At 42.8% G+C, this 64547-nt stretch overlaps 3 protein-coding genes across 7 annotated transcripts; 1 reads left to right on the top strand and 2 right to left on the bottom strand.

Moving 5' to 3' along the window:
• Positions 1-5063: 5063 nt before the first annotated feature.
• On the bottom strand, positions 5064-29249 carry fgf12a (fibroblast growth factor 12a; the record flags this gene model as incomplete). 3 transcript variants are annotated; one of them, XM_080837936.1, is made up of 6 exons in its annotated part: positions 5064-5182; positions 5933-6131; positions 13351-13454; positions 17971-18081; positions 19763-19810; positions 20712-20895. In XM_080837936.1, the coding sequence occupies 6 exons, from the start codon at positions 20893-20895 to the stop codon at positions 5064-5066; spliced, it is 765 nt and encodes a 254-aa protein (XP_080694062.1). The 3 variants fall into 3 exon arrangements, with proteins under 3 accessions (XP_080694062.1, XP_080694064.1, XP_080694063.1); XM_080837938.1 differs by lacking the exons at positions 19763-19810; positions 20712-20895 and adding an exon at positions 29162-29249; XM_080837937.1 differs by lacking the exon at positions 19763-19810.
• An 11199-nt stretch (positions 29250-40448) lies between these two features.
• On the bottom strand, positions 40449-46263 carry mb21d2 (Mab-21 domain containing 2; the record flags this gene model as incomplete). The annotated part of the gene is made up of 2 exons (XM_080836380.1): positions 40449-42835; positions 46011-46263. The coding sequence occupies 2 exons, from the start codon at positions 46261-46263 to the stop codon at positions 41565-41567; spliced, it is 1524 nt and encodes a 507-aa protein (XP_080692506.1). The 3' UTR covers positions 40449-41564.
• A 2327-nt stretch (positions 46264-48590) lies between these two features.
• Positions 48591-53703, top strand: parla (presenilin associated, rhomboid-like a). 3 transcript variants are annotated; one of them, XM_080836598.1, is made up of 10 exons: positions 48591-48721; positions 49456-49669; positions 49911-50014; positions 50213-50342; positions 50649-50744; positions 51626-51775; positions 52200-52270; positions 52360-52461; positions 52637-52734; positions 53116-53703. In XM_080836598.1, exons 2-10 carry the CDS (start codon positions 49480-49482, stop codon positions 53270-53272), a joined length of 1098 nt encoding a protein of 365 aa, XP_080692724.1. In that variant the 5' UTR covers positions 48591-48721; positions 49456-49479; the 3' UTR covers positions 53273-53703. The 3 variants fall into 3 exon arrangements, with proteins under 3 accessions (XP_080692724.1, XP_080692723.1, XP_080692725.1); XM_080836597.1 differs by having other exon boundaries at positions 48597-48721; positions 49904-50014; XM_080836599.1 differs by lacking the exon at positions 52637-52734 and having other exon boundaries at positions 48597-48721; positions 49904-50014.
• Positions 53704-64547: the final 10844 nt, after the last annotated feature.

The raw sequence follows: 64547 nt of genomic DNA, 5'->3' as shown, positions 1-64547 counted from the left end.
TGTGGGCCACCTTATCTGAGTGTGTGTGTGTGTGTCTGTGTCTGTGTGTTTGAGTGTTTGAGTCACACAGAATCAGAGAATGTGTTATTGTGTGCACTGTTTGTGTTCACTTATCTTTTTCTAGTATTCTTCATACCATACCAATCATTACCAATAGCAATCACTGAGCTTTTTGCAAAAATGGGCAATCCTCTGAACAATATCACAGAAAAACAGGAAAACGTAAGAAGACAATCCAAAAAACAATACTTCTGAGCCACCGGTCTGGGTTGGAAGCAACATACAGACTCCATTCCCCCAGATCAAAGCCGGTTCACCAACATCACACACTCACGTCTTAATTGAAGAGAGACCAATTATTTTTTAATGAGGTACTTGCTGCTCCAGTTTTGAGATGGAGTTCCTTATCCCTGTCTGCAGAGATGGGTATGGATGAAGAGAAAACAAGACAAGCCCCCAAGGACAAGCCCTCCATCCAAACAATCCGAGAGGACGGTGGGAAAGAAACGGATTCAAAGTGCCAGTAATGAGGTCGAATATCAGAGAAGATATTTAATGCATAACCACCTCTCACGTGGAACACACAATCGTATCGCCCTACGAAACTGGAGGTTGGGAGAACAGGAGAGAACAGGAGAGAGAGTACAGGAGAGAACAGAAGAGAGAGAGTTCAAGAGAGTGGTTGAGGTTGGGAGAGAACAGGAGAGAGAGAACTGGAACTGGAGGTTGGGAGAGAACCGGAGAGAGAGAGTACAGGAACTGGAGGTTGGGAGAACAGGAGAGAGAGTACAGGAGAGAACAGGAGAGTGGTTGAGGTTGGGAGAGAACAGGAGAGCGAGAACTGGAGAAAGAGTACAGAAGAGAACAGGAGAGAGAGTACAGGAACTGGAGGTTGGGAGAGAACTGGAGAGAGAGTACAGAAGAGAACAGGAGAGAGAGTACAGGAACTGGAGGTTGGGAGAGAACTGGAGAGAGAGTACAGGAGAGAACAGGAGAGAGAGTTCGGGAGAGAACAGGAGAGAGAGTACAGGAGAGAACAGGAGAGAGAGTACAGGAGAGAACAGGAGAGAGAGTACAGGAGAGAACAGGAGAGAGAGTTCAGGAGAGAACAGGAGAGAGAGTACAGGAGAGAACAGGAGAGAGAGTTCAGGAGAGAACAGGAGAGAGAGTACAGGAACTGGAGGATGGGAGAGAACAGGAGAGCAGTGGTGCTGCAGCTGATGCTGCTGCTGCTTATCTGCACGAAGTGGCAGAACTGCAGAGTGCAAGGACCCCGCACACGGTTCAATATATTTGTTAATGAGTTAGTGGTGCAGAGGGGCTATGGAGGATGGCCTGACCTTGGTGGAGGTGCAGCTTTGTCCCTTTTGGGGCGGCTCTGTCGCTGCAGTCCTGATAATGGCCTAATCCACACAGCACCTCAGGTGAATATACACTATACAATTGTATTTGTGAACACTAGAAACACTCATATTCTCAATGCTGTATTTCTTCATGCCACACACTCTCTCTCTCTCACTCACACACACACACACACACACACTCACAAGTTGTTTTATTTCTCATGAGGCTTAGATTCTGACAGCTGTTGACTGGCATGTCATCACATGGTTGAGTGAACCTGACCATGACTGAGTTGATAAAAAAAGGACAACATGAAAGTTTCTCTTTCTCACACACACACACACATACACACACACTTTCTCTCCTTTCTCTCCCTCCCTCCACACACAGATACTCACTCTCTCGCTCATACGCACGCACACAGATACACACACACACGCACACACACACACACACACACACACACACACAGGACAGACAGACAGGAAGAGGGACCCAGGAGCCCTCTCCTTCTTCCTCTTCCTCCTCCACCTCCTCCTCCTCACAGACAGCAGGGAAAGTCTGTTTCCATGACGACGGCAAGAAATAAGGGCATCAGAGTACAATCCCAAAACGGCGTGTTGGGTAGGTGCCTGAGAGCTCAGCATTCTCTCGCACTATCCTGCACAAAGCTGAAGCTACTTAGGGAGAGAGCTGTTTCCTTTTTAATGAGAGTGCCGACTCCGAGCAGAGGGTCGTGGCGCAGAGGTGATTTATGTAGGCTGGTTATTGCCGAGTTTAGTGAGCTGGGCAACAAACACACACACACACACACACACACACACACACACACACACACACACACACACACACACAGGTGCAATACATGTGGCTACAACACATATGGCCAAAAAGCAGATTGGTATCATATTTTCTTTTATTCTTAAACAATCTCTAATATCATTCTGCAGTTTTTTTTATTTTCAATGCATATTTTTTATACATCTCATAATTTCATGATGCATATATGATAGTGTTTCATTAAGGTGAAAATATTTTCAAACAAATAAAAATAAACATAATCCATTTCACACAGCAAACAGAAATAACTTTTTTCTCACTGTACTTTGTCTCCCTCTGAAACACCTAGGCTCTCTCTCCTCCATGCTCCTTTCTTGCACACATGCACATACAACCAGACACACACACACACACACACACACACCTGACCATCCCCACACCCTCTCTCTCGCTCATCACTTCCTCTTCTTGCCCTATTCTTTTTTCCTCACTTGAGCTCTTCCGACACCGCACATGTGATTTGCACGTTCATCCATACATTTAGTTGTTGCTCTTTCTCCAAGGGACCGCTGTTCTCCCTGCAGCCCCCGATGGAAGACATGTGAATTACACCTGAGTTCTCTCAGGATGTGAGTCAGTCTAGCGCAGGAATGCTCCTCCTCGGCAGGGTCCAAATACGCCTGAAGTCGCAGCTTTGAGATACAGTTCCTCACACAGATGTGAAAACAACATCAATAGCTAATTCTCCTTATCTATGGCCCCAGGATACTTTTAAATGCTACTGACTGAGAAGGATGGACTTGGGAGGGATGAGCAATGAGGTGTTTAGTAGGGCAATCCCATTCCAGTTCCATCTTTAAGCCACACCTAATCCTTACAGTTCAGGTTTTGTTCTCAAAATGACGGTGGTATTTCACTACAAAGACAGCATCTTATTGTAACTAGCTACTGCCATAAATGACATCAATTTTGACCAACTGGGGTAATATTCATCCTAACAAGAAGTACAACAACCCCATGTTTAGCAGACTGGAGAGGCAACAGAGGTAATGTACAATTGTAACCGTGGCAACAGCAGAACCTGTCAATAGTTGCATTGATTTGGAAGACAAGAGACACACAGGCCTGCAAACTTCATAGGATGCTATATTTCTGCTCTGGGTCTGGGAAGGTTTGGTAAGAATGACATCTCTGGTGACTGTGGCTCTAGTCACTTCCAGTTGCCCCTGCACACAGCTCCCTATTTATGCTGAGTATGATAAAAGCATTTTAGATAGCGTGAGACCTCTCACCAGTTCAACTTTTTGTTGTTTGATATTCAGCTGGATCAGCATTACAGACCTGTCAATACAGAAGCATTCAGACCCATTCCTGGAGTTCTGCCAGTCTGCAGCCCCTTACACCACTATCTGTAACGCCCTCCCGCTCCTGATGGCTTCAGATCAGGTTGGAACTAATATCTGCTGGACGGGGGATCTCCTGGAGGAGGATTCAACATCCCGGTTCTGACGCCAGAACGGTGAGTCTACAAGCTCCCCACACCTGCCCTGACCAGAACTGGGGCCCTTCAGCGCCCCCAATAGGCCAGGGCCGGTCAGTCATTGTGCTTGCTTGAGATGGTAAGGGCAGGTGTGCAGCACCTGACTCTATGTACTGGCAAAGGCTTCCTGAGTTGGATCATGGTCAGTGGGTCTACATGAGAATGTTAAACTGATGCAAGTGGGACTGAGAAGTATGGTCCTTCTGCTGGGGTATTGCTGTTCAGAAAAAAGTGTTGTTTTTTTCACTAAACATTGCTTGGGGTTATTGTTCGGTATACTCATCTCATGAACACGGAAGCCTCTAGCGATGTCAGTGTGTTGAGAGTGGAAATACAAAACACATTTACTTGAATATTTACAGGTTTCTCAGAAAAGGTTCTTTTCATAGCTCACTGTCCATTCTGAGATGGTTTAACTGTCCCAGGTTCACATCCGGCTGCTGACCCACGGGGTAGACTGTGTCAGGAGAGTTTATTTTCGTTTCTCTCGGTTTGTGTGCTGCTCACTCGCTTTCTCTCAGACCCAGACATACACACAGACAAACACACACACACACACACACACACACACACACACACACACACACACACACACACGCACACACGCACACACACAAACACACACACACAGTGATGACTCTGTAGGTCTTTAAAAAGACAGACTTTCGTGGCAAACCCTGGTAAAACTGTGGCAACCCTGACAAAGAAACATCATCTCTCGTCGTCTCTCTTCCTCCCTCAAGCCACACACTCACCCACCACTTCTCTGATATCCATCGAAACCCAACCCAAACCTCTGTTTTACATTCACTTTATACCCACACACCAGTTGCTGGTAGTGTAATAGTGCATTCACTGTCAAGCAATTAAACAGAAGTCAAAACAAACCCGTCTACACTTTCTCTAGTTCTGAAATTAAAAAAACACATGGTATTAAGGGGAACTAGGAACTGACGGGGAGTAGCAGTAATAACAATATAATAATAACACATCAGAGCGTGGGGAAGTGCAGGAGCATTCAGAAGAATGAACACATGGCAATGTCTTAAAGCTTCTTTTCCACAGCATAAATCCAAAAATGATTAGTAATATTATCTTCGTGAGGAAAAACGGCTCGCTTCCACTCTCGGACCTATGCTTTATTTGTCTCCTGTCTCGTCTCTTTTTTTTTTTTTGCATAAAACGTGTTCAAGTCTGATATTGAAAACATGTGTCACTTTTTTTACTCCCCCATTTCTTTCCTTCCTCTTCGCATTCATCTAAAAGATTTCACAGGCAAGAAGTCAGTTTTGTTGTGTTTGTTTGTCTTGGTTTCGCTTAGCGGTGAGGCAGCAGGGCAACAGGGCGATGGGGAGGGAGGTCTGTGCAGCGCAGGGGGGCCCCTCTTGCTGCGGCCCTGCTATGTGGAGTCCTGGTTCACCGCTTTCCCGCCGTTCATAGTGGGAGTCCCTGAGCTTTTCCTGGAGCCTTTCAGTTTCTCTTCAATCTCATGCATAGACGGCTCCCTGTACATGCAAACTGCAGCAGGAGGACAGACAACAGACAGACAGACAACAGACAGACAGACAACAACAAAGACAAGACCATGTCAGTGCAGTAGGACGTATTACTGTCTGTCTTAACAGGAGCATGGGTGTTCCCATTTAATTACTGTATTAGAGTTATTTGTTTGTGTATCTTCCTGACGCCCCAAAAAGAAGGAAAGTTCAAATGAAACTTAACAACAAATGGGACTTATATATCCCTTGTCATACATCCATGTTTAAAGTAAATATGGCTGGAAAAGTGCAACATTATGCTTTTTTGCAATTTAACAGTATGCTATTGGAACTAAGGCCATGATCTCTTTACAAATCAAATCAGATCCATGTCTCCACATGCTGCATGTTCTCATTTAATCTAGAACATGTGATTGCTTTACAAATGCATTATAACATCTGTGAAAAGGGTGTTGTAAGGCAGTTATAAGTCCGTGACCTAGGTGTGACTATGCAGCACCAGTGGGGTGACTATGACTCAGCAGTATGAAGGAGTACTTCAGACTACGAAGACCTCCTCTGTGTGACACATCTATATTTGCCAGGGAACACATCGGGGGGGCCACTAGGCTGTTGCTCAGGGACTGTCTCCTGACATAATTGGGTCCAAAACTGATACACATATGACCGAGGTAACCAATCTTTTTTTTTACAGGCATCTGGATATTTTGGCAAGTATTTTAGTGTTGGATTGGGGTGGCAGAATAACTGATGCTCATGTGTGCCCTACCTTCAATTGGTCTGGGCAAGAAGTGGGAGGAGGGTTTGGTCTTCTTGACTCGATTGCCCTTCATCATCTGGCCCTCCTTGGTGAGGCCCAGGTACCAGGCCCGGCCCGACTCTTGCTGCCGGAACACGGTGGATGAGTAGATGACGTAGTAGTTCTCGAACACAGACTCTTTGAATTTACACTCCGGAGTAAACATTTCCTGCAGAGGACAGGAGGGGAGGAGGGGAGGTGGGGAGGAGGGGAGGAGGTAGGAGCAGCAAGTGGAGAACATGCAGAGTAAATTAGTTTTTTCTCCCCCAGCGAAGAGAGGAGAGGAGAGTGAGACCCAGAGAGGGCAAACACGGCCGTGAGGAATCCCAGGGGAGGTGCAGGTGGTGGTGGTGGGGTAGCTGTTAGAAGCAGTGTGTGTTGAAGGACTCACAGCATGTGGGAGTGTGTACCCAATCAATGTGTGTGCCCGTGCATCTCTTTGTGTGTGTGTGTGTGTGTGTGTGTGTGTGTATGTATGTGTGTGTGTGTGTGTGTGTGTGTGTGTGTGTGTGTGTGTGTGTGTGTGTGGGTCTCGGTATACGTGTGGACAGAAGCTGCGGGGATGAAGCAGTGTGTTATCTGGGTTGGGTGACACACTGTCAGGAGACAGACGCTGCTCTGGCGACGAGGTTGTGGAGGTGAGCGTTCCTCCTGTCCCACGGCGGCCAGCACCGGGGACTCCAGCCAGCGCTGACAGCCGACCCCAGACCTCCTCCATCCCCTTCAGCCCCAACCCCAACCCCAGCCCCGGCTGCCCTCCCCTGCCCTCCCCTGCCCTGCCCTCCCCTCCCCTGCCCTGCCCTGCCCACACCCACACACCTACCACAAGGACACTACTGCAATTACCATGCACCTGTTCACTGTAAATAAGGGGGGCTGAGGTTGGGTATGGCAAACAGCCAGCTGATGGTGAGACCATGTCAAAACCTGCTCCTTTACCACCATGAAGAATGAGTAGTTTGTAAAGCTCTGCATTTTGTTGCTACTTGCTTTGTATAAACATTTTCACATTTTCTGTGCTAAGTAAGTCACTGAGTATCAGAATCACCTTACATTGTAAAATATAAAACATAAAACACCTTGGTATTTTGGAGAAATATTTGTGAACTTTTTCTTCTCTGCAGTCACTGCTCAGGCTTAAAAAACACAACACTTTTAAATGGTGATTGCTTTGAAATGGCTGCAGTGATACTGAATGTTTCATTATGCACCTGGCAAATGCTGCTGGTGTGCGGACGGTGAATGAATTCTAAAGGATTTAATTAGAATTCCAGTGTGAGCTGAAGAAGAAGCAAATGACTTGTTAGTGGAATAGGGCATGGGAGACATCTACCTCATGCACCTCTGAGACCTCAACGAAAGAGAAACACAATAATCACAATGGCCTGCCAAGGGTCCTTATGAGAGGAACAACAGACAAATGAAGACAAATCAACAGACAACAGACCAGATATAAAACACCCACACATATCCACACACACACACACACACAAACATATCCACACACACACACACACACACACACACACACACACACACACACACACACACACACGCACAAACATATCCACACACATACACATGATGGTAAACACCCAATTTACACTGCTAAAAGCACCTAAACCCCTGCAAAGCACTTACACAGGCACGATGCAAACTGCAGACAGCCGACTGACCCAAGCCAGTGCTAGTGGGATACTGCAGACATCACACAGACGTGAAGGACAAAAGAAACTGCAAACACATCATGAGGAGCTTTGCTGTTATGAGCTGTGTATGGATTCGGATCGAAGCAAATTGCTAACGCTAAACTAATAGATTATTCTCTCTGACGAGTCATTATTATTCAGCAGGGGATGCTGGCCGTGGCCGAACGGCTCCTGTCTAGACAGCTGCCTCAGTCACATTGAGAGCCTGGGTAGGACACGCTACCTGTTCTCTGAATGAGAGAGTACTCCAGACCTTAAAGAGACAAGGGAAATGGGCACACACACGCACACACTCACTGTCGAACAGAGTGGATTAATAGAAACGCATGTACACACACGCGGACACTCTCTGTCTTACTCACTCACTCTCTATCTATCTAAATTATGAGCTTGATCCACAAATACACACCCAGAGATAGTTATACCTCCACAAATACAGACACAAAAAAAAACACACACAGACATGCACAGAGACAGGGAGAGAGAGAGAGAGAGAGAGAGAGAGAGAGAGAGAGAGAGAGAGAAGACACTTTCACAGCACATATTTAAATGTGTGCATAAATGTACATACACACAGAAGGAAATACACACTATTTGTTGGCACTCTTAACAACAATGTGCCTGCAAAGCTTGGCACCTCCTCGTACACAACCGTATTACCCTCATCCACAATCATTATAGGACTGTGTATACAGCTTTGACTTCTCTCTAAAAGGATTATTACACCATACAAACAATGAGCATGAACAATCAACGATGTACATGACCTTTTCACGTCGCCATCATTACCAAGCACAACATAACAGCACTGCCTGTGGCATCAAGAGGAAATAATCCTGCCTGTGAATAGAGACAGACTGGAGCTTCTCCTATTGTGCTGGTGAGACAGTGAGAGTCCAGCATGCCTGGTGTTTCCCCCGTCCCTCCAGCTCCAGCTGCAGCTTCTGCTGCTGCTGCTGCTTTTTTACTGCGGCATGGCAGTGAGGCAGAGCTTAGCACATAAATTACAGGCAGTAAAGCCAAGGCACAATAGAGCGAAACAATCAGAGCACTGGGGCCCCCGTGGCCACAGACGCAGAAACAGACACCTAATGGCTGCTCTTTGTGTACGGCTGATGTGCGAATTTGTAAGAGGTGGGATAAATGCTGTTATAAAAAAATAATTAGTGTTCGTGCACGTGTGTGTGTGTGTGTGTGTGTGTTTTGGTGATATGGATGACAGTGGCTATTAAATGGTGTGTAAGCACTAGTGTTAATCTGTGTTGATATTTTGTGGATGAGGTGGATGTGTGTGTGTGTGTGTGTGTGTGTGTGTGTGTGTGTGTGTGTGTGTGTGTGTGTGTGTGTGTATATGTGTGTGTGGTCCAGGGTGTTAGTTAAAGATAGATGCATTTAAAACTACTGAGAGATGTGGTTACCACTTTGCTGTAAAGTAGGTCAGAGTGAAGAAGTCATGAATAATGGAGCAACACTCCTCACTCACCACCCGCTCTGAACTCCCCACACAAGAACACTGCTTAACACAGCACACCAGCTGCACCACGCTGAACTCAACCTCACAGCACACCAGCTGCACCACGCTGAACTCAACCTCACAGCACACCAGCTGCACCACGCTGAACTCAACCTCACAGCACACCAGCTGCACCACGCTGAACTCAACCTCACAGCACACCAGCTGCACTACGCTGAACTCAACCTCACAGCACACCAGCTGCACTACGCTGAACTCAACCTCACAGCACACCAGCTGCACTACGCTGAACTCAACCTCACAGCACACCAGCTGCACCACGCTGAACGAAACCTCACAGCACACCAGCTGCACCACGCTGAACTCAACCTCACAGCACACCAGCTGCACTACGCTGAACTCAACCTCACAGCACACCAGCTGCACCACGCTGAACTCAACCTCACAGCACACCAGCTGCACCACGCTGAACGAAACCTCACAGCACACCAGCTGCACCAAGCTGAACTCAACCTCACAGCACACCAGCTGCACCAGGCTGAACTCAACCTCACAGCACACCAGCTGCACCACGCTGAACTCAACCTCACAGCACACCAGCTGCACCAAGCTGAACGAAACCTCACAGCACACAAGGAAAAACCTGCCCATTGCTATTGCACCGTCTGGCTTCCACACAACCAGCTCCTAAACAGCGAGGCACCTCCATTCCGAGTGGAAGTTGGCAAGTTTGAATGGGAAAAAATGATGAATGCAATGATTGCACAGGGGCATTTGTATAAGTATGACTGGGTCATCAGGTTGTAATGACAGAGGCTACTCACACGAAAGCCTCTTCCTGAAACTTATCAGGATATCTGTGGCATTGGGGCCAGAGGCACTGCCTTTGACTCTAAAATTAAACTTGCGGCACACACAAAAAAAAATCTCAGAACAGTGCAAAAGTTTGTCAGTGTATTTTTAAGGTTAAATAAACTTTCAAAGCATTCTTCTCGGATTGCTAACACTAATGAAGCCAGATGCTGAGCGCAAAGGTCAGCATTTCAGGAGCATTTAACAGGAATTGAAATGGCTTTATAGAGTTCTATTCTGTAGAATATACTCTGCTTGGAAATAACAGAGCGTACTGGGCTGAGCAAAGCCTACAGGTACAATCCCCTTTACTAAAGGCCTCCAGGCAAATTTCAGTATGGATTCCCAAAGAATTTCAAGTACAATCTTTGAGGGCTTTTCTACAGCCAGACCAACCCTCTAGACTGCAACCATTTTTTGGTGTATTCACACAGGAGCCCGTGTCATGTGTGCAGAGAAGAACTCATCCATATGCTGGCATGCCTGTGCTCCCCACGGCCTTCACGTTCCTGCTGATTCATGTGGAGAATATCAGAGCGCCAGAGATCTGAGCTTTCTAGCTCCATGCTGCGCTGCATCATTAGCGCAGGGAGAGTGAGCCCTCCTCACTCCCCTCATCCCCCTCTTACTCAAGAGCCCCTATAAGCGGGGAAACACTCCCTCTCCTTTCCCACAACTCTCTGGTGCCTTTTTTTTTCACAGGGAGACAAAGAGTGAAGTCTGAGTGGAAGAGCCTCACCTCAATTAATTAGAGATATGCGGGCCTTAAGCTCGAGCTCCCACCTCATACAGTATATGTGCTGCCTGGAGGATCAGTCAGAGAGGAGAGGGAGCGCAGGTGAGAGACGGCTGAAATGGTGGGAGCTGCAGCGTGTGAAAATGGATGCGAATGCACCCGAGAGTGGCTAGCCACAGACTGCAGGGAGCTAGGCATGGTGATGAGGTAATGGCAGGAGCCTATAAGACCTCATTAGCAACACCTTTCCAGTCTGAGTGGAGTTCTGGTTGTTCCTACACAAAAAAACGCTTCATCAGAAGATGGAATGGTCCCATTTGTGGCCGGGCCAAAACAAAGCAGGCGGCGGCAGATCCACACTTCAGTAGAGCAGGAAGCTGAATCAGCCTGCCTTCACTATGCCTCCCCGTTATCATCAGCCAAATCAAAATCACAACTCTCACAGCTCTGAACTGATGAGCAAAGCTATTTACCGTCAGTGGAGAAGAAAGCCAAATACAAACACCAAATCTAGGGTACATCCGCTGGCCAAAAAAAACAAAACAGTGGAACGAAATACAACACATTTCTCTCTCTAATCTAAGGTCCTGTTCCAAGAAACAGTGTGTTTGTTGTCAGTGATGAAGCCTGATTAAGGCCAAACAGTACAGCAGACAGTAATTGCGAGGAGAAGACAGCTGTCAAGTAAAATCCCTTCCCGCCGTACTTATTTCTCGAAGCTGGAATATAATCACAGACATCTGGATGGAGGACAACGGAGACTGCAGTGTCAAGACCTAAAGGGCAGCATGGCTGGAGTCATACTGCGCCAAAGTCACTATTTTTAAAATTACTAATGGGGCAGAATTGACTTTGGTGAGGATAGGAGAGGCTTCGGAGGCAGTGCAAGGAGAGTTCTGAAATTAATTTGATACAGAGAGAGAGAAGGAGAGAAAGAGAGAGAGAGAGAGAGAGAGAGAGAGAGAGAGAGAGAGAGAGAGTGAGAGAGAGATAGAGCAACACTGAGAAAGCCCCTACTCTCTCTTCTAGGCAAAGCAGAACTTAATTTGTTAAATATTCAGTATGTGAGTGTCTCTTTAAAGTACCCCCCCCCCCCCCCCCCCCCCCCCACACACACACACACACACACACACACACCCACCCCCTTTATGCTCTCCTTTCTCTGCTGTTGCTGCAGTCTCCACATCCAGATGATTCAGCCATTATTATTGTTTGGCAAATATTGAATACACTTACAGCTGTGTTTGTGGGCCTTCCTGATCTTGAGTCCATTTAGGATTATTAATCTGCCCCTGACACGAGCCTTAAGAGTGCTCCTCCAGATGGCCAAGGAGACATTTTCCCCCATTTAATTAAAAAGCCCTCACTCAGCTTTTTACAAATAGCGCTGTTGGATTGCAGCTTTTTTTAAAGGACAATAATCTGTTGAGCTGGATGAGACATTCCGAGTGAATTTAACAAGGAGGATGGCAACCTCTCAGTTACATTTTACTTTACACACTGTAATGCTTTGTAGCGCTCTGAACCTGTGACATCATGGTGTACATTTTTCATTGCTTGATGCATACATATTTTATGCTTTTATATTTTGTGTGCATAACGTCGACGAACCATATGGTATCTTGTTACATTGCATGCACTTTAATGTTTATATCCGTTAACGTTGGGAAGACTCTAACTGTAATTAACAGGAATATTGATTTAATTTTCAAACTGTCATGCTCCGTGACATGAACGGATGCTTTCTTTCGAAAGCACTAATCTAGTACAGTCAACACGCACCACTAAAACACCCTTCCATTTCCCTGCAGTGGCTTAGGGAAATGAAATTACTCGCAGTCGCCTCCAAGATCCTTGATCTTAACAGGATTATCTGATGTGACCAGCCGTTGTTTAAGTTCCAGGGATGCCTGCATCCTGCCACACATTTTCGTGGATCTGCCTCAAGCAGTAAAATTAAACATTGCCTTAAGCTTGGCAGCTTTCATCAGCCAAAGTGGTCGGGCTCAAACAAAAAGAGTTCCAAAAATCAATGTGTTACTCACTACAAAAGAGCGCGAGAGGCAGAGAAAGAGTGAGAGAGAAAGAGAGAGAGAGAGAGAGAGAGAGAGAGAAAGGGATAGAGAGAGAAAATGAAGCTAAAGCATAACCACAGCATAAAAACTGAACATTAGTGATCGTACAAAGTAGCCCTACACTATAGTTTATGTACTGGGACAGCCACTGACAATAAGCCAGTCTAAATGCATCTATGCATTAACATTCAGTGTTTAACACCTCTTCAGGGGTGAGAACCCTTCATGAAATGAGTTTAACAGGAAGCTGGAACACTTCATAAAAATGAAGCCATTAATTACAAAAACAAAGTTGCATGAAACATGAACCGAGCGACACAACAACACAAAGAAACAGCACAAACAAGACCATGCCTAGACCACAGTGTTTAATACAGACATGCCTAAGAACATGCAGAATAGAAAATATACACTGACACAGAGAGAGAGATGGAAAGAAGGGGGGAGAGAGAGTAAGAGAAAGAGAGAAAGAGAGCAAGACGAAGAAAAATTGTGCAATAAACATACATTTTAAAACAGACAGAGAAGCCTAAAGAACTCACTGAGCTATAGAGGAGGCCTTCTCCATTCATGCCGATGTAGGTGCCGGACTTTAACCCCTGGATGGCCACCACTCTCAAGCCCACTGGAATGAGGTTAAACAAGGCTGGGGAAGAGAGGTACAGAGATAGAGGCAGAGAGATAGAGAGAAAGAAAGAGAGAGAGAGAGAGACAGAGACAGAGAGAGAGAGAGAGAGAGAGAGAGAGAAAATGGCGGGGTTACATGTAGCAGTACACACATCTGGACTTGTTGTAATAGACAGCAACCAACCTTGGTATCATACACATGTTCCCTACCCAAGCACTACAGCTACACTCATTACATCTAAAGGTCTTACTTCACAGATAAAAGGGAAGCCTGTACTGGCAGTGCCCTTATAGTAACAGAGTACTGACATGAAGGTGTGAACGTGACGGGCATGGTAGAGCGGCAGAGCTGATATCTCTGAGATAAGCCAGGCTGCTGGAGTGGCGCAGATGGCAGAGATCTAATGTGAAGATGAGCCAAGCTGCACAAGGCAGTGGAGAGGTGCTAACATCACCCGTGCCCATCAGCCTGATGCCATTCCATTCAATAGGAATTGACGTCCGCTTTGATGGGCAGTAAATTGGCTTTGGGGGGGTGCGAGATGCTCGAGATATCCACTGATGTCTCCTTGGTGAAGTGCTACCCTATGCTCTCGCATTACGCCCGGCGAGGAAAGATATATTCATTAACGTACAGTAATGTGCAAAAGTTTTAGGCAGGTGTGAAAAAATGCTATGAACTAAGAATGCTTTGAAAAATGTAAACAATAAATGTTTATTTTTTATCCATTTACATGGTAAGACTGAGCACAGCAACAAGACACAACGTAGTTATACTGCATCAGCAGGGTCTCTCCCAGACAAAGATTTCAAAGCAGACAGGGGTTTCAAAATGTGCAGTTCCAGCTCTTTTGAAGAAGACGTTGAGGATCGTAGACGCAGTGTTCAGCCAAGGAAACTTAATGCAGCTGATGAAAAACACATCAAGCTTATTTACCTTCGAAATCGGAAGATTTCAAGCAGTGGCATCAGCTCAGAACTGGCAGAAACCAGTGGTACCCAGGTACAGACATTTACTGTCCGGGGAAGTCTGGCCAGAAGTGGTCTTCATGGAAGAGTTGCAGCCAAAAAGCTCTACCCCGACAAGGAAACAAGGCCAAGTGACTGAACTAAGCACGTAAACATAGAAACTAGGGTGCAGAAACATGGCAGAAGGTGCTCTGGACTGATGAGTCAAAATTAGAAATATTTGGCTGTAGAAGAAGGCAGTTTGTTCGCTGGAGGCTGGAGAGAGGTACAATAATGAGAGTCTGCAGGCAACAGTGAAGCATGGTAGAGGTTCCTTTCCAGTTTGGGGCTGCATTTCTGCAAGTGGAGTTGGAGATTTGGTCAGGATGAATGGTGTCCTCAATGCTGAGAAATACAGGCAGATACTAATCCATCATGCAATACCATCAGGGAGGCGTATGATTGGCACCAAATGTATTCTGCAGCAGGAACATAACCCCAAACATACAGCCAATGTCATTAACAACTATCTTCAGCTTAAAGAAGAACAGAAAGTCCTGCAAGTGATGGTATGACCCCCACAGAGCCCTAATCTCTACATCATCGAGTCTGTCTGGGTTTACATGAAGAGACAGAAGAATTTTAGGAAGCCTACATCCACAGAAGATCTGTGGTTAGTTCTCTAAGATGTTTGGAACAATTTACCAGCCGTGTTCCTTCAAAAACTGCGCAAGTGTATCTGGAAGAATTGATGCTATTTTGAAGGCAAAGGGTGGTCACACCAAATATTGATTTAATTTAGAATTTTCTTCTGTTCCTTCACTGCATTTTGTTAATTTATGAAGAATTGATGAAAATAAACTGTTAACACTTCCATTTTTGAAAGCATTCTTAGTTTACAGCATTTTTTCACACCTGCCTAAAACTTTTGCACAGTACTGTATGTCAGGAAAGAGCCTATACGTGTTGCTAAGGTGAATGACAACATTTGGCTGCTGTTTGAGGTAATGAAGTTCAAATTCATAACGGGGTGACCTTAGAAATCTATAGCAAATCTCATGGTACGAGTTGCTGTATGGGCACTATATGAATAATATCGTGTCCAATTTTGTTGCTGCCAGAATTTGTTGTCTGTCCATCAAAGTAATGACTTTGGTGAATCGAATTCACTATGGAATTGCAGCTCCCGTGCTGCTTGAACCTACCCCAAAATTTTAAATAAATCAAACCTCTGTCAGGCACTTCAGAGTGTTTGAGTCTATGCACATCTGGAAGGTAATATTCACATGAACCTTCCAGAGCCCAGTCTGCTCCTGGGCAGAGCCTATGGGCGGCTAGTACAGGTTTGGCAGATTAAGTGCTGTGCGCATGAGATGAGTGTCGGCAATTTGGGAGGGAAAAATCAAACCGACAGCTCAAAGCCACAGAGCAGGCAGCCCCTGTGCTGTCTGTGATCCTAAAAAAGAAGAGGTTCAGCCGCAGACAGGATTCTGGCATCACTGCTGAGCTGCAGGTCCTCAGAAAAGCTTTACTTCAAAATGGGATTAACATTATTAAACGTTTTTAACAGTGTTCACTTTGACATTTATTTGGATTTCTAGAAAGACTTTTAGACAGATTTCCAAGTTTGTGACAAAGAGCAAGTAGTTAAAAAGGTTTATGTGTCTCTAAACATACACATATAGGCTGTTCTCCTTGAAATATGAGTCATAGCTGATTTGTTGTGCAGGTTTCCATGCCTCATCAGAGCCACGGTGGCAGCTTTTCACTGAACTGCTGACGGACAAACTGAAGACAGCCTCTGAGAGTGTAGCACTGCTCTCAACAGAGGCCATCATCAGGTTCAGGAGGTCATTGGGAGAGGTAATCTATAGCCCTGATAATCCATCTCATGGATCAATGAACCTGAATGATGCCTGAATCCATCCCCTCTCTTCCATCTCTCTCTCTCTCTTTAATCTGCCTCTCTCTCTTTCCTTCCCCCACTCTCAAACACACACACACACAAACACACACACATTTTCTCTGACTCTGAACAGTGGTCTGTGGCTGGGAGAATTATTCAACAGGAACAAATGGAGGGAGAGGTATTTTTAGGTTTTATTTACTGAATTATTCACAGCGGTTTACTGCACAGCTCCATCCATAGAGTCAAGCTGACAGGTGATCATGGGGGTTTGAGACGATGGAGCTGCCTCAGGCCGTACTCCTCCCTGTAGCTACCAAGGGATCCTCCCACAGACTACAGCCTTCCCAAAAAAGAGGTTTTTAATTAAAAAAGGTTCCTGAATGGTTCCAGACTGATAGCTCAAAAGGTAAAAGACATCTGAGTTCTAAGTAGTGGGCTTTTTGGGGGGTTCCTGCCAAAGAATCTTCCATTCCGAAAGGGCGTTAAATCATCTCGTTGTCCAGATGACCCAGGTAGTTTGAGGTTCATAAAGTAGAAGCGCTGCCATGAGCTTGAACTGAGCCATCTGCTTGATTAGTGGCCTGATGAGCTCGCCTCCCTGTTTTAATGACTGTGCTCACCCATACGCTTGACATGAAGCACAGGAAGAACCTCTCCTCGTTTTCTGCCTTTGGCTATGCTGATAATAAGGACCAAGCTATGAGGCTGTGCGTATAACACCAAGACATGAAAGCAATTTGTGCACTGATGATGCATCACGCCGACTGAGGCTAGCAGCAAAATATTTGATTCCACCTCAGTTCGTGTCTGCATTAGGGCTGCAATCACATGGCTACAACCGTAAACAGTTTCAAATAATGAGATAGGAGACTGTGGCTCAATTTCCTGCTGAATTGGATTCTCTCACTTTTGCTCTCCCTTATTTCTTTCTCTCCCACCCCTCCCTCTGTCTCTCCTGCCCGGCCTCCTTCTCTGAGCATGTTGCCATTGTTGAAGCGGTTCTCAGGCTGATGAGAGGAGCTGGGTCGTCCCAGTGCAGACGCCCTGAGGGGAACACTTTTTTTTCTTCCAGCATAAAATGGTTTCTGATGAAAAGATTGCTCCCCCATTAACAAGCTATTCATTGTGAAGCAGCAGTACTGTTAGTTCCTATTTTCTCTCTATCTGTCTATCATTGTGAATCAGCAGTAGTGTTAGTTCTTTCTCTCTTTCTATCTGTCTATCTGACTCTCTCTGCTGTGAAGCAGCAGTTCTGTTAGTTCTTTCTTTCTCTCTATCCATCTCTCTCTGCTGTGATTATGGGCCATCTTACACGGTTTCTCTTGCTCTCTCCGTCTATGTCCGTTTACTGGAATGCTTCTAGCTGGAGGACAGTCCTGTTCAACCAGAGCTTAAGGTCACTCAGTCTTGAGCTTAGGGTTATGTGATATATGAAAATGATCCTCAAAACCATTTGTATTAGCAAAACACATATCTAGTCCTCATATCCAAGATATGGCAGCAGACAAATGTGACACAGGCCTAGGTAAATATCATAGCATTGCAACATACTTACACAGGACCAACTCTTTTAGAATGTTTTTTTCATAATAAGCTTTATGCAAAGCTTTATGTCTTTTGGTTTTTCGTAATGAGCTGTATGTGTGTGGAATGGTGGGATGTGTTGCAGGGAACTCACTGTAGTCACTGTTCTCGTCCTTACTGCCATCAATGGCTCCATCGGGCTTCATTTGCAGGTAGAAACCCTGCTGGCTGAACAGTCGTGTCACAATGCCTTTCAGCTGTGGCTCTGGAACACAAGACACACCCCCAACAACCCCAGTCCATTAGGTTCCGCCCAACACAAGACATCACCTCCCTCAGACATAGTCCTAAGGATAAATAGTGTGCATCTAAGAATGGAAAGATAACTTGTGGATTTAGATGCTACCTATGCCTCCTAACACTAAGTGCACTCAGTCTTTCACTAACATTTTCACTAAGATTTTCTTTGGTCTTTCTGCTGAGCACGACTTGAGACCTATATAAATCTATTTCTATGTCTTGTTGCTTAGAACTGATGTACATTTATATGGTTTATATGATTATGTATCTGGTTTATCTGTTTTCATATAATTTATTGATTCATCTGATTGGTGGTTGATTGATATAACTACCTACACTAGAGGTGCAGTTGTATTCACCCTGAACGGAGGAGCTATGTCTGTATGGTGCTGTGGCAATGCACACAACCTTTTTAATGAAACCTAGCATCTGAACACGCCACCGGTTGAATGCTGAACCTGGTACCTACACATCAAAGGTGCCTGAGATATAGAGGGTTCAACTCAGAGCAGACATTAATCACTGGCCATGGTCATCCCCAGAGCACCCTGATGTGTCTGACAGGGCGGAGGGGCCATCAATCATCCAAACAAGCCCGCGCCTATCCATCAGAGGGAAGCTTTACTAAATCACGTGTGAGCACCGCACCTCTATAAATTACCTGAGTTACATGGGCTTGGCAGTAAAGAGAAGCACTTAGCTTAGCCTGAGCAGAGGGGTTTTGTTTGATGAGTGAGCGTGATATGTGTGTTTGAGAGAGAGTGTGTGTGTGTGTGTGTGTGTGTGTGTGTGTGTGTGTGTGTGTGTAAGACAGTGTGTGAGTGAGAGAGAGAGAGAGAGAGAGAGAGAGAGAGAGAGAGAGAGAATCTTGTGAATGAGGGCATTTTGGTTAGTCATGAATATGAATTCATATGTTCGCTCAGCATGGTTTTAGTCCATAGCCATACCTTGGACTACATCTGGACTGGATTTCGTGTGTGCGCACAGAACAGCATGAGTGTATTCTCCCCTCACAAATAACACACAACATGACTCAGTGTTCCCCATTGCAGAGACAGTTAACAGTCACAGTTGGACATGTTGACAGATGGCAGCATGATCATGAAATGGTGAATGATCACCTCTACTACTGTAGTCACAACTGACAGGATACACACGACACAGCAGCACACAGCAAACACGAGCCCCACTGCACGCTCATGGCGTAACTCCACACGCTACACAAACAGACCACAGGACAGACCAGAGGGGAGGAAGTGAACCCAAAACCTACCAAAAGAAAAGAGACACACAAGAATGGGGAAGGGGGCATACCATAAGTTATAACACAAGGAGAGGTGAGAGGAGAGAGGTGCAACGGAAGACCTTTGGGGCGGGGGGGGGGGGGGGGGGGGGGATGGGCAGGAGGGGGGACATTGAAGGGGTACTTAGACACATAAGATAAGGAACTGAGAGACAGAGTTAAAAGAACCACACCAAAGTAAAGAATTAAATAAATCGAGAAGCACACTACAGAGAGGAGGCAGACATTAAATGACTGCCCTTGGAAAGGAGCTTGTTCCCCTCTCGCAAAGGGATCGACATGGAGGCGGAATGAGGTGGTGACTGGGAAACACAGCACATGGGATGGAGGCTGAGCTACTGACCTAGCCTGACGCCCTTACGTGACACCTGTGGAGGATTCGAGGGTGCATCTTACAGGGAGAAGGAAAAACAACATTTTTACAGACAGATTCTACAGCAAACGGGCGTTTTAAAGTAAAAGTCATTAACAATACCGGGCGGAAAGGGTCGAGAAGGAAAGGGGAGAGGAAAGGAGAGGAGAGCGAAGAAAAGGGAAAAGAAAGGTACGGCGAGAAAAGGAAAGGAGATGAAAGGAAAAGAGGAGAGGAGGGCACGCTGCGCCTTCTCTGAGCAAAAAAAGAACACCTCTCACGGCTTGCCCTACATCATGTGCATTTTGAAGAGGCAGAGCAAGGCTGTATTCACACGCATCGTTACGTTTTTTCAGTGTACCGAAAAAGGACGATAGCGTGGATTAGTGGGCTGTGAAACGGTATCCGTCAATAGAACCGATCACAATCCCTCCCTACACACTGCAGTAAACCTCTCCTCGTGATAGCCAAAACATTTACCATTAAACATCTTCTCTCAGATGCCTTGGTGCACTGCGGTGCATCTCATCCATAAGCATTCAAAAGAACAATTATTAACTATTTCAAATGGCATAATTTTTAACTTTGAGGAAAAGTTAAGATAATTTGCATTATAGTTTCAGAGGGGGTGTTGCACAGTCCCTGTTTAAGATGCCAGGAACGGCACTATGTTATATTTATAAGTACAGCAACAACACATACATGTTATTATAAAATTATAGAACATATAAACGATTTTACATTTATATTGACATGGTAAACTGTGAATCTCGATAGACAACATGTGAGCCATGGAACAGGTGAATTTTTGTATAGCTATTTTACACCGCGAAGAATATTCCCTCCAGCGGTTCAGATGGAGCTTCTGACTGCAGTAGTGTCTCTGCTTAATCCGGGTGCGGGGGCGGGGGGGCTTTTGTGAAAAAACTATATTACTGACCTGGTCGCCGCCGAACAGGTCTTTTCTTGCCGCTGCAGAAGCGTACTTTACTGAAGACCCGGTCGTAAAGAGAGCGGGGGTCTTTGGTAGGGCTGGGGCGGCGTTTGGTAGTTGAGACTCGGTCGCTGTTTGACTCCCTTGCCTGACGCTTCTGGCGGATCAGGGAGCTGGCGATCGCGGCCATCTCCCGCACGGGCAAACCGAGTCGATGGGCAGAGGTCGAGTGGCGCAGACGTTTAGCGCAAGAAGGGGCAAACACAAAATCGTCCGCTGTGCTTAAAACATTAGCCAAATGTCATCCTGATCCTGTCAGAAAATCCTGTCAGTCATAATGGTTCGAATGTAATTTTGTTTCAAATGAAATCCGTTTACGACTTGTTAATAAAAAGATACCTTTAACATGTTGGGGTTTGCCATCGACCATGTGTTAAACGAGTAGAGATAGAGATAAAAAAAGAAAAAAATGGAATTACTTGTAAACGATTCAAGTTGAAATATCAGAGCATGCGTGCCCTGACGCGTGATCTTAATGAGTTCCAGGTATTCCAGGTGATTTTGGATAGTCTGGCAAGCAGGACTACCCCGTGATTACATCCACATGACGAACGTCATAAATGTAGAAAATTCTCTCTGCATCATTCGCGATAGATGGACTGCTGGAAACTGTCGGTTTCAACAGTTCGCTGCTTCGCATCTGCAAGGCTCCACAACTTTCTAATGTATTTAGTCCACGGCACGACATAAGAACGAGAGGCGCTCAGCCCACCCTGCTGCCCTGCGCTCTTCGGCTCTAAGGCATCTGTGCCCCGGCTCTAAACTCTAAAGCAGAAATAATGCCATTCGGAAGTGCCGTGACATGATGCATTTAACAGGAACAGTAGGCCTATTAGAAACGTTTACGACTGTTGACATTTATTAAGAAAGCACACATCTTCTTTACAGAAAATGTTCTCTTGCACACGCGTTTCCGCGGCGTTGGATATGTTGCTTCTCGTCATCGGACAAGCCGTGAATGAGGTGTACGGCGCTATCTCGCCTTACGCAACCATACGTGATTGAGTTTTGGATGAGGACTTCGAGAGAGAGAGAGTGGCTGAGAGAGAGAGAGGAAGAGAGTGACAGAGAGTGAAAAAAGATAATATGACCCTGCATGCTACGCGCATGTTTGTATGTGTGTGTGTGCGCGCACGTTCTCTCTCTCTCTCTCTCTCTCCTTGTGTGTGTGTGTGTGTGTGTGATCGGCCTCCAGGCAGAATACACTTTGGGAGGAGACAGGCTGTTACCCCTTCGCTTGTCAATTCAATTCCGCCCTATCATCGGAGGTAGTTAGGAGGACAGACTACTTGCGGTTGAATGCCGTTTTATTCTTTATTGCGTATTTCATTATTGTTTAAGGCAAGCCACTCGGTCAATTCAATTACAATCAGGATCTACTGACTTATCATGCAGGGGCGTGTAGTTACAATAAAATAGACGGCACATTTGTCCAAAAGCAAATGTCTTTACAACAGTTTCACTACTGAAGCAGACTGTATAATCTCCATTGTAACAAATTGGCCAACTCAAATCAAAGCTCCCCATCACGAAGTAACACAGGTGCGACAGAAACACAGAGCAACTCTGCAGACACCGCGTGGGAGCTGCACGTGGCTGCGACATGAAAGCCCTCTTGCCTGCGTGCTAAGAAGCTACATTAAACATTCACTCCGCCGTGGGAGCCCGGGCCCATCACGCTCCTCCAAATTTAATGTGCGGCTAAGAATCCGCTTCCAGACTTCATCTCTCTCCTGTCTCCCGAATCAGTCCTTCACATATGATGTAATCAAGCTCATGCCACTTGACGTTCCATAGAGGCTTTTCTTTTTACCTACATAAAACACACCGGGCTATCGGCTCAAATTATGCAGTGCAAACTTCTCGTAAAATATGTAATCATCAGCCACAGCCACGACAAACAGCATCACACAGTCGTCTGCCAGTACTCATTTACCAACCTGAACCTCTGGCACACTTTATGTGTGCTCTTAAAGCAGCAATAAGGAGTTCTGTTCCAAAACTAGGAAAAGGCATGCAAAAACCTTGCAAACCACCAACAGCCCAGTTGACATGAAGCTTGCCAACACACTAAGTGGTGTCTTTTGGCAGTATAGCTGGCCATGTCATCATGTTAAAGCTTTTCTTTCATTTTTACAAGAACACAAAATCATAGGGCAAATCCTGGAAGGCTAGTGGGAAAGACACATGCGTTTATTGGTCCTTCACATGACCATATAGGATCAAAATGAAATTGAGAATGGTAACAAAACTAGTTGCCTATAAAACCATACCTCAAAAAGTGTCAAATTGTTGCATAGTGTTACTTTAATATAGTTCAAGACTGGCCTATTTCCAGTTAATTCCTATCAACAGTGACAAGGCAAAGTCACCACCAATATGTCCAATTAGATTTCAGTTGATGCTGTAACTTGCATGTGCCAGGACACCACAGTTTGTTTTCACATGTATATTTTCCTTGAGCTGAATGAGAATTTGGAAAAAGAAATGGCATCATTCTGCTGTTCTATATCCTCATATTCAGGGAAAGGTATGGTCCCCTTGTGGACCAGCCCTGTAACTAAAAAAAGAGCCTTTACTGTGGTTTCCTGAAATCTGCTGCCATCTAGTGTATGGTCCTAGTTATTTACCAACCGGGGAAAAGACTCATGAACAACTGAAGTGACATTGTCCTGTAAAACAGAGTTTCTAGTTTTAAAGAATAAGACATTCACAACTAAAATAATAATAACAATACATTTGGATCCACTGGCAATACAAATTGTATAAGATAGACTTAATTACGTTGTTTATGGCAAACACCTAAACATAAATTACCCACACAAAGGAGACAAGGCATAAAAGAAAGACAGAGATGATGAATAAAGTCTGAATTAATTAATATTTACAGATTTTTTCCAAACTGAATTGACATGGACTTACTTTAGGCCCAGACCAGTTGAAGCTCTTCTTCTGGGCAGGTAGCTCCAGATACAACTACATTTTTTTCCCAGTTACTTTGACCTCAAATAAACTCAGATCCCATCTTAGCCTGGCAGACTGAAAACCCTTTTAGAAAGTTCATCTGACATTGTCTGACGAGCCGCTAATACTTTAGGGCACTACCGACGTAACACATGCAAAGGCACCCCTGAACTAAATTAAGGTACTATTTTTAATGCAATGGACAAAGAGGGCAGATTTGTATTGGCGGAAGAATAATGTTAGGTCACAGAAACTGATGTAGGGTCAACATACATGCTTATTTGTCCATGTATTAATGTGACAGTGCACATGTGTGTGAATTGCTTTGTGTGTTGAAAGACACAAGGAATGGGACCTGTGTGTCTAGGTCAGGGGATTTCAACCGGGGGTCCGCGACGGCATTGCAGGGGGTTCGCGACATGAGCCTTTGTTGATCAGTTCACCATTGACTTTTTTTATTTTTATAAATTCGCTTTGATATTTAAACACATTTCCAGATTATATATTATAATATATTATATATATATTATAATATCTTAAATAAGAAAAATATTTTAATCTGAATAGCCAAGTCGCATTGCCTGAAATACACTGATGTAGACCCATATTACACTGGCAAGTGCTACTGGCGGAATATGTGCGCGCGGGGGGAGGGGCGTGGCGGCGGTTTGTGATCTACCCTGATACTTTCACATATGTACTCGTTATAGGCAGAATATGTGTGCAGGGGGAGGGGGCGTGGCATCAGCGGTTATAAAACAGGCACATCAGTGGGCTGAAAATTACTTTCTAGTCAGAATGGTGGTCCCTGGGACAAAACCAGTTGAAAACCCCTGGTCTAGTCTAGTTTATGTCCATGTATTTTTGTGTGAGTATGGTTGCATTTCATTGAGTGCTTGTGCATTTTTAAGTACTGGTTCTATGTGAAATGTCTGCATGAGTGTCTGTTTGTGTGTGTGTAAGTGATAATTGGTCAAATTTTAAGTTACACAAAACATAACTGTCTTGAACTCTTGGAAACAGGGCAGGGCCCACGCCATAGGCAACATCGGTGGATGCCTAGGGCTCAGAGGTGCACAACAGAATAGATTTTACTTAAAGTTCTTCTCCTGGCATTGATTAATCCCCTAAAAGCGCATCTCTGTTCCTTAAAATGACATATTAGACGCATTAGACGGTTTTCATTAAATAAATCCCTTCGTGGCCTTAACATGGCTTGGATGTAACAATACACCTTTGCCTCATTTAGCATTTGAGGAGCTATGCATATGCAAATTAGCTATATAATGATGAAGCCCTGTCATGCTTAAAAGGCACCGGGAGCGTAAAAGAGCCCGGGTGACGTAATGTTGACTTTCGAACGCCTCTTGAGTGACAGTTGCTATGCCAACGCTAGCAATACGTCACTCGGGCTCTTTTTGAAAGCTACAGCCTGGCACTGAATTAAATTCCTCATAACGCGATTTATTTCAGAGCATCTCGCATCTTGTACTTTGCTACCTTATACCAACTTGCTTGTATATGTCCTGCAATAAACCAATCAAAACAACCATGTGCTTGATGTTTGACTTTGGTAGGAAAGTTGTTGATTCGCTAGTTTGCTATCAAAGTAAGCACATTTCATCAGTTAGCTTCTTATTAGCTATAGGCTATTCATCTGTTGTATTGCTTAAATTAAGAAAGTCCTTAATGTGTTTTGATTTTTAGACATATCTGACGGCACCCACAATCACATTTGAACAAAACAGGGCATTGTTTGCACAACATTTTACTAAAGAACAACGGGGATTGCTACTAGCTTACGATATGCTAGCGGCGAAAGCTATTGACATAGCTTACTTACAGGATACCAGCAGGCAGGTGTAGCTAACACTTTTCAGTTGCTTAATATTGTGCCTTAACGGACACTATGTACCCCGACACTTTTTGGCTATCAGCCAGAGAGTCTCAAGAGTTGTTCGAAAGCCATCAGCTACTTTTTAGTCGCTTAATATTTAGGGATGCACCGATCCGCTTTTTTCACCTCCGATACCGATACCGATACCGATATCTGAGGTTTAGTATCGGCCGATACTGATCCGATACCGATATAAAAAAACAGCGTGAAAATATGGTAACTGTGTGTATGTGTGTGACCACATGTACGAGAGGGAGAAATTAGGAGTGCATGGTATGAGATCTTGGTGCATTTTTTGATCATTTGCTACTTAACATCATGTCTAGTCATCACTATCAATTCATAACATAGGCTAAAAATAATCACAAATAATGTACGTTCTAACTAGCGCTAGTGTTCATATTAGTTAGCAATCATATATCCGCTAGCGTCAACTTTAACGTTACATTGTAGAGGCTCAGCATGGTGACCTGTTAATGTATTTGCTGGTTCTAGGCTGTTAAAAGACCCACGATTACCAAAGCAGTATTCTTTATCTCCCTTTAATGTGCATTCATCAATTTCCATTACATGACGATGCATGTGATCCTACATACGTGTGTGTCTGCAATGAGAATGGGGACTAATTAGCACTGCAGTGAATTACTTTAACATCAGTTATTGCTACACGATAACAATTACACAACTAATATTACTCGATACATATAATTGTGGACATTACACAAGGCAACATATATCTCATTCATAGCTCATCCAGTCGAAATCTTAACAGGATGAACCCATCTTTATTACAGCCAATCAACATCAGGACATAACTAAATCTCCACTTAGCATGCTAATCGCTACTAATAGCAACGTGAACTCATAATACACTACCAATATACATAAACATATTAATTTTTAATTGTCACCGATACCCGATCTAGAAATGTCTTCAATATCGGTACCGATACCGATACAAATATCGGATCGGTGCATCCCTATTAATATTGTCACACAGAGGAGGAATTGCTAGTCGCCATACAGATGCTAGCGGCGAAACCTTTTGATATGTGCTTACTTACAGGAGACCGGCAGCCAATATTAAGCGGCTAAAAGTACCTGATTGCTTTCGAACAACTCTTGAGACTCTCTGACTGATAGCTAAAAAGTGTCCGGGTACGTAGTGTCCATTAAGGCACAATATTAAGTGACTAAAAAGTAGCTGATGGCTTACATCACCCGGGCTCTTTGAGGCACCTGGTGCCTTTTAAGCATGACAGCCCCACTCCTTTAACGTTGTGTTATGATGATATAATGGTAAAGCCCCACCCCTTTAACATAGTTTTATGATAATGATATAATGCTTACAGGAGCTTACAGATGGTATAGAGGAAGACGATGAATTGGTGAAGAAGATTTGGCATCAGAGAAGAGCGCCCAAGAGAAATGTTGAAGAGTGCAAATGCCCCACTCCTTTAACATAGTTTTATGATAATGATATAATGATGAAGCACCACCCCTTTAACATAGCTTTATGATAAGGGTATAATGATGAAGTCCCACCCCTTTAACATAGTTTTATGATAAGGGTATAATGATGAAGTCCCACCCCTTTAATGTAGTTTTATGATAAAGGTATAATGATAAAGCCCCACCCCTTTAACATAGTTTTATGGTAAGGGTTTAATGATGAAAAGCCCCACCCCTTTAACGTATGTTAAACGACTGTTATTGGTACACCACAGCTTCAAGGAGGAAATACTCAGCCATGACACTGACTGCTTATTTCACTCATGATGTTAACATGATATAACATATGGACATGATAACAAGGTTAAAAACTTGATTTTCACTGGAGGGGTCTCAATTCATTTATTTTTTCTGGAAGTGCGCCCTCTCATGACAGCTACAGACTAGTGTTGCTCTTCTACTCAGCTGCTGAGCATATTGCTTTGCAAAACCTCTCCGCTGTGTGTGCACACTACCTCTTTTAAAGAAATTTGGAAGAGTTTGCTATTATAAGTCTAGCAAATGACAGGATGCCTTACCAATTAAATCCATGATGTGCTGTGTGGGTGATGGTCTGGAAGAGTGTGTGCCATGGCTTACACCTCCAGAAACAAGTAGGCTATTAACACACGCTGTGAGACCATTGTGTGTAATATAACTTGATGTGGCTACAAAGTTTCTGACACATCAAAAATGAAAGATATGTAATATTACCCTGTGTCGGCAGTTCACAGATTTTGTAAACAAAGTTTGCACACAGCCAAAGCTATAATTTATGTAACAATTTATGTTTTTTGAGATAGATGGATCGGCGCATTGACAGACTGTAGATATGACTTCATCCAACACACTGCAATTAACAAGTGTTCAAACACACACGTTGTGAGTCCATGCTCATGTTGTGCAGCAAGCATCACTTTAGATAAGTCAAGATGGTGGTGGCATCTGTTTCGTTTTTGTTTAGTTTTTTTGCAATATTAACTGGAGTTAGAGGTAATATGTCTGTTGCACTCTATTTTGCTTCCTCTGTACATTTGTGAATAGGTGAGCATTGACCATTTGTAATATATCTCACCACATTAAAAAAAAAAAAAATTGGGGTGGGGGGCAAAGTAAAATCTCGCCTAGGGCCCCAACACTGTCAAGACTGGCCCTAGAGAAGTAGAATTTGGACAAAGAGTGCACTGACTCCCTTAAACAATTTAGAGCACATATTTTATGTGAGCTGCGTTTCAGTATTCGACTTAACGTAAGTTTTCGAGTTACTTTCCAAGTTTCAGTGGTACTTTCCCAAGGCTGAATGTGATTTCAAAAAAATTGAAGGATGTCAAAAGATAACTGGTAGGTGTTAAAAATGCAAAATGAAATGCAGTGTATAGAATATGGAGTCATTACATTTTGAAGTTATTAATTTAATTTTAAAATCTTCGTTAATCTATGAGAATGATGAGCTGCTATCTTTTCTCATTGCGCAATGAAGTTGCTGTCCGAGGTGCTGAATCACGTAAAGAAGTCGCTTGTCCAGGAGGACAACACAACCCTTTGGGCTTCATTCCCAGCTGTCATATACCACTTCTCTTGCTTGACACTTTATAAAAATGAATCTAAGGTCGGAACACTGGGGAACTGATGATTGTCTTTTGAAGTTTCCTCTATGTTGCTTTTGATGCAATTGCTATATTCTCGATTTCTAATCTACAGAAAAAGAAATGTCCTTGACACAAGGTAGATGTGGCACACTGTTACGGTTCCTTTCTTTGACCCGCAACGCTCAATCCAACCTCTAGCGCGTTCTTAGACGCAACACTTTTTGATGTGATAAGACACCCCAGAAGTGGTGCGAACCCTGACAAACAAGGACAAAAAAATGAGAGGGAGTACGACTCCCGCGCGCTGCCGTCAATGCGTAACGATTCGGCAGAGAGTAAATCGGACAGAACAAGTGCACAGTGCCGCAGACTCGGAAGATGTGCTCGCAAGAGTCAGCGGCCAATGAGATCGTCTTTCATCGCTCAAGAGAAAGCATGCAAGGATAATGTCTCACCGGTGATTGTGGTCGGCTCCGATCGTTGTCCACAGAGACACTGCAGCATATGCGCTCCTTTCTTCAGGAATAGCCTCGAAATCCTCATTGATTTGAGTTTTGTGTAAGCTCAATCCACGGACACAGTATCATAACAGAGGGTACAGTAGTGAAACCACCTCGAGTTGTTTGCCGCGCTATTCTGAGCACTCTCACGGTTCCTTATATGAAAAACCACGAAAGGGCAAAGACCACAGGACGATGTGTGCCTGAAGGAGGCATCTTATTAGGTGCATGCTCATTTCTCAAACGACGGTCACTCGCCCTCATGCAGACTAAGCCTAAGAATCAATCTGCGCAAGGACATAGGGTTTTCCTAATTCTGCTGCCCATGTCTTCTTTACTAGCAGATGCACAATCAGAGCCCCGGTACGAGCGTGCACGCGAAAGTTAAACTGCAGAGGTAAGTCACAGGACGACCACGGATGAGGTAATGCGGGCGGCTCATCAAAGCGACTCTGCGCGACCAGCGCGAAGCGTAAAGCACAGATGTTGGAATTAAAAAGCCAATTGTTTCGTGTCCATAGGGAACCGGAGGAAAACGTATAGCCTACGTCAGATCAGCCTACATTTAAAGACAAAGACGTTAGCCGTTGGTCAGGATGACGGACGCAGAGTCTTGAGAGTCACATGAAGTCGATGTGCTTTGTTCATCTAAGGTCTAAAGGGGGGAGAGTTGAAGCAGGACGCAAGAGTTGTATAGCTTGACTGAAAAAAATAATTAACGTGTGCACGACCTCAATAGCTCATTCAATGTCAGTCGAAAAAGTGTATTTCATCTTACATATCCTGTTGTAAAAATACCACCACCCAGCCTCAAACAAAACCAACATGAAACAATATAAAGTTAATGTGGTTTTTATACCAAGAGAGAAAAATAAACCACTTATTAACTTAATTACTCTGGAGTTATCATACTGTGTTGGTTTAAAATACATTAAGTTTTAAGTTGTGTAGTGCATTTTGTACACTGAATTTTGGAATCGTCATCTATACTATCGACATCTACTGTATATAACACTTTAAACTTTGTGGACGTAAACGTAAATTACTCGACACAAATATGTCATCCTTCATTTGTAGGCACTTGGTATTTTATACCTTAAGCATATGAGCTTTTGCTTTTGTTTCTTGCATAAAAAGTTTTTAAAATGTCAATGAATTTGTCTTTTCTCTCTATTACAAACTGGGCACACAATGAGAGAGTCTGAGATTTCATTCTTACCCATTACATAAAAGAAGTCCCTAAATCTAGAAAAAGCCTTCCAGCTTGTCAAAATTAAATTCTGAATGGAACTGTAAAAAAGCAGCACTACAACTGGGCACATTAGACTCAAATGCCAACAATCAAGGTCATATTGTCAGTGGTTAACCCTTAGTCTCAGACAGTGCCTTGGCAGGAGAATCAACGCTAGTCTCAAAAAATAGAGACACAAACCTGTGATTAAGAGAATTTTTCTGACACAGGCCTTTTTAAATAAACGACCAGCCAATAACCCAAACACCAATTTGATTTGTTTACAGCTCCACGCCACCAGAGGGCATAGTGACTCCAATGTTATGGTACTGCTTTCAGTCAGTGTGACACTGTGCCTAGTGTATAGCTCCTGGCCCTAGCAGGGTCCATTGGATCACTGTCACTCACGTGTAGGAACTTTCAATAGTAAGCAGATGGGCTACAACATATTTGACCAAGTACATTTAAGCATCCTGCAGTCTCAATTCACTGAACTACAGATTAATTCACAGCCAGTCTCTTTGCATCCCAATTACCCTGAAATAAAACATTTCCCCCAGCTTCCCTCCTAAAGTCTTAAAGCCTAAGATGACTGAGTAGCAATGGATGAGTAAGGTGAAAAAGAGGTCACAGGGGACAACACTGAAAAACTCAAGAAACCATAAATACACGGCCCCGTTAATTCTAGCAACATGTTCTTGTCAACAAGCCGAAGGAAACTTCCTTTATCATTACAAATGAATGAGCACACAAACTATTTACTGACAATGCAAATGCTGTTGAATGCAACCAATGGTCACCTCCAAGACATTTCTCTTTTCATAGCATTGGAGTTTCATATGGTCCATCAAAAGATATAATGAGGATGTCTATGTCATCTGGGCCGATGCTAAAGACACCATAACTGGAGATAGAAGCATAAATTGTCAGACTGATGCTCTTCTGATGTGGCAGTGAAGAAGTGGCCCCTCACTCATAATTTCTCTCCCTCATATATTTGCTTGTCATACCGATGCCGACCTCATCTACATGCTGAGATGACTGTTAAAGCAAATCTGTGAGAAAAATATGACTAATGGTTGTTGAATGTATTTTACAGCCAGACAAGACATGGTAGACAATAAACTATTCTTACCTGTACATTTTAGAGGGACCACAGCTATGACACCCATTGAAAGATTTCGTAATGACAAAGTTGAATGGGTCTATTTCACTCCCATTTGAAACTTCAGTTCAGTTATTGCACTTCTTTAAAAAAAAAAAAAAATACTAGGTCATGATTGGGTCGTTCTCCCATAGCCTTACCTCCTCTTGACCAATAACTTAACTTTAGAGTTTTAGTGTTCTTCTGATTTCCGGCAATGTTCTGTGGCAATGGAAATGTAACAGTAATGCTGAAAAGGATCATTTGCACTAGCGGTCACCAGATGTTTCATTTTGTTCTACACAGTCAGCCAGGATAGTTTTCGTCCCATGTTAGCACTTTTGAGAAAATGCAATGAAATACTGAAAGTCAGTTGGCAGGATATGAGGAGGTGATTTGGCCTTTTCAGATGATTGAAGTTAATATTTTAAACACCCACAAGCAGTTTAGGAAAATGTAATGTACCCTAACAGTCATGATAAAATGTCATGCTTTGAAAACAAGCAGGTTGCAATTACTAGTGTGCGCATTGTGTTATAATGCCTGCTCCACAGTAGAGGGGGCTCTGAATCAGACAATGAGTCAAACACTGCGAGGGAGAGGATGAGGAAAGGGTTGAAGAGAGTTTTTGGACAGTCCAGCAAAGACTCCTTATACATTATTTGCAAGAACGTCTCACACCATTAAAGAATATAGGATTAAATGCTTCCACTTTATGATAGGCTATTGTAAACTCTAATGGTACAAGGTGGACTGCATTGACATGTTGTGATTAGAGATACCCACGAGTCTAAGTGAGGAGTTCACGTGGGAATGGACCGATGATCCAGGTGTTCATGTTCTGAGAACATTCTACACCACATCCCAGACGAGATGAAAACAGAAACATGGGCTGGTAGACCATGTCCTCAAACAATCACACAAGCAAGGGATTACTTTAAACCTGAACAATGCTGATAATCCACACTGATTCTGACATCCTAACAGAGGCACGATCACAAAGTACATGCATGTTGTGTAAAAGCAAGATATTGACATAACCCTTCTTTGGACATTGTTAAGATTGTACATTTAGAAAACATAATCAATAAAAAACACATTTGAAATGTTGTGAAAGGACAAATGACAAAATGGTTGTGAACAAAAGTAGAAGGAATTAAACTCTACACAACTCCCAAAGAGCTGCATGGTTAAGCTTACTGAATTTCTATCAGGACAAATATTGAATGATCAGTACAAGCTGCAATACTGTATTTTTCATTTAAACACCACAGAGATGTATGACACTGATGTTAAAATATGTATTGTATGTGTGGCACATATTGTTTATGAATTGACATATCTTTGTATATATGTAAGATTGCCACAAGGACACTGACATTTACACATGTGTGAGTGATTTACAAATCGGCAACCCTATTAAAAAGTGGGCCTAACATTGTGTCTAATGTATAGACTAGGGTGGGCCCAAAGCAAAGGAATGACTGGGTGCAAAAAGTGAAAAAGTGGACATGGTCCAAAGAGCAAGAGTCAGACAGAGGTGGGAAAGAGATATGACGATGCATATATGTGAGTGTGTGTGTGTGTGTGTGTGTGTGTGTGTGTGTGTGTGTGTGTGTGTGTGTGTGTGTGTGTGTGTGTGTGTGTGTGTGTGTGTGTGTGTGTGTGTGTGTTTGTGTGTGTGTGTTTGTGAGTGACAAAGCAAGTGACAGAGATGGGGGAGAGACAGAGTATTGGTCTAGATAGCAATGGAAAGATGCAGAGGGTTTGACGTGGGTTCATCAAGAAGGAGCGATAGGTGGTTAGAGCACACTGGAAGACAGATTGAGGGGAAGGACAGATGCAAATGGAGAAAGAAAAGAGGTGATGCAGCTGTTTATCTCTGTATATATTTCTCCCTCTCTTCGGACACCCTGAGCCGCAGTCACACAGCTAACTCATTGGCAGCAACAGAGACATCTCCTCATCATTCAGACACAAAGACACAAGAAGACTAAGAGACGGGGAAGCTGAACCAAAGGAGATGAGGCGAGGTAGACAGACACATCAATAGAGAGAGAGAGAGAGAGTGAGCGAGAGAGAAGACGCAGAGGAAAGGAGGGGAATGGAGGCCGTCGGAGAAAAGGATACAGGGAGGCAGGTAAGCAGTCAGGTGGAGGGCACCTGGGAAAGGGTACTGTGATCACACCTGTTCATTGCAGGGGATCATTTCCCGCTAACTGGACAAAGTTTACCCCATCCGCTGTCTCTCATGACACCAGACTGTTTTCTAAGCACCTTTGCAGGGCATCTGCAAGAACGGTCATTAGATCTGAGCTGACAGCCACAAAGAATGACCCACTAAGAGCACCTTCACATTGCCTTATCAATACACATCCAACTAACAGCCAGTTGTCAACACACCAACTACTTTTCATAGGAGTAGGGCATTATAATCGCACATGGTTATAAGGCTTATAGATCTTCACAATATTTTGTAATTTTTTTGTAGTTTCTGTGATATAGTATTTTTAATAGTTGAATCAAGGCCAAACCCTGAAACCTGTTAGGCCAGTCATGGCAAGTCAGATGAATTCTGAGATAAGTCTGAGAGAGTCACAGCTCCTGGTGGTGTTGCTTTGAGGCTCTTTGAGGAACACAAGCCTCCACACCACATCCAGGCACTCTGAGAAGTCAGTGCAAAAACATGAGGAGGAGTAGATTACTTGTAAGGACAATGGAACACTCATCACAGCATAAGTTTTTAGGGGATAAAGAGAACGAAGCCAGGGAACTGTTCCTGTAACTGGTTTAGCAGGCAAGGGGATAAAGACACCAACGTCAAGGGGTTGATACCCTGGATGTACATATACTGATAAAAAAAAGGTTTACCCATCCTGCTCCTGTATGTTGATCTTATGCATTGAAACGCATGTTTACTTACATTAAACATGCAAGATATGTACTGTATAAAAACATGGCTAAACTTGCAGAGCTTGCAGCAAAGCGTCTAAAGGCTCTAGGAAAATGAACCTGGCGGAGGAATGACTGATGCTAGCTGAGGAAAAGAGGTGGAGTTTGAAGTATAATAACAATGTGTTTTTAGATTGTGTAGCGCCCACAGGCGTTTAAGAGAAAAACACTGGGCATATGGGATGATGGATGATGGCTGGCATAAGGACGGGAGGAAATACAGAGACCGAAGCTGTTCTGTCATCCATCTCACATAAAAAATGTGCCTGTGTGTGTTCTTGGCCTCAATTTATGTCCAATTGTGAGTGGTGGCCCTTTATATGGAAATTGTCACACTGTTTTTAATGGATGGGGGCCTTTAACAATCTGCACATTTTTTTATTTTATTACACACAATGTGTGTGTGTGTGTTTGTGTGTGTGTGTGTGTTTGATTTGGCAAAAGGTCATGTTCATATATTTTGGTGATTTGGTGGTAAATTTTAGACCAACAATAGCTGCCCTACCATCTTTTTGGATAGTTGAAAAGGATACGGTTCAGTGAAGTAAGGCAATGTGTGAATCAAGTTTGTGTATTTGTGTCAGAATGTATGTGAGTGAGTGAATAGATGGGTTTGAATGAACAGAGAAAGCGTTCACATTCATTCATTTAAGACACTTCAAGCAGCGAGTCAAGTCAGATATGTTGTGCGTACCTTCACTCCATGTTAAAAAGTACAGAGCCATATACCCGCAATTGTTAATGTATGGACTTGAGTGGAGATGTACAGAATAAGGTTCTTAAATACATCTTTGTCTTAACACTATTCTGATACCAGCAGTGGTGGAAGAAGTACTGAAGTTTAGTACTTAAGTAAAAGTACAAGTACCCAGGAAAATGAAAGTAAAAGTAAAAGTAAAAGTACTACATCAACAATCCTACTTAAGTAAAAAGTAAAAAGTACTCAGTTTTAAATTTACTTTAAAAGTAAAAGTAAAAGTACTCACGCAATAGGTTGTCTTTCAATGTCTAGGCTGTGCCATTTTGATAAAGAAATAGCGACTGGTAATAAATGCCTCTACAGATGTCACTACTATTAATAATAATTATAAGCAACAACATTTGTTAATTGGAAAGGTTGGTGTACTTATTGGGCCTATTGTCTGTAAAACTGTTCACACTCTATTTTATAATTCTGCAGATGACAAGTTATCTACCAGGGATTATTTGTAAAGTTAATACCATTAAGCCAAACCAATAAAGACACAATTTTGTATCTTTTAATCTTTTATTTAATTGTAAACGTGTAAAAAATGGAAATATGAAAAACAAATGGAGTTGTTAAACTGGTCAATGCAGAGTTTTATGCTCTATTGATTGCAGAAAAGGAAAAAAAAACATATTGAGTAACCCAAGACTAGGCATTAAGTTTGCATGCCAGGCAATAACCAGTCAATAAAAAAGGCAAATCTTCACGTTAGCTTGACATTGCTAAACTTCCAGCTTTATCTTACCACTACGTTAAATAAATAATCAAGGTACAATCGTGTTATTTTGATGCTATTGCTGTTTGTCCACATGTATTTTGCTAGATAACAGTATAAAATCATGTCAGTAACCACATACGATATGCAAAAGTCATAGACATTAACTTAGCATAGCAAGAACTCCGCATAACTCGACCTGTTTCTCCAAATTTGAAGGCGAATTTTTGAAGGGTAGCAACTCCTTTTTTGAGGTAGACAGGAAATGCACTGAAACCTCCACGAGTTGTTCTTGTGGCCTCTGAACTTGAACATGTCCTCAGATGAGGCTGACTCTGAATCCATGCTGAAAAGTTGTTTGTTAGTCAGGCTGTTTGTCGAATGTTTAAGCAAAACAGGCAAGGCTACCGTAGTGCTGCCAGTGCCAAATACACACTCTGCTGTCATTGGAGCTGATAGAGCCACCTGATTGGCTGAAACGTCCTAAAGCAACGCAATCTATATTTTTGTGTAGGCAACATTTTGGGAAACTGTGTTCATAAAATGTAACGAATAACGACACATATTGTAGAAATGTAGCGGAGTAAAAGTATAGATAATAGCTGCAAAATGTAACGAAGTAAAAGTAAAAAGTATGCACTATTATTTTTACTTAAGTAAAGTACAGATACGTAAAAATGTAACGAAGTACAGTAACGAAGTAAAAATACTTCGTTACATTCCACCACTGGATACCAGTATGACATTCCAAGATCCCTCACTCTTAGAGGGACAATAGTGCTGACAATAGAATAATTATATATACATACATGTTCTCAATGCATGTATTCATATGTGCAATGGACAGCAAGCCAGTATAAGGCTCTATGGATGTTATGAGAGAGTTGTCAGTGGTGGGGTATTTAGTGTATGCTGACAAATACAGTAGGGGAAAACGAACAGGAGGGTACTTAAGAAAACAGGGTGTGTATGGGAGTGTGTTGTCTGGGTGTGGATAATCCAGTTAGGAGCATCGTTGTTAAAGTAAGGACCTAACAGCGGACCAATCTTCCAATCTGTAAGATCATAAGTGATGCAATGCAGTCTGACTTAGTTTATGGCCAAACGTTAATTAAATTAACGGCAGTTATGTGCTAAGACCTCATGAAGCATGTTGTCTGTAAAGCACGCATTTCCCTGCAACAACGACCAGTGCACATGCTGTACCGCAAACAGACACTTTCATCTAGCTGTAAAAGTGGGTAGCTAGCAGTTTTCAACAGAATCGTCTGACCAATCTAAAGTACATGTGAATTATATCTCACCAAACCCATTACAACACTCACAGGAACCACGTATCCTTGTAACTTTAAAGTCTTACAACACAGCAACATAAACATCAACGCAAGAAGACCAGTATGTAGCCTTTCGTGAACCTCGGACGGGATCGCTTGAGGTGCACGAGGAAGTAAGGCGGCCTGATGATAACCCAGCCCTTACAATCACTCTCTCTCCCTAGGGAGCGGTACTGGAAAGTGAGCTACCGGTCAAGAGAAGTTCTGGCATAAGTCCAAGTTGTTGTGGTCGCATGGAACTTGTGGAACACATTTGGTTCCTACTGCAATGTGCAAAAAGCTCACGCAGCACCCATCCTGGTGGGAGCTTTCCAGTTCCGCAGTCCACTCTGCCGAAACAGCTTCTCGCTGCTAAAGCCAGTCAAGCACAAACTGCGATGCGTGCAATCTAACTCCCTCGGAATCACGAAAAAACTAATGTTTATGGGATCTTACCTCCTTTATCCATTTCCTGAGTGTGTTTTGTCCCGTTCCCGAAGAAGCTGAGGAGTGAGTTCTGATGCTATGGTTCTTTGCCAGTTCGGGATGCTTCTGCGCTCTTCAGATTTGGCAGAAAACCGGATACTGAGCCTCTCTGTAATCGATCAGCATAGGCTATTCGTTATAGAACCTCTGTTGCAGCGGCGATATTGATGCATGTGTGTGTGCCAGAGAGTTTTTATTTCAGAATGGGCTAGGCTGAGCAGTGTGACGGAATGTATGAGGCTGAGAGGGTGCGTGTGTGTGTGTATGTGTGTGTGTGTGTGTATGTGTGTGTGTGTGTGTGTGTGTATGTGTGTGTGTATGTGTGCGTGTGTGCGTGTGTGAGTGTATGTTTGTGTGTGTGTGTTTGTGTGTGTGTGTGTGTGTGTGTGTGTGTGTGTGTGTGTGTGCGTGTGTGTGTATGAGTGTATATTTGTGTGTGTGTGTGTGAGAGAGAGAGCGAGAGGGAGAAATAATCGTTACCTGTATGGGAACGCTGGTCTTGGCAGGTTGGAGCTGTCCTTTCGCTGTGGTGCTGCAGCTTTCTGGAAGTGTTGGGTAGTGACGTCTGTGGGTGATGGCCTCTGAGTTTCAGAGACTTATTAACAGGATATGAAAACTGCTTATGTCTCATGAGATATTGGTATAGTTGCTAGGGTCTGCAATAATGCTGTGCATAACTAAGCTATGGCTATGAGACTATTTTAGTACACAAATTATGTCAGATTTATACAGATTGAATTTTCATAATTATTTTTTTATGAAATGTAATTCCTTTGGCTTTGGTTTATATATGTACTGCTTGATCTTTGTACTGTAATTTTCCATTTACTCTCTGTGGCTGTCGATAACAACATGGACACAAACACACACACACACACACACACACACACAAAGCAATAGCTTTGCAGGGCATCAGTGGGGTCTGAATGTTGTCAGCAGACGGAGATTCAGAGGCAAGCCAGACAAGCCCCACATGTCTATTTATCTTTGGGCAAAAAAAGAGAACGTTATAAAGTATTATCTAACCAGCTCATTGATCAAGCTCCAAGGAACACTGTAGTCAGCATTTTGCAGGGACACTGGGATAACAGCTTGTGTTACTTCAGATGTTAAAAAAAGAAACTGGTTGCTGGAATAAGATATTTCTGTTCTCTGCCCTGAAACAAGAAGCCCAAGGCCACAGCTAGATCACCTAGGCATGTCTGAAAAAAACTCAAGCTATGTAATGTAAGGAGCGTAATTGAGCAAAATATTTGGTTTACAACTATTTGCGCCAGGCACGCAGGGGCAAGGATGTGTGACTTACTTAAGAGGATAGAGAGCGATAGAGAGGGAAAGAAAGATATACAGGAAGAGAGAGAGAGAGAGAGAGAGAGAGAGAGAGAGAGAGAGAGAGATACAAGGACACTGTTGTCAGCTGGAGAGACATGAGTAGTTGACAAATAAAGATGGAGTGAAAAAAGAAGTGGCTGAAGGATAGTAACTAATAAAGATATATTTGTGTACGTACGATATGTTTGTGTGTGTGTGTGTGCACGGCAGAGAGTGAGAAGCAGACATGGTGCCTATTTTTAGATTTAAGTATGCCTTTCCCTGTGTTCATTCATATGAATATATGAAGTTTATGTACTTTGCTGTTTGATGAGATGGTAAAAGTTAAACTGTTAAAAAATAGAGGACAACATTCACTGGTTTTAGGATTAAAAGTATTTTTGTTGAATGGTCAAGGAATCGCTGCATTCATACAAAAATGGTTCCCCTGATAAATACAAACAAGTGCAGTGTTAAATGTCCGAATAGACTTCTGCCATTTCAAAATAAGGCCAAGGATTATTGTCAATTATTGCAATATATTGCCAAAGTAAGGACATCTTCACTCCATTATATTATAGAGTTATTGCTTCCATATTCAGCACAGAAAGTGAGTGATAGCCCCCAAATGAGGTAATAAATTACTAATGAGGGAGACAGAAAGAGGCCTCAGGGAAGCATCCATAAGGGATATTTCAGGGAACCTTTGTTCAAATCATGTCTGTGGCCTAAAACCATATGGCGTGCCATTGCATGAGGTTTGTACATATACAAAACAATTAATGGTACAGAGTTTTACAACATGACACTAACCGCACTGCGATCTCCAGTTAAGGAGGCAGTCAGCAGATGTCTTCTGGTGGTTTTTGCAAGCGGGTAGTTATTTTTAAGAGTGCAGAATAGGCAATATGCACGCTGAGCCCTCAGTGACAACGCCAGCCGGTGAACATGATGAAATGCAGGGTATAACAACACTGGGCTGTGGGAAAGGATGTCAGTGTCTCATCAAGATCTCGCCAGAGACTGTCATGAATATATGCTGCCTCAGGTCGAAAGGTAATGCAAAACTACAGTGAAACCCATACAATCCCGCTGGGTTGATGACCAAGCCATATACAGTGGTCTTTAGTGATATATACAGTTTGGCTTAGTAATAGCAAATTCATACTTTGTTCCCCCTTCCATACTTCTCTTCCTCATGCTCACACACACACACACACACACACACACACACACACACACACACACACACACACACACACACACACACACACACACGCACACATACTCACTCACACACAGTCCAAGCATTATGCAAAATTGAATGTGACCCAACAAAAACTGAGTTGTCTGATAGAAGGAACTTTATTACGGACAATGAGGTCTTTTTACACCAATACCCATGATATGAAGCAAGCTGCCCCCAAAGACCTCTCAACCAATTCATGTATTGAAAACCAATACATCACATCATCTTCAATATTCTGATATTTAAATACTCCTTGAGGATCCAGATTGGCCCAACAGAGACCAAAGGTCACCAACGGTATTAGAAAAGTATTACAATGATGTTTGTCTAGATTCAATACTTTGGAATCTACATCCACGCATCTGACACAGGGAAATTAACCAAGGACACAACAGAGAGGATTATCTACCCATTTAAACCATGAAAAAAGCTTTCTTTGCACAATAGTTATAAATGCTAAGTTATGTGCAAAGTTATAATTTATACAACACATTCTGACAGTAAATGTTTCCTTGTGCATGGACACATCTACATGTCTGTGTCAACAGGTATCATCATTAGTCATTAGGTCTTATTATTCAGGTTACAAAAAGTAGGTTTCAGTAATTGCACTTTAGATAATATGATAATAACCAGACGCTGGCAAGAGCTCAGGTACGTTTTGGAAAAGTTCACATTCACACCTGACACGGGCTGTTGAAGAGACTAGTGTTTACCTACAAAAACAATATGGATAGATGAGCCAATAAACTTTGTAAGCAACATTATTTGTTTAAAAAAAAGAACATATAGTACACCTAAACATATGTATTTCCGTACATTAATGTTAAAAGGAGATATTTGTCCTCAACATAGGTCAAGACAATGCACATAATCATATGAAGCTTATTGAGGTTTTCAGGACTGACTATCGGTCACTGGGGTAAAACACTTTGAGGAGCTGTAACAATTCTCTGTCTACTCAGTGCTTAAAGCAGCTTCAGTCTTTTTCAGTCACTAACCAGTCACCATACACTACCTTCTCACAGCAGACAATCCACACATAAATCCATAAATCCTTCAGAATTTCCTCAACATGTACTCTGGCTGTCATGACTGTTCAGCATGCTTACATAGCCCAGTATGGTGACAGATCACTCATGGGTCTACACAATAAGGGCAGTATCCAGTATTGTATCAACTATGGCTCCAGCTAGGATGGAAAGTCTTTCAAAAGAACTTGTCATCTATGCGGAAATGTGGCCTGGTAACGTCGTCGGGGTTGATGAACACTGAGATGGACTTGCCGGGGTTCTCAGTCACCAGCTGCTGCAGCTTCTTTGCCAGCCGGTCGTCGGACTGGTGCTGATCTCCGGCCCCAAGCTCTGACTGCGGGGAGGGTAGACCGGATGAGCTCCCTCTCCTCTGGAGCTCCAGGGTCTGCCTGTTGGCGGCCTTGGTGTGTTCAACGGCTGAGCGAAGGTGCTCGGCTGGGTCCGCACGGGCCGAGGCCAGCTTGCGGGCGTGGTGCATGACCATTTCATCCGACAGATGCTCCAGCATGTTACACTGTGGGATGAAGTAGTTTGGGCAGTTCTTATTCACCAGGCAGTGCTGCAGGTCGTCGATGAGCCCCAGCAGGAAGTGGGCAGAGTAGTCCTCCTGGGCCAGGTAGCTGGCCGGCAGGCGGTCGCAGGCCCACAGCATGAGGCTGCGCAGGTGGTAGGGGCTCACAGCTTTGGGCTTGGCCAGCAGCTTGACGATGATGGACTTGCATGCCTGGTAGGCCTGCATGAGGCTGCTGGAGATGCACTTCTTTAGCTGCACCTCGCTGCGGGCGAATGACAGGCGCCACTCGTTCTCTGGCTGGCCCGTGGACGAGCAGGCCGGCACCAGGTAGAAGCCGCTGATCACCTCCTCCTCCGTAATCTTGCCATCCCAGAAGTGGTTCTCCATCAGCCAGCTCTGGGCCACCGCCGGCCAGCCTTTGAACGACACCACTGGCACGATATCGTACAGCATGCGGCTGCTGCCCACGCCTAGGATGACGGAGATGACGGTGCCGTTGCGCTCCACTCGCTCCACCCTTGGCATCCCCCTCTGGGGCTTCCTCTGGACCTCGGCCAGCACCACCGCCACCGACTCGTAGAACCAGTCGGCCACCAGCATCGGGGAGAAAAAGTAGTTAGTCGCTCCATTGATGTGGTCAGCCAGTGTGCAGCAGTCCTTCCAGCGGTTGATGGTGCCCTCGTCAAACAGCCGCAGGCTGAGCCAGGAGTGTCCCAGTGCTGAGTGGCGCATGTCCAGTGTCACTGGCTGGTTACGGTCATGTAGCTTCAGAGCAGGCACCAGCAGAGTGAAGTCCATGTCGTAGTCCGTCCCGCGCGAGCAAGGGCTCAGCTCGTCCAGGTCAATATCCACCACACCCTCCCGGACCCCGCCTGACAACAGAAGGTACTCATTGGCAACTGGTAGCTTCTGGTCCAGCTTCTGCACCATACCTATAAGGAGAACAAGAGAGGAGAGTGAGTGATGAAGTGAGTGAATGAAGAGAAGAAGAGAGGGGATGACAGAAGAAAAAAGTTAGGAGTGTGTGTATGAAAAAGAGTAAAGAATGGGAGAGACATAAGAACCACGAGGGCGGTTAATGAAAGAGGGCATTAATTGTTTAATATATAAGTCTGAGCATCACAGACCACCTTCAGCCTTGCATACACAGACTGTATGTAACAGTATCACATGAGCACAAGTCTGCAGTTTGCTGGCAGGCGTCAATTGGATGCAGATCAATAGGAGGACCAGAAAGAGGACACTACAGCTAGGAAACAGCAAATCAATGACACAGAGTCATCGAAAGAACCTGAACATCACAAGGTTTTAGAGTTCAGCCAGTTCATATAATTCTCTCTCACACACACTTTCTCTCTTGCTCTCTCTCTCTCACTCACACACACACACTCACTCACACATACACACACCCACACACGCACACACACACACACACACGCGCACACACACACCCACACACACACACACACATCCATCCACACAGCTTTGTTTTGCAGTTGATGCAGAGCGAGAGAATGCTGAGAGGTACTGTACTGTAGCCTACTGTAGGTACCTCAATGTGTTCATGCATGCCTAATGTCCTTTAAACAGCCTGCCCTCCCTAACAGCAGCTTCCACCTGCACACTCAAATATTTATGCCAGCTTTCCGGATGAGCCTCTGCCCTTGGATGTCGCACGCACCAGTCTGATCACCAGCAACTTTCTCAGGCTGTTACTGCACAGGTTCCCATCCACTCAGACTTACTTTCTCCCTTTTTTGTTACAATCTAGCTTTAACTATTCCTCTCTCTCTCTCTCTTTTATCTGTTTTTTTTATTCCATAAATGTTTTTACTTCGTCTTTTCCACTTTTCAGAACTCTGTTAGGTAACCTTGTTCCCTCCTTGAGCAACCGTGACTTATGATACACTAAACAAAGCCCAGGTCTTAAACAGCACGCGCCCGTGCGAAACCCAGAGTTGCTTAAAGTGCAAAGTCAAATGAGGAGGATGTCCTGTCACCGTCAGTGGGGTGATGTGAGGTGGCACAGGGCTTTGATGGTAATTATGGCAGAGTCTGCCCCCTTAGGAATGGAGCCACACTGCAGCTGTACAGTGCACCACAGGTGGAAAACACCTCTCACCAGCTGTCACTGAAAACACCTCTCACAGTCTGTTACTGAAGATACAACTGACCTGTCTGGGGACAAATATTAATCTTCTAAGGGATGTCAGTGAAGTTTTGTTGGGGTGTTTTACTTGACTTAAACATTCACATCTATTCTACTTTAATATAGAAATACTTGCTTTAATTAATTTCAGGTGTGTGCTTTAAAATGTCCAACAGACTGAATACATTTGCCTTTCTTATTCTTTCACTCTATCATTGTTTTTTTCCAGATGAACATCTTGCACTTGATTTTGAACTCACCAACAGTATGCATCTACTCCTGCAAACAGTTTTCTATCCCTTTCTCTCTCTCTCTCTCTGTCTCTCTTTATGTGTATATGTGTGAGAAAGAAAAAGAAAGACAGAGAAAAAATACTCTTCCACTGGATTTCTCTCTATTCATGCTTTCATTAGTTGATCCTAAACCTTTACAATCCCATGTAAAAAACATGCTGTGCTGGATAAAAACACAAAACCAATCAGTTCTTCCCACCAACCCCCACACCCAGCTCTAACTCACGCACTCACCAACATGGTTACAACCACACAGGCCAAATCATTCAAAAGACTGGCACATTTGTTCCGATCTGGTCATTTGCATATTAGGACAACCAATGGGGATGCATGCTACTGCTGACTGAACCGGGGCCCTCCCTCTTGAATGGCTGCTCTGTGTGGGAGTGTGAGAACAGCATCATGGGTCAGCAAATCGGGGGTTCCCACAGTCGCCTGAATGCCCACCCAGCGCCTGGCTCTTTGCTATGCTCTTTGGCACTGATACACCCACCCACAGGATTGTTGCTCCAATTTAAACAGTTTGCACAATAACCAGTGGGAGAGCCACTGTGTCTGTCTGCACGACTAAACAAAAACAGACACCACAGCTAGACTTCTAGCATTCCTGAGAGTGTGCATTTCTTTACATAGGGAAGTGATTTATGATAGTGTGCCGAAAAAACAATACCAGACAGTCCCTCCGGATTAAAGTTTGGAGATAAATGTAATCCAAATATGAATTCTCTGACAAAATTCCCAATCTGCACAACTCACATGTACCTTAATGCTTAACCTAATCCACCTTGCACCCTAGCTAGCCAACACTTTTCCGAGACGCTGAGGTCACTATTTGGGGCACACAGCTAAAACTTGATACTCCACATCCCTCCTGCTAATAAATTACAACGCTGTCAGCTGATCCAGCACCTCCTTCTGTAACAACACATGTACTCTCAGATACATACATACGTATATCTCACACATACCAGTATACCTCAAAGCGAAACTGAATTTTAACAATGGCATTGTCCACAGTAGAACAAAAACAAGGATTATAGCTGTTTAAGATTTAAGACTCCCTCTAGATTAAATCTCTTTTATAGTTCACGTATTATCCAAATCAGTGATTTAACCTCTAGCCTGACCTGTCCCTGGCTTTGTAATTGTCTGGTTGTTCTCTGTCCATGGTACTGACCTTAGAGGTATACTGACTTTACATACACTAGCCTATAAAGCGTAAATCCATTACAACGAAATAATTTGTCTACTGTTTATGCTTTCCACTCACTATTTGAGCACTTTCAGGAAATGACACATTGAGGAGAAATAGACAAACAAATTTCGCTACGGGATGGACAAATTCATAGTTTCATTAAAATTACACCGAATCACATTCAGAAGGAGGTCACATGCGGGTCGGCTACGTGCAAATAATTTGATCTCGTGACAGTGATTTTGTGACATGTCTGAAACCCGACTGCACATATTAAGACACGCATAGTATACACACAGCATGGGCAATGCAACGGAAATGAAGTACAAAATCAAAGCAAAGTCTAGCTTGATGTTAAAAAAACCGACACAAAGGCGCACGATGTATTTTCATGGGGTTGTGCATTCATTTATATGACAACGTCTTGTTTAAAAACACACTGTCATCAGGACCAATCGTCTGTTCCTTACCGAGCATAGAAAAGATGAAATCTTTAGCCGTGTGAATTTCCAGAGCTCGTTGGTCGTCATATTCGCGCTGATCATGTTTACTGAATTCCTGGATCAACCTGTTCAACTCCTCTATCCTACTCCCAGACCTGAAATCAAGCTCGGGATAACACGGAATGACTCTGTTGTTGTTAATACTAGAATTCGGTGTTGCCGTCGGACTACCAATACTACTGACGGATCCGGCCCGGCGGTTGAGGGCTGGAGCCGCCATCTTCGCGAAACGGGTGTTCTTACGCCCTCCGCTTCTGAACTGCACTAGCGGAAGAGTTTTTCATATCCCCCCTTAAATAAACCAGTTGGGACGATTTGTCCCGGCATTCATTGCATATGTAAAGCATCGTCTGCAACACTCTAGGCGAGACATGAACTTGTTGAAATACATGTGGTATAACTGTCACTGAGCTAGACAATAAATAGGTCTGCGGTTATGACAGTGACAAACAGAAATGTCAAATCACAGCCTATAATAAACATCCAAAAAATAAAACGGAACAACAACCGTTTGTAACGTTAGTAGGCTACTGAAATGTGCTGATTTAAATCTAACTTGTGTCGTGTATGTCTGAGAATTCTGACTATAGGCAAGGGCAAGGGTTTACAAGTAAACTTTCACCTTCTCGTTGTTCTTGACATCATCTGATATTTATATAACTTTATACATGCTTTCTTTGAAATGTTGCAGCGAATTGGGAAACATAAACCTCTTAAACATAAAAAGATCCAGGTATCCAATGTATTTTTTTTTATTTTATTTTTTTAAATCCTTTGCATTACTATTACAGTGTCAAATGGTAAAGCAATGGCTACTTGTTTGTCTGGCTCTGGATATACTGTATGTCTGGGTTGGGAGCGTATACAAAAAAATATATTTTTAAATCCAGATGTATAATCACTGAAGACACCATTGACCTAGACAATGACCTTTACATCATCATATAGTCAACTGCAGCTTGTTGGCCTGCAGGTTAACAGAACTGACACAAAAAATGTCTGTATCAACAGACAGACAGACAGACAATTGACTGTTTTGAAAACCTCTAATAAATGAAGTGACATAAAAACATTCCGACGTCCACATACAATTCTACCATCCTGGACTATTAGACTTTAAAACAGGTAACTTAAAAAGACTAAGTGCCTGTGGTTAGAGTGGGTGTATCCACTACTCAGAATGTAGGTGATAATACTGAATTTACAACGCAGCCTTGTAAACAAACCACAGAGGAAAACTGACAGTCTGGGGCTATCAGAAAAATTAAACACAGAGTCAGTGGCTACAAGTTCTTTTTGACCAGCTGTGAGGAAAAAATCAACTTGGTTAACCCCTTCAAGGAAAGCAAATTTCTGTAGTTGTATACGTTCTCCTAAATTGTTTTTAGCAGTCAAGCCATCCAAACCAGGGGGTTTAACAGACCTTAGTTCCTGGACTGCTATAGTAAGGGAGACAGGGTTTTCCAAGTCCTTTATATCCTGTTTCGCCAAGGCTTTGAAACCCTTGCAGCAATTTTTCAGTTGAGGCCTGATCCACCTTCTCAGTCTGGAAGAGCTCTTCGCAAAATAGTAAAGCATATGATTGCATTTATTTGTTGTCTGTGATGATGCTGCCATCTGGGAGTTGGAGCTGGTGCATCCATTTCTTTTCCATAGCCCTTTTCTCCAAGCTGAAGAAATTGGAAGTGGGCATGTCCATGTTGTTGAACTGGGTGAACTGTGCTCTGCCCAAAGCTGCTTGAACACGGTCTTGCATTATGTTTGTCAGCAGCAACTGATGCCTTCTTAATCCTTGTCAACTTCAGGGCCATCACCATGGATAATTTGGTTGCTCAGATCAAGAATCTCTCTTTAAAGAGACACCATCTCCTCCTTTATTGCCTTGGTCCAGCTTGCTGTATACTGAAGGCAGAACGGCTCCATCTGAGCCTTCCCAACATCCCAACATTGACTCAGTGACTTGTGTCCTCTCCTCTCTCCTTTTCATGCTTCCCAGAAGACTTTGAAAGCGTGTGTGAAAGTGTGATCATGCAAACGCTTCCCATCAAAGTGCCAGTGTGAGCTATGTGCTCTGCTGTGCAAAACTGAGACAGAGAAAGAAATAAAGTGACAAGATTTATGTTTCTTTTTTAATTTAAGAAGAATATATTACTTTCTGCTTTGCTAACATAAAACCTGTGTAGTCTTGCACAGGCGACAATATTTCTATCTACTTTTATCCGTGTATACTGCACCAGAATGAACATCCCCAACAGCTCATGGTATTGTATAACATATTCCACGCGATTCCTATAGAGTGCAAATAATATCTCCCCCTAGCACCATAATATTATTATCAGCAGCGTTAACCACTGCATTGTATAGCTTCTTAGGAAGAAAACTTATCCCTACACTACACCGCTGCACCCACATTCGAACTGTGATTAAAGAAACTCTAACTGTATGTAGATGCAAATTTAACATTCAACCCATTCAGAAAGTACCAAATCAGAATCCTTGTTTTGTCACGTGACTCCCCACAGAGCAGGCTCTTCACTGGTTGACTGTCCCAGAAAGACAGCACATTGTACATGTAAGATTTCTGTGACATTCGAGAATATGGCGTGCTGGGGATATTTAAACAAATGGACCAAAGTCAAATTTATAGCTCACACATCAGTGCTTTCGCCAAGTAAAAGGTAAGACTTGAGCTAGGTAGCTAATGTTTACTTCTAAACTAGCTAGCAAGCAATGAAGAAGGCTAACATTAGCCAGCTAGTTTGCTCAATTGACATTGCTTGCACAGGACAAGTTACCTAACGTTCTCTCCCGGCTTGCCATGTCCCGTTGTTGGTTGTTCTCTAATTATCTGAGCAATCCCTGAAGCTATTTGAGATGGCCGGTTTAGACATATTTGCTGGGTAGTAGAAGCAATGTTAGTTCATGTTGATTTAAAGCTGCAGCGGCTGCCTCTATTGGAGCAAATTACTAAGGTTGTTGCCCGTTGTCGTAAGGATGTCATGACTGGGCTGCTATAGGTAGCGTTAGCCACTCACCAATTTGGTCGCTCTCTAGCAGTGAACGTACATTGAAGGAACATTGAGTTCTCGACCATAAAGCAGCTGCGTGACAGCTATGGGATGTTTGATCCATAGGGCTTGAGAGGTTGCCATGCGCATTGACACAAATTCAATAACTAAGAGTGACTTATTGATAAGTTGTAATGTTGAAGGTTCAGGCTCTGCGGTCTGCAAAGTGCCTTAAGGCAACTTTATTGTGTGGGCGCTAATAAAATTGAATTGAATTGACGGTGCATTAGGGTACACCACACTATTCACTTACTTGTTTTAATGATGCATCAGTTTTTTTTCTTGGAAACTAACAGGTACTGTACCATTCAACCATCTGTGGCTCTTGTTTTTCCCTCCCAAAGAATTGTCCTTCATCCACAGCAGAGATGTGCTTTTCGGAAAGTGCAAAGGAAGCCCGAGACCAGAAAAGGGGTTCAAGAGGAGGCGGGCCCTCCTCCTGGGGAAATGGCGGAGGCGCGACTGTCACAGAAACATGCTCCAGAGCCCCCTCTCCCTCCACAGATGCCTCCCAGGAACCCACGCAGGCTAATCAAGCCTTTGATGTTCACAATTGGGGTATGTATACATTTGCCTGTGAATGTACACACCACATACATATGTATACCAGAACACCATTTAACCTTTTAAGAATAGCCCTCATAAAAGCACTCCCCTGTGTTTGTGGCATACACTTGTTTATAATATGGAAGGGCACATTTGTACGTCCTGATATTTTAGTGGGCCGTTGTCTCGGCTGCAGAATAGATACTTGCTTGCCCATTGCAGTTTGCGGCTCTAACACAATTTTAGTTTACAGGCTGCTCTTTTGGCACAGCCGCCATCTTGCAGTATGAGTCAGTGAAGTCACGCTTGGAAAGTCTGTTGGAGGAGGGTGAATCTGAGAAGAAAGAGATGTTCCAGGTAACCACTGGCACAAATGCAGCTGAGTAAATACAGCATGAATCAGCTCTTTAGAGCTACACCTATTATCAATTACTGATGAGCATAGCTCAGCAGATAGCAGTGATATTAGCAGTAGGTGTTCACAATGGCACCATAACTATTTTATTTAGTGAAAAGGGCAGTAATGTGCATATCTGTGTATGTGTGTGCACGCAGACTCATGATACAGCTCACTGGCACAAGTGGTGGGATCAGCTGACAGACTTTCAGCGGCAGGTGATCATGTTTATGTCAATGGTGGATGACATGTGGCAAGGGATGAGTGAAGGCCAGAGAGTTGCCACAGGTGAGCGTCATGGGACTTTCATGTTCACCTCTCACAATCCTTTGGAGCTGTTTTTGTCAATAGTCAGGCATAGATCTCCAACATTAGAAGTAAAGTTAGATATGTAAATTAACAGCTAATATATGTCTGCCTCACTCACTCACATACTCACACCCACAAGCACTATATTTTTCTCTCTCTCTCTGTCTCTTTCTCACACAAACGCACTTACTTTATTTCTCCTTTATGTCTCCTTTCTCTCTTCTCTTATTTGTCTCCGATGACTCTCCTCTCTGGTCTCTCTCCCTCTCTTTCTCTCTGATCCAGGCATTATAGCGGTGAATGCTGCAGTGTTGTGCTGTTGGAGGATCCCATCCTTGCAGCGATCCATGCTCAAGTACTTCACTTCAAACCCAGCCTCTAGTGAGTGTGCCTCTCCTGTGTTGTTGTGGTGTTCGCCACTGTCTCTGTTCAGGGATTGTTCAGTATCAGATTCTCCAATCCACGGGTCATTTCAATTCCGACGGTTTGGTTGGAGGAAATTCCATTGGTTCCAATGACCTTTTACCGTCAGGTACAGCTATAAACCATCCACAAGGATGTTCTCATTCTGTCTTGTAAACTTGTATTTCATGAAATGGCCAAGATTGGAACTGATACAACCCACTTTCAGCTCATTAGGAAAATAATAATGAAAGGTAGCTAGGCAGCTTGCAAACAAGCTTAGACCCCATGTCCCTTTTCAGGAATCAGCCTTTTGACTGGGTGAGACGGAGTATGTGACACAGTAGCCTGAACATACAGACATACAGAGATGATAATTAGTGACATGTAAAACCTTGCAGGGAGCTCAGGCACCACTGGCCGTAGCTCAGCTGATAGAGCGTGGGACTCTTGTAGCATGGCCAAGCTCATGGGGTCAATGCCCAGGGGGCACCACTACTGGCACCCTGTGCTATAAGTAAGTCACTTTGATTAAAAGCATCTGATAAAATACTAGATGTAATAGACATCATATGGATACCAATGATTACAAACCTATCCTGTTGCTTTACAATTCAGTGTTTTCAGTAAAACATCAGTTCAACCAATGGAGCTTTTGGAACTATAAAACCAATAAAGTTCAGTATTGATAGAACGTGGCATTTGTGGTTGTGTGACTAAATTGGTATTTTACATTAGTCCTTGCTAAACGTCAGAAGCTTGCTAGGCAGGTAGATGATGTCTCTATCCCCTCTAAGTACATCATGTTTATTTCTATACTACATCAATGGTTCAAAGGTCTTCCATTCATTTTCTTTCAGAGACTCGTTGCCTTCCCATGCTCCTGTCCTCCTTCAGCCACTATTCCATCGTCCACATGGTGGTGAACATGTACGTGCTCTGGACCTTCTCCACCACCATTGTCTCCATACTCGGGAGGGAGCAGTTCCTGGCCTTCTACGCATCTGCAGGTGCACAAGTAACCTGGAGTGTTTTTTCCTCAACATGGCTACAGGCTGTTATGTTGACCACTGGGTTTGTTAGGTAGTGGTGGCCTGTAACTTTGTCAGCAGTGTTTTCTGCTGTTGGTTTGGGCTGTGAGGTTCACAGCTTGTCAGTTGGTTTGGCTCAGTTACTTCTGTTGTGCATTGAATTAAATAATGATATATAGCACATCTGGATTTTCTAATCAGCAAAACTCTAAACTCTAACTTTTGTAAGGGTTTATAGTAGCCTTAATGAGTCAACTGGCTCGGGTTATCATAGGAGCTGAGGGATAGCAGAACTTTCTTAAAACAGCATAGCTTTTAGTGTGGGAAGAAACTGCTCCAATTTGAAGTGGAATACAAATTATAAGCTGAGACATAAATCCCCTTGTTTTTTTTTTATTTACAGGTGTCATTTCCACAATGATGAGCTACATCTGCAAGACGGCATCAGGACGCCTGCACCCCTCTCTTGGAGCTGTGAGTGTTTTTGCATTTTTTAGTTTAGAGGATTTAAGATGTCTCCTTGTGTTCAGTAGGAAAATAATTGTGCTGCTTGTCTATTGTAGTCTGGAGCCATCATGACAGTTCTGGCTGCTGTCTGCACAAAGATACCAGAGGCTAAACTAGCCATCGTCCTGTTGCCCATGTTCAGCCTTACCGCAGGCAGTGTGAGTCCTCAAGTTTATGTGTGTGTGTGTGTGTGCTTGTGTGTGTATACGTGTATTGCAGGGGAGAGTTAAATGAGAATATACTGGTAGATGCACATCTTGCTATAGTTTACTGTTTGTGCTCTATGTGCTGCCTAATGTGCTGCTTTTCTGCATTTTTGTCCTGCTTCTCCAGGCCCTTAAAGCGCTTGTTGCCATAGACACGGCTGGCCTGGTTCTGGGCTGGAGGTTGTTTGACCATGCGGCCCATCTCGGGGGAGCGCTGTTTGGAGTGTGAGTGTGCTTCTCTTCCTGGGGGAGGGGCCGGATAACTTTGGTCTTCAGAGCCGTCCTTCCCGCCTTCACATACTCATCCTTTATAGACACTTATTTGTATTATGTTAGCTAATTGATACCCACGTCATACACACAGTTTAACATCAACCATTTCTGCAGATGTAAGGATAAGGTATGTCACAATGTGGCACATGTGTGCCTCAGGGAAATATCCATACCCCTGCAAAATGTATATTGAATTCAGGGACAAAAAGGAAGATCATATCTTTCTAGACTTACACACAGTAAAAAGAAGAAGCTAATCTCAACTAAGCACATTTATTTGTAAACCACAAAAATGATCCCACATTGTTCTCTGTGATCTATCTTATTTATCAGGTGGTACATAGAATATGGCCAAGAACTGATCTGGAAGAGCAGAGAGCCCCTGGTGAAGTTCTGGCACGAGCTGAGAAGAGGGATGTCAGACAGTAGTGGTGGACCCAGATATGGTGGACCGAAAGATGGAGGGGGAAAAGGAGGAGGCCAAGCATAGCATGACTGTCCTACCCTACCCACTTCCCTTAACCTCCCAGAAGCGCCAGATCCCACAGCACAACTCCAAGTGTGCTAGAATACCTCTTTTTAAAATCATGTTCTCTAAAGAGCAATACTTCAGAACTTTGACAATATGGAATTTACAGACCTTACCATGGGTGTGTAAGGAACTATGACTGTTGCAGTAGCACCCTCACCAGCTGATGGATGTTTTAATGAATGAGTGATTTGGAGTGAGAATGAGACAGAGTGTGTGGAAGACATTGTGTTTGAGTGTCAGTAATACAGGTAATGTCAGTAATGCAGGTGAGAACCTGAGCTATTTAGAACCCTGACTTGGGGATGTCCCTTGTGTTTTTCTTGGATGATGGTGGGGACTTATCATAGGCCCTGCTTGCCCACTTTCTCAGGGAGTATATGTGGTCAATGAGCAGCACTGTCCTGACGCAAGACATTAAATGCCTCCAGTATGGAATAGACAAATTATTGAGTCTCTCCATGTTACTTCTGCTTGTTGAATGCCTCCAACATTTGGGTGGTTAATTTGTCTTTAATATGTCATATGAAGTGTACAAATATATAAATATTTAGATTTCTCACAAGAGTAAAACGCTTAGTGAAGTATGTATATGAACATTAAGCCTTAGAGTTATATCTCTGTTCATATGTACAGCATCAATCAAATGTTAGAAACTACAGTCAGTGTTTTAACTATCTGGATCATACTCTCTCTGACGTGGCATTCTATTCAGTACCTGTAGTCAATTGGCCTACCATTTGGTGCAGGAGTGGGTACTCAAAGGAGAGCTCTTCCCTTCGATAAACGACTACAAACACTGAGCTGATGCTACATCACAGACCAGAAGATCAAGGCAGGTAAAACACTGACTGTGCAAACATCCATTTTTTACAGTTTCTTTACAGTTATTGAGGTAAACAGACGCAAGTGTCATCTCTGTAGGGATGCTTTCAATGTTTCCAGACCCGTATGACAACATTAACGAGTCTGTCAGTAGCTAAAACTCAATACTGGATTGATCTCGAACGTTAATTGTCCCTAGTAAAAAAAATAAACCCAAAAAGATCTATAAATATGGTTTTTAAAGAGGCCCCACCTCCCTTAAGGATATTTGGATGAATTTGGCAGTTAACACAAGATCTTTAGTCCTCGGCCAGCACTTGCTGTAGGTTGTGGAGGAGCATCGACCAAGATATTAATTGTTTATGTGGAATATAAGATCTAATGGAGGATTAGACCTCGTTTCTTAATGCAGTCATCACTCTTTCTACTAAGATATGAAAATTGTTATTGTCCTTAATTCTTTAATCATTCATTGATGTAGCAGATCTACAGTGCATTCAGAAAGTATGTAAACCCTTTCAAGGACATTCATAGAGCCCTGACTTTAACCCAATTGAACATCTCTGGAGAGACCTGAAAATGCTGTGTCATACCCAAGAAGACTCAAGGCTATAATCGCAGCCAGAGGTGCTTTAACAAAGTAATGAGTAAAGTGTTTGAATGCCCCCAACTACTTTCTTATCTTTAAGAGCTGGTCAATGTGAAGTGGAGTGAGCATGTCACTTTGCCAATATGTGTGTGTGTGTAAAAGGGCTTCAATAGCAGCCACACGAGGGCGCTGTCTCATAGAGGCACAGTCTGTCTTACTTATCTCCCCCAGAAATAGCCTTATGTAACCCTGCATGATTAGTTTCATGTGGGCAATAGTTTACAGGATACTGTAAGGCAGGGGTCTTCAACGTTTTTCAGGCAAGGGACCCCCAAACTGATGGCGAGATGAGCAGGGACCCCCTACTATATAAATTGAATAACATTTTGTTTATAATATACTGGGCCTAGTGCCAAATAAACATAGCTACCCTGTTATTGTGTATTCAATACTAAGCTATTCAAATAATACAAAGGCTAATATATTTATTTACATTTTTATTTTTTAACATTGAATTTAACCTAACATTTTTGAACAACGAATTTAACTTAACATTTTTTAACATTGAACTTAATTTAACATTTAACAACATGAAAGGTACAGGGTGGGTGTGCCACTGCCATTTATAAACCTACATCTTGCAAACAACTCTAACAACGCTAACAATTAATAACAACTTATTAAAATAATTCACAGATATACAGTACTGTGCAAAAGTTTTAGGCAGGTGTGAAAAAATGCTATGAACTAAGAAGGCTTTGAAAAATGTAAACAATAAATGTTTATTTTTGTATCCATTTACATGGTAAGACTGAGCACAGCAACAAGACACAACATAGTTATACTGCATCAGCAGGGTCTCTCCCAGACAAAGATTTCAAAGCAGACAGGGGTTTCAAAATGTGCAGTTCAAGCTCTTTTGAAGAAGACGTTGAGGATCGTAGACGCAGTGGTCAGCCAAGGAAACTTAATGCAGCTGATGAAAAACCCATCAAGCTTATTTACCTTCGAAATCGGAAGATTTCAAGCAGTGGCATCAGCTCAGAACTGGCAGAAACCAGTGGTACCCAGGTACAGACATTTACTGTCCGGGGAAGTCTGGCCAGAAGTGGTCTTCATGGAAGAGTTGCAGCCAAAAAGCTCTACCCCGACAAGGAAACAAGGCCAAGTGACTGAACTAAGCACGAAAACATAGAAACTGGGGTGCAGAAACATGGCAGAAGGTGCTCTGGACTGATGAGTCAAAATTAGAAATATTTGTCTGTAGAAGAAGACAGTTTGTTCGCCGAAGGGCTGGAGAGAGGTACAATAATGAGTGTCTGCAGGCAACAGTGAAGCATGGTAGAGGTTCCTTTCCAGTTTGGGGCTGCATTTCTGCAAGTGGAGTTGGAGATTTGGTCAGGATGAATGGAGTCTTCAATGCTGAGATACAGGCAGATACTAATCCATCATGCAATACCATCAGGGAGGCGTATGATTGGCACCAAATGTATTCTGCAGCAGGAACATAACCCCAAACATACAGCCAATGTCATTAACAACTATCTTCAGCTTAAAGAAGAACAGAAAGTCCTGCAAGTGATGGTATGACCCCCACAGAGCCCTGATCTCTACATCATCGAGTCTGTCTGGGTTTACATGAAGAGACAGAAGAATTTTAGGAAGCCTACATCCACAGAAGATCTGTGGTTAGTTCTCCAAGATGTTTGGAACAATTTACCAGCCGAGTTCCTTCAAAAACTGTGCGCAAGTGTATCTGGAAAATTGATGCTATTTTGAAGGCAAAGGGTGGTCACACCAAATTTTGATTTAATTTAGAATTTTCTTCTGTTCCTTCACTGCATTTTGTTAATTTATGAAGAATTGATGAAAATAAACTGTTAACACTTCCATTTTTGAAAGCATTCTTAGTTTACAGCATTTTTTCACACCTGCCTAAAACTTTTGCACAGTACTGTATGTTTTTGTTTCATCATACATAAAAAAGGGACAGTGAATCCTCAAGCATCTGTCGATCATGGCACACATCCTCCCACATTAGTGAGATCTTCTTTTCAATAACTCCTGACTGACACGATCCAACGGATGACGGAGGAGGAGTCTGGCACATGGAGTTGTGTTGAAAACATAGATGTTATAGTGAGATTGACAGGTCAACAAACCAATCACACCGCTAGCAAGTTGTTAAGATTGTAGGAAGTAGCATGCTAACATTAGGTAGGGGGCTCATACACCTCGCAAGTCCTCTCAGACTTATTTTTCAGTTACAATTAATGTATTTTGACCTTGTACAGTGTCTATTTCTCTTAATTTGATTTGATTTTTTTTTTTAAATCTAAGCAAAAAAATGTCAAACTAACTATTTATAGTTACAAACAAGACCAGCTATGGAGTTTGTTCCGCCATCTTTTATTTTTGATCTTCGCGCTCTTTAGACTTGAGCAGTCACGTGATCTGATTGGCTAGTGCCTGTGCTGTCGTTTTTGCATGAAAGGTGTTGTGAGTGAACCGTTGCCCAGCTTGAGAGAGCTCCTGTGGGTAGCTGAATGTGTCGATTGGACTGAAAGATAACGTTTTCTCGATCAATTATGCGTTCGCTACAATATGTTGGATTTATGTAAATGTAAATTTAAACGGAATAAATACAATTCTGATTCGGAAGACATTTAAATTTCTGGAAAAAAAAATTGGTTGAATTTAAAAGAAATATAAAAAAATAATGTCTTATCAACCAAAGATTTCGCGACCCCCCTGCAGTACCTCCGCGGACCCCCTGGGGGTCGCGGACCCCCTGTTGAAGACCCCTGCTGTAAGGGAAAGAAAGGTTACTAGAATACACACATTGATAAGATCTACTTGGCAACTACCTTGCTTGTAGCTGTTTGTTTAAACAGTTGTTGTGTCTGCAATGTTTGTTACTCTAAATATTATGATCATCATCCCCGCTTGTGATGGCTCAGCCCCCTAACCACAAATGTCTAGTGCGCCCTGCCTGTGATTGATACCCTTTGAAGACTGATCATAAAAATAATAAGGTCTGAACTGCATTGACAACACTACAGTTGATAACAATAAAGTACACTCTCCTGTATCAGTATCAAATACAAGAAATACTGACGTTAGGCTAAAGAAAGAGAAGATATCAATACCATTGAATTCATATGACTGAATAAGTCTACTTTAGCCTGACGATGTCATACTCATAATTCTAGTCAGAATATGAGTCTGAGTCTGCTCCATTGAGCTGTGATTATGGGGCGTGTTTCAACGTACCAGGAAAGAAAATGCCTCTTCGCTCAATTGGATACCTAGAACTAATCAGAGCAACATAGTATGACCATCTGATACATTAAACTTTTACCAGATCCCGTAGGAAGGACGGCAAAAATATCTTTGCGATCGACAAATGCCTTAATCGCGTTTATCTGTTCCTCTTTCAAAATGAATGCGCCGTCAATATCTGTGAGATATGCTTGATCATGTTATACTATACGTTTAGCAGCGAGGCTAGCTATAGCTACCATGTATTTCAATGGATTTTTGGTGTAAACGTTAGCAATAACCTAAAAATAATGGTCTAGAGAGCTTTAGTTAAGACCAACAAAATTCTGCAACATTCGTGTTGTAAATACACAACTAACCGAGTCAATTTAGACATTAAAAAAGTCGTGTAGATAGCTTAATTCACATAAAATATTTCCCACTAACAGGCTCACGAGACGGCGTCATCTTTGTTGGATTTCGAATCTACCGCTTGATCATCTGTCCATCATCGCCCGCCGTGTCACTTTGATTGGCTGTACTGTTTTCTACCAAGAAAAATGTCTCCCCAACGACCGCAGAGCCAGACCAAACTTCCCGACCAAATTTAGAGCAGCCACACGAGGGCGCTGTCTCATAGAGGCACAGTCTGTCTTACTTATCTCCCCCAGAAATAACCTTATGTAACCCTGCATGATTAGTTTCATGTGGGCAATAGTTTACAGGATACTGTAAGGGAAAGAGAGGTTACTAGAATACATACATTGATAAGATGATTTGTGGGCGGGGTTCGGGCTGGTATCCAGGCTAAGTCTACTTAATAAATACATTACATTTTTTGTTTATGTTTATGGCAAGGCGGCCTTTAGAACACTGGGCTAAAACGCCTTATTTCCGGAGATCTTAATAACGTGAGACTACCTGATATTTAGACTTTCCGGAAAAATCCGGACAGAAACACGCTGGAAACGTTAGTCTCAATTCTCATATCCGGAGCATGTTTTGACTCCGGAATGGGACTGTGTCACACGCGACCAATCCGGACCCCGGATACTCACCAGAAATCGCCCGTGTATCTAATATTCTGCACGGAAACGCTCCTGACAGTCATCGTTTCCGTGGGTGTTTAACTCCGTATACCCACAGCATGGCCCAGGCCGCGCGCACGGCGCGATCCAAAAAGCTTCAGGACCCGAATGTCTATTGGCATTTATCTCATGCCTGTTTTAAGTAGTATATTATGTTTAACATTGCAGTATTTAAATAATAAATCGGCATGTATCGACCCTTTTATCATATAAAACATTATATCTTTTAAATCTTAATCTTCAATTATCCATGTTGAAGTTGTAATGAAGCACCATTTGGCCAAAGTCTACCATGCAAACAGTAAATCCTCCTTCTTAACCTATAAACAAAGTTGCTCAAGTGACTACGGTTAGGATATTCATGACCCATCTATAACCTCTATGACTGATTGGTACTAAGTTACACACTATGACAACAAAAACAATATTATTTAATTTTTTTTATTTTAATTCTCAACATAGGCCTCTTTTTGGGCTGGAGGGCTCCTTGAAGAGAAGTGGCCCCTCTCTGTCACTCGCCGCCTGGTATGACCCGGCTTGACGCCCCTCCGGCCATTGCTTTCGAGCGCCTGCTGGCCGCACAGGGTGAGGCGGCTCAGCCGAGCGCACCTCCACCTGGAAGGCAGGACGTTGATTTTAAGCTTGTCCTCTTCATCACTCTCCTCATCAGACATGAAGCTGGCGTCTGCCTCCTTGAAGAACAGGTGTTCTTCTGGTGCCAGCAGATCGCGCGCCGCCAGCAGGCGTTTCTGGAAAAGCTGCAAAAGAAAGAGACATAGTGTCAAGCAACGTCAAGACCAAATAGTAACTAGAGTAGACTCAGTTTACATGAAAGCCTAGTGTGGATGAAAATTGACTCCTTTTCAGATGGGGTGATATTTTTTTATTTCACTTCATGCCACGTACCCGCTCTCGCCTGCTTCGGAAACGTTTTTTTCTCCTCACTTCCTCTGTCCTCCCCACCAGGTCCATTTTCCGCTGACTTTTTAAGTTTTCAAAGTACCTGTTGCAGGTTCCTGTTTGAAACAAACCAATGAATAAAACAGAAGAATACAATAACCTCTCTCTCAACATCAGCAAAACTAAGTTATGTTATGTTAGTTGTGGTGCGGTGTCCTGTCCTAAGAATTTCAGTGCCCAGTCCGACTCTGTTGTACTGTGCATCTGACAATAAAAAACTTGACAACAAAGCACAGAAAACCAAATAATTGCAAAGTTATAGATGTTTAACAGTAACAGTATCTTACTTCTTATTAGGCTCTCCTTTCCCCAGTTCTCCCCCGAATCCACAAGGGTCTGAATGACCGCACGAGTCACCTCCTCATTGTGAGACGGCTTGAAACTGAACAACAATAAAATACAGTAATGTGCACAGGCAATAAGTTAGAAAAGTTTGTATGAATGAAACAGACCTATGTATAAGTGCATTGAAGATCAATTAATTTGAAGCGCAATGCAATTACATGATGAGGGGAAAAGTGTACGTTGATGCTCAATCTATTAAATTTATGTCCAAATAATCCCACCCCTTCACAACAACTGTCTTTTTGTACCTGAATCATGCATGAACCGAACAGAATACTGTACAAGGATTTAAACAGAGCAATGGAACAGAATTTGGAGTAGCTATGTCTGGAAGTGCATGGTTTCTTACAAAGGAATCATGATTTAGTCTATAGTGTTTAATAAGCAAACCTCGATTCTTTGTTGCGTATCCACAGACCTTGCACTGCCACTGCATTTAAAATCTGCAAGAAAAAAAAAGAAAGAGAGAAAGAGTCACAAAGTGTGAAAAATCAAAAAAAAAAAAATCATACATTTTACATTTTTGGAGAAATCGTTGGTGATTGTTCACATCAATTCTACAGGCATCCTCGGATTTGTATAATTAAAGTAATACAAATAATGAACACGATAATATTGGTATCATAGTTTTCATTAAATTGATTGAATATGTACGGTTACTGTTATTCCGAATATTAAACTGACGAATATGTTAGGGCTGCCAACATTTCGGTTTTTCCCCTTAACAATCAGGCAAAAAAAACCTGGGAAATGTTGGTTGTGCTAACATATTCGTCGGTTTAATATTCGGAACAGTAACAGTTACCGTACATATTCAATCAATTTAATGAAAGTTATAATACAAATATTATCGTATTCATTATTTGTATGACTATAATGATACAAATCCGAGGATGTCTGAGCGCCCTTAACAAGCTAGCAAAATACATTCCCTCCCCTCTAACAGGCTATCATGTCATGTATCATGACACTACATTAAAGGGGCCATATTATGAAAATTCCACCTTTTTAGTGCTTCTACACGTTGATTTGGGTATCTGGCATGTCTACTGATCCAAAAAGTCTGGAAAAAAACTAATCCCGCGATCTGTTATTGTTCTTGGACGTCAGAAACGACATGCTTGTGTGACTGCCAATGAACTTCCTTATCAAAGTGTCGTCAGTTTGATTTGGGCCCGTCCCCCCATCTCATCCCCCCGCCCCCCCTACACTCATTATTATATGATATGAACTTGGACTAGCTTGCTAGCAGCATGAAGCAAATTAATTACTCAAGATGTGCTGTGGTAGGCTGTACAGATCTCTACATCACCTCCCAGCCTCAGAAGACACGAGAGAAATGGATTGAATTCATATTTGAAGGCAATGTCTTGGAATGAACTGCAGACGAGTGAAATGTAAGTATTTTAAAAAAAATATTCTGTTACTTGCCCATTCAGTGTGGTGGTTTGCGACGTTAGCATGTTGTAGCCTCAACGCCATTTGCTGCAGCAGTGCACTAGCTAACAATGTTGTCAGTGTGTTGATTTTCTCTGTTGGCTGTATAACTTATTTTTTCAACTGCCAGTTTACATGCAACCCTTTGGGGAAAGAAAAAGGCAGATGCCTTTTTAAAAACGGCTAAGATGGCGGAGTAATTCAAACAGCAATTATCCACCGTGTTTTTTTAGTGGTGGTTAATTGATACAAACGTGAATAAGTGCGGTGTCTTAGTTGTAGCTAGAGCCCTAAGCTTTTCGCTAAACAGTTCGCTAGCTATTAGCACTCTAGCTTGCCCAGGGGAGTTTTGCAGAGAGAAGACACAGCAATTATTCACGATTGTATCAATTGTACATCTAGGTTTCTTTGGTGTCTGTTGTCGCAACCAACAGCACAACATATCCTTGGCATTTTGAACTTTCTGTGGGTTGTGACCATAAGCAGCTTGCTAGCTATTTGAACTGTAGCTGGCTCAGGAGACTAAAATAGCTTCCTGCACCCACAGAAGGCGCCTTTTCTTCTCACCCTCCTCCTCCTCCTCAAACGCGTATTCAAGTAGATGCATTTCATTCGCCATAGTATCGATAGCTTGCCAATGATAGTAGTTGATAATTAACGGATATTAATGTATTATTCCCGTTGTTAAGGTTACAGAATTTTCGCACTAAATTGGCGCTGAAGGCAGAGCTTTTTTTTCTAATTAAAAATAAGTCAGTCGTGAACACAGCCTTAGCCTGTATGATCTATGCTAACGTGTACAGAAGTTAATTTGGATGTCATTTTGCTAAAAGGGCACTTTTGTTTTGCGGTGTGCTTTTATGCAGCTTGTGTATAGCAATCGCTAAGGATTTTTTTTTTTTTTTTTTTTACAAAGACGGGAGACATACATGTTAAATGGGCATTACCCATTCATGAACTACGTGATTAGCAGCTAAGACTCACCTGCAGTTACCAAACCCATTACCTATTCAATGTACGATTATTTCATAATGATTTATGAGAAAAATGTACGTAGAGCATGCATAGTATGCCAATGTTATTGTACCTACTCTTCTGTGTTGGGAAAATTATATTAGGTTGGTGGAATACAACATTTCTTCAAATGCTTTTAGTTCATGTTGTATGCATGGCAGTGCAAGGATAATGGTCAATGAGATGACATTTCATTTACAGTATGGAGTATTGAGTCCTTTTATTGCATTCAGGAAAAATCATGCATAACATTGCTTCTTTTGTTGTTAAGGAAGAACATCTGAACAGTGTCCAAGGCTACATCATGTGTCATACAGATCCTCCAAAGATGCATATCTGGAGCACCACGCAGGAGGGCACCCAGATTCTCTGTCCCAGAAAGCCCCAAAACCAGCTAACAAAGCTTCTGTACACAAAATACTTGTAACTTCTGAGCAAAGATTACATTGTATTTAGAGAATAAATGGTGATATACACATCTATTGAGTCGTCCTTTGGTAACAGTATGGCTACTGATGGCACAAAGTGTTTTTATTATAAGTGGTATTTCTGTTTGTATTACCCATGTACTAGCCAATACATTTAATAACTATGTTTAAAAAGTCTAAAGAAACAGTTTTGGTATGTAACATGTCAACAGTTGACACATTTGAGATGAGCAGTAAGCAAAGTAAGACCAAGGGAAGATTAAACGATCTTGCCCAGTTATGTTTGTATTGTAAAAAATAACTGATGACTCATGCATAAAAAACAACTTACTGCTATATTCCCCTTAGACATAAGGCCCATAGTCTGCTCTATAGATGTTGAATGCATTCTGTAGTGAAAACACATTCAAGCATTTACATTTCATCATTTAGCAGACGCTTTTATCCATAGCGCCTTACAAGGATGTGACACATTTTACATTTTTCACTGATGGCACACTGCACATCAGGAGCAATAAGGGGTTCACATGTCGTGCTCAAGGACGCTTCGAGAGGGAAGCACACAGGTAGAATGCCCGGATGGTTGGTTGCATAGTCTTCTTGTTACCTTGAATATTGAAAGTGTAAGTATCATTGAATATAAAACAGAAGATGACTGCATAATTCACAAAGATGTCATGTCATTCACAAAGAATTCTACCTGTGGTATCTCCATGCAGCATACATTCTCAGGCTCTAGGCATTTGCTCACAATTGGCACAAATACACCTGTATAGATAAAGAGTTTTAAAAAGTGACAACATTAAAGGTAAAGTGTATTTGAATGTTTAGTTACAGTTACAGACATAAGTCGACAAATACAACGAAAACAAGGTTTGAGCGCTAATAAACGGAGGTAAACTCGTTACGTTATGTTCTACACCTGCTTTGTCCATTACTGTTAGATAATATTTTACTTTACAGCTCGAGCTTTACCCGTGTTTTTTGCTTTGCACCACTTATGCTAAGATATCTATCTATCCTGCAAGCCATCTGGTTGATTTAAATGCCTAGAAAAACAGCCTTTTCACAAACAGTAACTTACATAAAACACACTGTATTTATTTCATATTACTCACATGTACAAACTATTTACTAGCAGTGCAATGCTCTCGTCACCGTCAACCTGACCATATGACCTTAGCCAAAGTTAAAACAAAAAATTAAATGTAGATTTGACAAAGTTTACTTACCATTCAGAAACGTTTTGTTGAGCCCTAACTTCTTGGATATGTTCGGGAGCCTCTTGT

The sequence above is a fragment of the Sprattus sprattus genome (assembly GCF_963457725.1).
Source record: "Sprattus sprattus genome assembly, chromosome: 4".
Taxonomy (NCBI): domain Eukaryota; kingdom Metazoa; phylum Chordata; class Actinopteri; order Clupeiformes; family Clupeidae; genus Sprattus; species Sprattus sprattus.
This window is presented reverse-complemented; position numbering and strand designations above follow the sequence as displayed.

What these genes read in the sequence shown, in the direction of transcription:
- parla (XM_080836597.1), top strand. Translation starts at nt 48,642, where the DNA reads ATGGCGTGCTGGGGATATTTAAACAAATGGACCAAAGTCAAATTTATA. An exon ending in GGCCTTCTACGCATCTGCAG is followed by an intron (nt 51,776 to 52,199) that starts GTGCACAAGTAA and finishes TTTTATTTACAG; the next exon opens with GTGTCATTTCCACAATGATG. An exon ending in GGGGGAGCGCTGTTTGGAGT is followed by an intron (nt 52,735 to 53,115) that starts GTGAGTGTGCTT and finishes CTTATTTATCAG; the next exon opens with GTGGTACATAGAATATGGCC.